We start from the raw sequence: 66,818 nt of genomic DNA on the forward strand, positions 1-66,818 counted from the left end.
ATAGTCAGTCCTACGTATGGCGGTGTCTATTTGGGGATTGAACCCATGACGGGCATGTTGTTAAGTCGTACGAGTTGACGAGTGTACTACGAGACCGGCAACCAACTGATACGTAGGGTTTTTATGATAATGAAACAGGTCTAATTTTCAAAGTTGTTTGGATATAGGCAACCGTCTATGACTCGCTTTACATTACAAAAATTCGATGTCAACACAGCTCTAAATGGTCAAAAGAAGAGGACAAGGCTTTTTTCGAAAACAAAAGGAACACCTAGATTAATTATTCACCTTTTTTTCATCAGAACCTGGCTCACATGAAACATGAAAGTGATTTGCCTAGCTTGAAAAGAAAATCTCGTCTAGATATCTTTTCTGTTGTAAGTTCTTTGCACAAACCCCAATCATTGATTCCCACCAAATCCAGAAAATTAAAAAAAAAAAATGAATAAACAGGCCATCTTCTACTAGCACTTTTTATGGAGTACTGTCTACGCATACTTTCTACCCAGTGCTGCCAAACTTGCAGAAGCACATCCGTCACTCGTTGACAGCAGATATACCAGCCACTACTACGTATTTTGCCTATGGGACAAAAATGTCCCATATGGCGGTTCTAGGACAAAAATGATTTTTTTAAAGAACCATATGGGATACAATTATTTTTATGAGCACATTCGAAAGATCGTTCAAAATAAATAAAAGTCAGAAAACTTCAATGGTTTGTCACGGCGGCAAGCGGAATAACACACCTTTTTCGAGTGCGATGGGACAAAAAAGTCCCATCGGCGGTTCTAGTGTTAAAACAGTAGAGGTCTCTTCAGAGAATAATCGATCAGTTTTAGTCCTTTGGGGTACAGCTACTACCACTTTATCTCCTACGTTTATACTGCTTTTCTTCGCGCCTCGTCTATCGTCAGCATATTTTTTGCTAATTAATTTAGCATGTGCATCGTCTTCTCTTATGTCCATTCTATCTACACCGGTTTTTCTCTCCCACAAACCAGGAAACGTCCCTCTATAACGCCATCCGACAAGAAGCTCAAATGGAGTCGCGTTTAACCTAGAGTGATGTTTACGCGTGTTATGTACCTGTACCTATTCCTGAAGCGCTTCATTCCAATTCTTTTTTTCTACTTTCGCCGCTGAAACTGCCTTTATTATTCCCTGGTTCTGACGTTCGACGGCTCCGTTAGATTGTGCACTTAACGGAATCGACTTATGTGTTTTAACTCCTTTTTGTTCCCAAAACTCTATGAATTCTTTGCTTTTGAATGGTGGCCTATTATCGCTTTGAATCACACTAGGTAATCCCCATTGCTTAAATATATTACAAAGCGCTTTATTAGTTGACTTGGCATCAGTGGATTTCAAATGTACGACATGTAAGAATCTAGAGTAGGTATCTACACAGACCAAGAAATGTTCCGAACCACATCCTTGTAAAGATAAAAAATCGATTTGTAATTTCTCCCATGGCCCTTCTGGAAGCTCTCGACTGGATAAAGGAACAGGAGGATTTCTTCTGGAAATTGCTAGACAAGTAGCACAATTACTGACGAATTCTTGGGCCTCTTTAGACATATTGGGCCACCAGAAATTTTCGCGTAAAATTCTTTTAGTAGCTCCACATCCAACATGTCCTTCGTGAGATGTTTCGATTGCCCTTTTCCGGAGATATTTAGGTAATACAATCAAGTTGTTTTTGAAAACTAGAGCATCAAGACTTCTCAATTGTTTTTCAAGACATTCGTACCTTCTTAGATGACGAGGCCAATGACCTGTTTGAATTGCCAAACGCACTTCAGCTAACTCCTTGTCTTCTTCTGAAGCCAGTTGGATTTCTGACCATGTCATACTCATGTTAAATGCATCAACCGTGTATAATATGTGCTTATCATCGTTTTCATCGAAGGGTTCATCTGCTTGACAATTGCTAATCAATCGTGAAACAATGTCTGCAATATTCTGATCACCAGGAACACATCGGGTTTCAAAGTTAAATGGTTGTAACCGCAGAGCCCACGACTCGGCACGAGTAATAGATCTTTTTCCGGATCGATATTGTCCGCCGAAGATAAACATATTCGCAACCGAGTCGGTCCAAACGGTAAAGTTAATGCTCGTTAAGTAGTATTTGAAACGTTCAACTGACCATACTATGGCTAACGCCTCTTTTTGGGTATGAGGGTATCGTTTTTCTGTTACCGTCAATGATTTGGAAATACATGCTATTACACGAGGTACACCTGCAGAATTGAATTGGGCAAGAACTGCTCCGAGACCGAATGGTGACACATCCACGAATAATTCTGTTCTGTCCTTGTGATCAAAATAACCCAATTTGTCGATTGAATTTATAGCTGCGTTCTTTATATCAATGAACTCAAATTCTTCTAATTCAGTCCAATAAAATGATGATGAATTTGCAAGAGCTCTTAAATGTTTAGTTCTCTCTGCTCTATGAAGAGTGAATCTTTCGAGGAAATTAATGAGGCCTAAGAAGCTCTTTACTTCTGATAATGTTTCTGGCCGTCGAAACCCATCAATGGCTTTTCTCTTGTCTTCGTCGACTCGCCACCCATCGTGAGAAAGTAAGAAACCTAAGAATTTAACCGTTTGTTTACCGAAAACGCATTTACTGGAGTTTAATAACACATTGTGTTTCTGTAGACGTGAAAGTGTATAGCGAAGATTATCGTCGTGTTCTTCCTTCGTATTGCCGAATACAAGGATATCATCAAGATAGTTTACCGTTCCGGGGCAATCTGCAAGTACAACTGTCTGAAGTATTTCTTGAAAGATATCAGGAGCATTGCATAATCCAAAGGGTAATCGAATGAAGCGGTAAGTATTGTTACCTGAGAAAAAATTGGTTAAATGTCTGCATGATTCACCTAGCACAATATGGTAGAATGCATTAGTCAGATCTATAGTAGAGAACCAACTAGCTCCATTAAGTTTTGATAGAATTTCTTCCAACGTAGGCATTCTAAATGGGGTCCTCATAATACATTTGTTCGGGCCCCGTAAATCGACTACCAAACGAATGTCTTGTTTACCTTTCGGAACAACTAACAGCGATGAGCAAAAAGTTTTATCCATGCCGCTAGTCACCTTTTCAATTATATTAGATGATAGAAGGTTTTCAAGTCGATTTTCAACTTCGGTTTTGAATGCGGGGGGAATATTTGTATATACCTTTCTAGATGGTGGCAAGCTTTTATCATAAAAAAGCATAACTGGAGGTACATTGAATTTTGAAAAACGTTTCAACACACCTACAGCATTTACATCTCCCGACTCTATTTTGTGTCCTGTCCTATGAGAGCCTACAATGGGAACGCTTAAGCCAAACTGTAACACACTATATCTTGTCGCAGTCGAACGCCCTAAAAGTGGTTTTGCTCCTGGTATGACATAAAATTTTTTCGATTGCGGAAGGCCGATCAGGGGAAATAAACAGTTCAGCGAGGAATGTAGCGATAACTGAAATAGGTTTACTTGTAGCATATGCCCTCAACGGTTTATCCGTACCGTTTTTCAATTCATAAATTGGATGAGAAATGGTATCTCTCATTATTTGATCAAAAATATTATCACCGACAGTATTCACTTCGGCCCCAGAATCTATCAAAAACTTAACCTCAACACCCGCTACTGTACATGTAATTGATCCTGCGCTTTCTATTCCCTTGAAATCCAAGGAACACATCACGTACGAATCCAACCCGCACATTGATACCTTTGTTGGGCTGACGAAAATATTTGGCTCCGATAGCTTACTTGAGCTAGTTGGTATTGAATAATTGCTCGTACGCATGTTGATATTATAAACTGCTGGAATTAGTTGAAGAGTTGTCTAAAATGATACAAAATGCCGATTAATGTCTAATTCAAGTCCATCAAGTGAAAAGTTTATTAATTTCTTCTGTGCACAACTACTATGTCATTAATTCATTTCTTTGATCAAAACTTACAGCTTCCTCTTCTTGGTCGTTGGACGCAACATCTGCGATTTTCCTAATTTTAGAAGCGGGCGAACCATCTCGATCTCTACCGGTTTCACGTTTAACACGAGATGACGTACATGCTCTTTGAATATGCCCTTGAGCTCGGCACAAATGGCAAAACTTCGCAATGGCAAAACAGTGATCCGGTTGATGACCTGTGCTCGTACAACGCCAGCACGGTTTAGATGAAGACGAAACGGGTCCACTCATGCGTGAATATCCTCCGCGGCTACGCGGAAAATATCCTCTGCCTCTGTAGCCGAATGTTGATGTTCGAATCTCTCCTCGGTTCGAACCCGGAACACCATACGACACCGCCAATACATTTGAAGCTTCTTCCGTAGGATACTTCTTGCTAAAATTTTCCTCTGCTTGTTGTTCAATCTCGACCGTACGCACACAGTCCAATAACTCTTGTAAAGAGTTCCCTTTACGGGCAGCTTTTCGGGCTACTTCGCGGACTTTACGGTTTCTGGCATGGTTCTGTAAAACATCTGCTACAGTCTCGACAAGTTGGTCATGAACATAACCGCAAGGTTTGGCAATAGTTGACACACGACGCACATATTTTAGGTCAGATTCGTCCTTATTCTGCGGCAACGATCGAAGTTTCTGCCGCTGGAATAGCAAATAATCCCTTGAACCAAAATACTCCTCAAGGCGATAAATTGCACTGGAATATGGCTGGGTAAGTGCATCAGGCCCGCCTTTATTAGATGTGTTGTCCAAGATGTCAAGCAATTTTGAGCCCGCTTTCATTTTAAAAATGTTTGCCTTCGTCGACTCTTCCTTTATTCCTGCTAATGCCATACCCGATTCGAGGATCTCACGCCATCTATTGAAGGAAATTTTGTCAATTTCCTCCTCTCCGTCTAAGGCTTTGCATTCCCCAACTTGTAGCGAAGAAAATGAAAGCGAGGGAAATGCTGAAGCTTCCTCTATTCCTGGTTTGAACGAACACACACTATGCTCGTCGTCATCCTCCACCATCCACCCGGAATCCCGCAAGTTTGTTGGCATGATTGTAACTTTATAAATTTTATCTCCGTAGTTTAATTGACAAGCCGTAATTAAATAATATGCAAGTAGATTAACAATGCGACTTTTGTGTAATCAGGAACCTTTGTTCAGTTAACACGTTGATTCACGTTTCTGCCATTTCATCGCGTCGCTTGACATTACTCACACCAACAAGTGTGATCTCCCTTCAGAAACGGTGGAAACTGCTGAACCGGTTCGCTGATGATAAACTTGACCCTTACCACCGTGTGTGACATGAACGTGGGTTAACCCTACACATTGTAACGATCATCATTATTTGATTATTTATTATTAAAATTACTTATATTACTATATTAATTACTAGTATTACTTATATATATATATATATCTATATATATATATATATATATATATATTTTATTTTTTTATATATATATTTTTTTTTTTGTAATTAATTCCTATTTCATGTGTCTTAATATTTACGATTACATCAATCCTATTGAAGGATATGCTTTAACACTTATAACATCGATTATGGTGCATCGATTTTCGTTGAAATGTGCATTAATGTGGTCTATTGCATCGATCCTCACGAAGGATTGCTTCGATACGTATACTTCCACACTTTTTTTTTTGAATTTGCATCGATTCTTGTTGGAATGTGTTTTAATGTGGTCTATTGCATCGATCCTCGTGGAGGATGTGCCTTAACATTTAATTTCATTTTTTTTTCTGTAACATCAATTCCTGGTGGAATGTGCTTTAATGTGGTCTATTGCATCGGTCCTCTTGAAGGATGTGCCTGAACTCTTCATCTTCGTTTATTAATATTATTATTATTATTATTATAATTTTTTTTTTGTTACATCGATTCCTGGTGGAATGTGCTTTAATATGGTCTATTGCATCGGTCCTCTTGAAGGACGTGCCTCAACACTTCATTTTCATTTTTTTGTTACATCGATTCCTGGTGGAATGTGCTTTAATGTGGTCTATTGCATCAATTCATACAAGTATGACCGTTTTATAAGTAAGATTTTGCGTCAGCACTATAAAGCACTGAGTAGGAAAATTATTATGTAAATGCCTTTATTAATTTAATTGTTAAATTATGCACGTTATTATTATTAATAATAAGTTAACTTATTGATTGATTTATTTATTTATAAATTTATTAATTAACTCATTTTATTATATTTTGTTTTATTTTACATATCGTTTTATTTATTTTATTTCTTATAAACATTTTAAGAAATAATTTATTATTTTATTTATGAAGTGTTATTTATTATTTTGTGTTTTATTTTGTTCATTGTTCCTAATTAATGTCTTGTTTTACTATGATAGTAAATACTACTTGTATTTAATGCTCATTAATCACTTACAACGTGTTCCTCAAGTAACTTTTTTTTATTTTTTTTGTAACAGACCCCTTCAGGAACGTCTAAATCGTTTATATTGTTCAAAACTTGCTAGTGTGCGTATCTTCTTCATTGATATAAACCAGGGGTCTCCAAACTACGGCCCGCGGGCCGCATGCAGCCCTCAATAGCCTTTAATGCGGCCCGCGATGACTGTGTGAAGGTTAAATTAAATAGCTTTCTTTTCTGACAAACCAATCAAAATTTATTTTTTTAATTCTGGGAGACGAAAATCAAGATTCAATAAAAGAAAGCTCCAGAAATTTTATGTAAATTGCTAGTATTTTCTTATTAAAACAAGATTTGAACTTCCACCCATTCTAAAGGTAGCGTCAAAATGGTCCTCAACATAGTTGATTGAGAAGCAATGCGGCCCGCGAACTGAAAAGTTTGGAGACCCCTGATATAAACTATGTCACTGACACATACGCACCACGTTCATCCATATTCTCACTTGTTTTGGAAAATACGCAATACCCACAATAACCAACCAAATCCTTATATTTACCATGCGTAGATTCGTCCAACTGCGCCATTGTCGTGATCTGGCCAAGCCACCATCCTTTAAAGTAACCTTTCGGATTCAAGAAATTAAGGAACACACGGTGTCATGTTCTTCTGTTGATTAATCTAACACGACTGACGTTTATTCGCATTTCTTGTCATCTCGAATGATCTTTCACGCTCGTCCTATCTCTCTCTATCTATCACTTCCTTGTCGATCCTAATCCCTACAAGTTTATATAGTGTCAATTTTACTTACCGTCAATTTGGATCCGTCGACCTAGCAAGTGAGCTAAATGATAAGGATAAGTTTAGTTATTTTAAGTTAGGTTTTATGATATTAGGGTCAAGTGATCAAGACACATAGAACAAAAATGTGTGGAAATATTTCCTGTGTAGTTGGTTATAAATTTTGCATTATATGATGAATGATTCATTTAATTTAAGCATATTGATCAAAAACCTCGCTGCTGGACGTGTTTTGCGATGGATGAAACAAAAGACATAAATTCTTCAAAGAATTCTACTATGGTATCCAATATTACAAGGGAAAACGAACAGAAGACAAGTAAGTATTATGTAAGGTGTGTGTGTGTGTGTGTGTGTGTGTGTGTGTGTGTGTGTGTGTGTGTGTGTGTGTGTGTGTGTGTGTGTGTGCGCGTGTGTGTGCGCGTGTGTGTGTGTGTGTGTGTGTGTGTGTGTGTGTGTGTGTGTGTGTGTGTGTGTGTGTGTGTGTGTGTGTGTGTGTGTGTGTGTGTGTGTGTGTGTGTGTGTGTGTGTGTGTGTGTGTGTGTGTGTGTGTGTGTGTGTGTGTGTGTGTGTGTGTGTGTGTGTGTGTGTGTGTGTGTGTGTGTGTGTGTGTGTGTGTGTGTGTGTGTGTGTGTGTGTGTGTGTGTGTGTGTGTGTGTGTATGTGTGTTTTAATGCAAATAACAAACTATTGTCCTCATATACTCTTTACTTACAATTTACTTTCAGCCAAATATCCCAGCTTTGTCGATCTTGTTGTTGTATCGCATCCTTGCTCCACTCGGACAAGTTCTACGGCAATCTTTTATTACGATGGTTCGTTAAAGCTACTATGCCAATGAAGTTTGTACATCAATAACAATATTGGTTCTTTCACAGGTGCACGTATTTCCTCGGAGCACAATCACGTAGACAACGCACGGTTCATAGAATTACCAAATAATGAGTATTGTTTATTTTTTCTAAGTGTTATTTGATTTAAAACAAAATGTTTGATCACAGAAAACGATAGTTCGACTTTGCCTGCTCCCTACAATCCGTTTGTCGGTCCAAAAACATCTAAAGGTATGTAAAAATACAATGAAATCTTTCCATGTACATCAATAAGAATTGGTATGTTTTTTTTTTCAGAACTCAATATTAATTCGACGTTTTTAACAAACGACACAAGTTTAGAAGCAGGTATATCGCAAGTTACATGAAAACAAATTCTTATCATTGTACTTATGACTTTAACATTTACTTTTTTACAGCTACCAATAATAATACCTCAAAATATGAACACCAGATAGTCGTCAATAATCCTACTGGCAAGTATTAACAAGTGTCGCTCAAATACGTTTTATTTATTTTTGTTTCTATTTTCAGCACACAAAAAAAGACAAATTTCTACTCCTCTTGCGTACAAGGAACTTGAGGACTTACACGTAATGTTTGACGAGTTTTGTGTCTCATTAACTGCTCAGATTAATGAAAAAAAAAACGATGAAATCAAAGAAAATTTCAAGGTGATCAATAACCGCCTGGACCAAATTGACACCAAAATGGATATCGTTTTAAAGAATACAACACGTTCTAGATTCATATCTGTCGCTGACGACAATTTAGGCTTAAAAAACAAAGCGTTGCTAGGTCAATAAATGCTGACTAGCTATGTTATGCAACGAGCCAGCGATGCGCGCTGGTTTAACGATTAAATGGAAAAATAGGCTAAGAAGAATAGATTAAGAAGAATATGCTGATCGACGACGGTCAGCATTTTTAGAGTATAAAATCAATTGAATAAATTAATGAAGCCATTACTTGCCAAGAACCAGTTGGTGCGTTCATTATTGTGCTTAAGTCGGCGTGTACTGTGCCTGTCTTAAGCTGCTGCTCCGAAAGACACTTTAGTGTGCGCGACAATATCAGAAGAACTGATTACGATGACTCGTCCTCGCGAAGGTTTACTTCGCAGGACGGAATTTGAAGTGAATCAGATTAATTCTGAAGAAGAATTGAAAACCTTCGATGTTAAACTAAATAATGATTCAGATTTCAAGCGAAAGGTAGTTAGATGGATGCAACTGCAAATCACACGCAATGATGTGGATAATCGTTTACACGATGCGATAGATTTATTATTTACCAAAACATTCTTTGCGCAAATGAATTGGTCCGGTATATGCAAAACATGTAATGTAACTAAAACAGGTTTACGTAATTATAAGAATATTTTACAATTATTTGTAGAAATAGGGAGCACAAATTCATTAACACCGGCTATTAATTATGTTGCTTTATATTTACAAAAAAAATTAAGACATGCTGCTGAACGTATACATTAGTGATATGCTGTATGGAGCGCAACCACGGCTCCGATCCGACTCCGACTATTGTTAGTTCGATTCCGACTCTGGCAAAATGGAACCACTAGATCCGCCCGGAGTCGGAGTCGTTCGGAGTCGTCCGGAGTCGAGCGGAGTTGTCCGGAGTCGACGACTCCGAACGACTCCGAACGACTCCGGACGACTCCGGACGACTCCGAACGACTCCGAACGACTCCGGACGACTCCGACTCCGGGCGACTCCGGACAACTCCGAACGACTCCGACGACTCCGAACGACTCCGGACGACTCCGACTCCGGGCGACTCCGGACGACTCCGACGACTCCGAACGACTCCGGACAACTCCGACTCCGGGCGACTCCGGACGGCTCCGAACGACTCCGACGACTCCGAACGACTCCGAACGACTCCGAACGACTCCGAACGACTCCGGACGACTCCGACTCCGGGCGACTCCGGACGACTCCGGATATTGCAGCGCGGACCTACCTTCCGGAGTCGATTCCGAATTTATCGGAGTCGGATCGGAGTCGACTCCGGATTTTTGCCAACTTAACCCATCACTAGTATACATATTGACAAAACGAAGCGAACGTCAAGCCATACCGCAAAACGTAATAGTAATAATCATGGATGATTTTATTTTTACGTTATAAATTAGTATTTTAAATTACGTTGTATGTCATCCAAAATGACTAAAAATGTTTGGTTATAATTATTAAAAAATCATAGTGAATTTATAACTATATAAGAACTGCGGATAAAACGAAAACTTACCTTTATTTTCATACGTAATACGTTATATCAGGTATGTCAAACTGGTGGCCCGGGGGCCGCATGCGGCCCGCGTCGATTCTAAATGCGGCTCGCGAGAATATTTTGAGAATTGCTAAAAGCACTGCAAACCATAAATCTGTTAATACTATTTGTCAAAGTGTATTAAATTTTCCAGAGAAGAACAATCCATTTGTTGGTATATTTTTCGAAACTAACATGAATGTACCCATAACATCTCATAAACTTATTCTACACAAACGTACATATCAATCGAGACCCTTAAGAATCATTGAATCGAATGCAAGCTCAGTCGTATTATGTTTCGATTAAATTCTGAATATTAGCATAATTTTGTGCACACTCGATTGCACATTCTGTATGGAAAAATAGATTTACGTCAACTGACTACAAACGAAAAAGAAATGAACATAATTTGATACATACACTAGGAAATTTTTCAACAACTAGTGATTGATTGTCGGAATCGCATCCACGGCTCAAAACCATTTCCGATCATAGCTATTCCGACTTCGAATCCGGCCAAACCAAACCAACAGTTCCGTTCGGTGCCGTCCGAAGCCTATAGAGCCGTTTAGAGCCATTCGGAACCGTTGGAGTCATCGGTTGTCCCACCGAATTTGACAATCTCCATGCCCCGACTGCCGAGTAAAGGATTCATTCGGCTCCGATTTTTTTCCGACCTTAGAATGTTACATCATTGATGTTCGATTGGAGCCACTTCTGTTTTTTGTCATAATCATGTCACCATAAATGTTAATAAAAGTGATTGTAGCCAAGTTGGAATTATTTGTACCCAACATTCTGCAAGACGAATTAATGTAATTTCCAACCTCCCCAAAAATCAAAATCAAAATGATATGATTACGCTTAAGCCTAAAGGATTTAGATTAAGGATAAAAATAATCGAAATGCCGAAGCCTTGCAATACAAAGCTTATTAATAGATTAGCTCACACAGTCCTCAATTCCTCAATTCGCGAATCATCTCCCTTTAAGTGTCAAAAATAGAATTGCCGATCTGTATGGGATCACACACCACGACTCTTCGTGAGATAAAATTATCGTAATTTTAAATAAAGTTATTCGTAAAATACAGGTTCTTGTTATAAGATGTGTCAAAAAATTGCAAGAAAATATTTTTGTTATTCATCCAGTGATGGATAGTTCGGATTGCTTGAAAAAGATTCACTACAGGCTGCTAGACTTCTCCTACTTCAGTGAAAAAGTGTGTTTGACAGATATTTTCTAGCAGAACTGCCGTAAGAGAACGCGAGTAATGAAAAATGTCCTATTTTAATAATGACATTGAAAGTACATTAAATTATTTTTTCTCATATAAAAACGAGCACATATAAAAATAACATCGCGAATTTGTACATTACAAAAGATTCCAGATAAGAAGCGAGGAGTGCAAAAAGTCAATTTGTTTAACAATAAAAATGTAAAAAAGTATTTTACATAAATATTGGGGTTATATTTTCCATTCTCAACTTTGCGGCCCGCGAATCACTGAAAATTTGTACTTACGGCCCTCTGATGAAATGAGTTTGACACAGCTGCATTATATAATAATTTAAGACGTGAATTAAAATTAAAAAAAGAGAGGTTTCACTTTATTTGTTATGTTTTTATTTTATTTAACAAGCGTATGTATTACAGGAACAAAAAATAATTCCTCTTATCGCGATGTGGGCAATGCTACAAATTTGCATTTTATATCATTTAACCCGAAGTCTTCACATGTTTCAGATAACGAATTAATGCATCCTTTGAAAACTAAAATTTCGCTTGACTCAAATGGCTCGTTGAAAACTAAGCCTTTCACATTTATCTTTTTACCAGTAATACGAATACTCTCGCTACCATTCAAATATTCTTTTGTGGCACTTTGGAACTTCACTATGTGATCGTTCTCTGTCGAGAACCAGCCATTTCGGGTGTTATTCTGTAGTAGAAAATTAGAATTAATGTTAAGTGTTGAAACATTACCGCGCTGCTTTACAGTTGGATAATTGCTATTGGATTGAGTTGATGCATGCTGCATGTTCATTTCATCCATTTCGTACAGTCGATTTATGGCCTGTTCTAAATTTTTCCACCCGCTTCGCAGCAAGCGCTTCAAAAACTGTAAATAATTTTCGAAAACATACGTGGAAATAGACCAAAACGATTCAAAATGCTCTACTTCTTCAAGAACATGACGTAGGTTGTGAACATTGCTGCTAATATAACGTTCACCATACAAAGTTTCAAAATCTTTCACAAATTTGTCTAGCAGTTGCCCAGCCACCTTCCACTTCGTCTTGTAAACATTTGACGAAAGCAATGTTACAGCACAAAATAGCAACATAAAATGGTTATACAACTCATTAGGCAAATGTGGCTTCAATGCAACAAGACCCGCGTAGTTAAAAAAATATCCAAACTCTACTCCTTTCCAAAAATTCGCATATTTTATGGAACGTAATTTGCGATGCATTTCCGAAGGAAGATTAATCTTTCATAAAGCAGCGGATATCTTTTGGCATTGCTCTTGGGACCATGCTCTCTTGCCTAGCTTTCCATCACGCCATCCTATAATTAATCGCTTCATTATCCCTAGATGAAACAAGTGCAACAGATCTGAAATGGTTACATGCTGCACTATGTCAAAGTTATTCAATTGACATAGGGGTGTTGTTGTTATTTGATGTCCTGGATATTCATATTTACGGAATTTTTCATTTGTTCGTTTTCTTGCATTTGAATCATTTGCATAAACGATGGTGTGTCCAGCCTCGCTATGATTCCCTTCAACGGTGCATTTTAAACAGGCGTTATAGCCGGTATGCCCTTTTACACCTGCAAAAATATAGAATGTTGTTCATTATCAGTTGTGTCTGTTTATAAAACTCTATTCACACTAAATAATTTTTAACATGGTTTCAATACCTTTAATAAAAGCTCTGGCAGGAATATCTGCAACAATAGCACGCATTTTCACAACAACTTTCTTTCCGTCAATGATGATACCATTCGCCATTAGGAGGTTTAGCTCATCGACGGCTGGCCGAAGAAACTCTTCTATATTGTTTGGTTTCTGAAATCGACAAAAAATTGCGGCTGCCATAACTGGAGCTTGTGGGAGTTCTTCGATTTTGAACAATATCGGCCAAAATTGCATATTACTGCTATTATGTAGAGGCAATCCATCAATCGACAATGTTAAAGTAATACAATTAGGAGGTACCTTTACTGATCTGCAAATAAAAGGAGATAATGATGAGCTGTAATTCGATCAAGTAAAAAAAATGGTGTGTATCTACTTAAAATGGATTTCGTTTAGTTTTAAGCAGCGTTTTGGCAGATGCCGGTACTTTCACCCCTGTTTTTTTGAACAGACGCAGCACCATATTTATCGACTGATGGGTTTGATTATTCGATAGTGCCCAATATCGTATCCCATCCTCTATACACATATTATCAATATTTAACGCACTACCAGCTTCGACATCGCTACCATCTGTGAAGTTTGCATCGCCATCCTGCACAGAATCCCCTTCATCGTGCTGCACGGTATCCTGATGGCCATCCTCCATTGCATCATCATATTCATTTTGCCATTCATATGCGGCACTAAATTCCTCTACGTCTGCAAGTTTCAATAAACATTATCACTTAGGAATTGCTGGTAATTTATTAAACTTTTTTTATAGGCATACACCACTTACTGTGTCGACTTGAGCTTGCCTCCTGCTGGTCTTGGCGTGATGGACTCAATATCGAATATTTATTCGCCCGATGATACATATTTCCTGTCTTCCTAGCACGTTTCATATTCGACATTTTGAAAATAATTTGGTTTTAGCTTTTGGTGTTAATACAAGCAAACACAACTGATCAAACGCAACCCACAAATGTAATGACAGCCGAAATGGTTCAACGCTTCCTTGGTGTCAAGAGTGAAAAGGCGCGAAAGAAACACACATACATCTATATACCGCTTGTCAAACTGTGAGAGGGTGTGGGTTATCGTCCGAAAATTTCCGCTTGGGCATATTCTAAAACAAGATCTTTCACGTTTGCCATGGGCCGAACCCGACTCACACATACTCTCGTATTCACGCATACTCAACCAGTACTTCATTGTATTGGTCATGGGCTGAACCCGACTCACACGTAATTTCAATAAAATACGAGCTTCTGAGCTGGCCATGGGCCGAACCCGGCACAGACTTTTTACCGTAGTTCTCGCGCAGGTCATGAGCTAAACTCGACTCAGCCGACAAATTTGATAACGTATTGCAATGTGGCCATAGGCTAAACCCGACTCACAAACAAACAAAAAATGAACCGAAAAATTGCACCATCACACCACTCTCAATACTCTTCTGCTTATAACATGCAGGATCGCCAATGTGATATCTTCCAATCCAACAGAAAGCTTTCTCCTCCTGTACATGGACGCACATCCAGCTTTATTCGTTGTCCAACACTGACAGACTCCCTCACGCTCATTCGTCACTCACACTCTCTTAGCTGTACGCTACCACAATAATTAAAGTGATTTTAACACCAATCTTAGGAAAGTAAGAGTCTTAAATTGCTTGCAACATTTTTTTGTACATATTAACATTGATAAAAACATTTTCTGACCCGTATTCGCGCTGCCGAAAATAGGAACACAGCCTGCCGAAAATAGGAACAAACTGCCGAAAATAGGAGCAAAATCAATGTTTGCATTTTCACGAATATTTATGAAAAAGGGCTTTGAACCGGCAAATAAAAAATAGTGTTAAATACGATGATAGTTTATCAACCAGAATAACATCACTTTCATGAAAAATCATCACACTCAGCACGATCGTAAGGACGATCGTGCTCTCTTGGAATAAGGCGGCCGAGCGGGACGGTAACGCAAAAAGGGCACTTTAATAAATTACAGGGTTAATAAATTATATTATTGTATTGTTTACATAAGTACAACATCGTTTTAGCCAAGCCCCCGCAATATCATTCCTTCGCTTACACTCACACTGATAGCACGTACTTCATTTCGCTCCGCGTTATTTGCGTTTTGTGCACTTATTTTCGCAAATCCCGATCTGGTTCTATCATTGCACTGTGTTCTGATTATCAGTTGTGCAAACCTCAATAAACTGTTCATATACTCAAGTGCTCGAAGCCTGTATAAGTTATATAAAGTGTATACTCCTTGGCGCGGTGAGGCTATTGAACCGTCATGGCTGATCACTGTTTGACCTGCGCCCGTGCTTCGTTATCCGAGGAACTTACTTACACTTGCGACGGCTTCTGCAAGCGATGGGCTCATCGTTCGTGTCTTGGTGTGAGTAGTGCCGCAGTCAAGGATCTCATCAAAGAAGATTCTCAAATTCTGTGGCTTTGCCACAATTGTTCGGAGAATCGCCGCAACGGACACTCAGTGATGATTGCTGAGCTAACGGCGGCACTCACCGATCTCAAATCTCAGCTAACAGCTGAGTTCCAAACACGTATGGATGCTGCCGCGAAATCGCTAAAACGCACGATGCTATCCTCACTCGATCAACACACAGATACCCGTCCTGCTTCACACACTTCTACATTCACCATTCAACGCAAGACATCGACATCCAAAGCACCAGTTCTTTCGTCAACACCAGCCACCGAACTTAGCAACCCGGCAAAACGTCGTTTAATGGACCGTTCTCCGCCGTCCGTTGTCGCCACCTCCCCGCTTCTAAATGGCACCGCACCCATCGCCACTTCAGCTCATGCCACATTGCTCCTACCACCAGAAACGCCTAAATTCTGGTTGTACCTGTCGCGCTGCCGCCCGACAGCCACAATCTTAGAAGTGGAGACTTTCGTCAAGGAGCAAATCGGCATCGAGGATGTCACCGTTTTTAAGCTGGTGCCACTTAACCGCGATGTCCGCACTCTGACTTTCTCTTCGTTTAAAGTCGGTTTGTCGCCGGATTATAAGGAGAAAGCATTATTATGCTCATCGTGGCCGATCGGAACTGTCTTCAAAGAGTTCACGGATCGTAGGAATGCTCCTATTTCTACATTGTCGGCAAATCTCCTGACCACTACCACTACAGCACCAACAAATACACACGTACCTGTCACCACAAACACTGATGTATCTATTTATATGGAAACAAACAACAACATTACTGCCTCCACCAACAACACTGCAGTCTCGACGTCACCTCCTCGATCATCACAGCAGCAATAGCAACACTACTTACACACTCGCACTCTAAATCTCCGTTAAAATTTTACTATCAAAACACTCGCGGTCTCAAAACCAAACTTTCGGATCTTCGCATCTCTCTCGAAGTTGCGAGCTATGATGTCATAATATTAACTGAGACATGGCTGGACGATTCGATTCCTTCATCCCTCTTCTGTGACCGAAAGTATACCGTCTATCGTTGTGATCGTTCAAGCGCTAACAGTACCTGCTCTCGCGGCGGTGGTGTACTCATTGCCTGTTCCGCTAAGCTCTTGTCGCTGCACATTGAAGTATCCCAATGCTCGTTAGAACTTTTATGGATTCAAATTAAACTGAACGGTCATTCACTCTTTGTTGGTGGTGTGTATTTACCTCCAAACCTCAGCTCGAATACTGACACGTTAGACTCATTCTTCAATACAATTACATTAATACAATCTCGCATGAAAGATAGGGATTTGTTTGTCTTATGCGGTGATTTCAATCAACCTGGACTATCGTGGTCTCAAAATGAGGATTATTTCGCACCGCTTGCCGTTAACCCTGCCTCATCCTACTTTATAGACGGATTAGCTGAATTCAATCTGCGTCAACTTTCAGGGGTCGTAAATATTTTTCGGAGGCAACTAGATTTAGTTTTTGTTAATGAGTTAGTGACATATTCATGTTCATCAGTTTCTTGTAGTATTGACCCTATTGTTAAATTAGATCATTATCACCCACCTCTGGAATTCGTAGTAAATGTTCCTTTACCGCATAATGGTAATAATGTTAGAGATAACAAATCTGAGTTGAATTTTCGGAAAATGAACTTAGAAAAATTTAGGGAAATCATAACCAACTCTGATTGGAATTTTTTAGAAATTAGAACCGATTCTCCCTCTACTGTGGACGTAGCGGTGGAGCAATTTAGTAATATTGTTAAGGCAGCTCTCCCTTTATGTTGTCCTCGTTCTAAACCCTCCTCTCGCCTTCCTTGGTATGATGCTACATTGCGGTCATTAAAGGCGGATAGAACACGCGCCCTCAAAAAACTCGGCTCAACTCCTTCTGAGTATAATCGTAGAGTTTTCAAATATGCCGCTTCTGCTTTTCGTATTTATAATCGGGCCAGTTATAGGTTGTATCTTGGAAGGCTTCAATGCATGTTATACCGTAATCCTAAACTTTTTTGGTCTTATGCCAAGAAGCGTCGTAATCCCTCTTCCCTTCCTACTTCCATGTCGCTCGGTTCGGTCACTACGGACAATGCTGCTGACACCTGTTCCCTATTCGCTGAGCATTTCGCCAATGGTCTGTCTAGACCGGAGAGTCAACCTTTGACGGAGTCTGAGGGCATATTGCCTGGTTTAAACTCCGTCGCATGGGCTGAGGGTATTGTCAATGTTAATACAGTCTCTGAAGCTCTTAAAAAACTTAAGCCATCCTTCTCCCCTGGACCGGATGGAATACCAGCCTCGGTTTTAAAAAAGTCACCTTTTCTATTCGTCCCTCTATTGGTAAAATTGTTTAACTTATCTTTGTCCTCGTCTTCATTCCCTTTATTGTGGAAGCGGGCATGGCTAGTTCCCATTCACAAAAAAGGTAACCCGTCTGTCATTTCCAATTACCGTGGCATCTCAATACAATGCGCAATAACCAAGGTATTTGAGCATATTATCCATACCTATGTGTTTAAACTCAACTCTTCTACTATTATCCCTCAGCAACATGGCTTTTTTCCTAACCGTTCTACAACAACTAACCTTATGTCCTTCACCTCTTTCGTATCATCCCAGTTAGAGTCAGTTAAACAAGTTGATACTATTTATACTGACTTCAAATCTGCATTTGATCGTATTCCTCATTCCTTACTTCTAAATAAAATTTCACAACTTGACGTCAATAATCTTTTTGTATCTTGGTTACGTTCTTTTCTATGTGATCGTTCCTATAGTGTTAAATTTAATGATATGTTTTCGACTCCCTTTTCATGTAGTGCAGGCGTACCGCAAGGTAGTGTTCTAAGTCCTTTGCTGTTCATAAATTTTATTAATGATGTCCGTACCACCCTCCCTCCTGAGTGTTTCCTCTGCTACGCAGACGACCTCAAAATCTTTCTCCCAGTTTCGTCTCCTAGAGATTGCATTTCCCTACAAAATATTCTTGATCGTTTTTCGTCTTGGTGTTCTACCATACCTCCTTACGAGGACAGGTGTCGGCAGCTTGGCCTGGAACTATTGGAAAACCGCCGTTCCCATGCCCAGTCCACCTTTATTGCCGCATTACTCCTTGGTAATATTGATTCTCCTTCCCTTCTTTCTTCTATCCCTTTCTACGCCCCTAACCGTGTTCTTCGAAACCGCCCTCCCCTAGTGATCCCTTCCCGCCGAACTGCAGTGGGCCGTAATGACCCCCTTCTTCGTGCAATTCGTCGATTTAACTGTGTATTCTCTATGATTGATTTCAACCTTCCCATATCCTCTTTCCGATCCCGCATCAGAACCCTCCATAATCCCGTGCTGCCTTAATTTTTAATTTTTAAATTTTAGATTCTAATTTTCTAAAAAAAAAATTATCTCAAATTTTTGATAATTTGTGTTAATTTTTGTTAGGTTAGGAACATAGGTAATAAGTATTATTTAAGCATTTGTGTAACCAAAAGGTAGACAAATAAAATTGAATATGAATATGAATATGAATATGAAATATCATAAAAGTGGCGACGAGAAAGTTAATGTGATCGTTTCGTGTTGTGAAGTGCTGACCCAATTTTAATCCGTTTTCTGTTCGTTTTCTTCCGTGTCCCGCTCACACACATACAACCCACACAATTGCGTCACCACGTCCCAAGAAGCGCAAGATGAACCCCGCTGATGCAACGATGGATTTACCGACGGAGGAGGAGCAGCGACGTGCATCCTCAGGCCGACCTGGATTTTTCAACCCGGCGGTGATGCAGCAACCCGGAATATCGCGGCCGCACGTTCCCTCCGTGCACGAAGTAGCGTCCCATCATTAGGTGTCGCCAAACGGGCTCCTCTATCCGCCATCGCAATTGGAACCCGCATCAGCGCAGCCGGTATCAGCGCCATCGCAATTTGTGCAACCGCCATCACAAACGGGCTCAGCTGTAGTGGATAACGCCGTACTCCTGCAAACGCTGAACATGATGCAGCAGCAAATGGCCCAGCAACAGCAGCTGATAAGTAAAATAATGGCCCAGCAAATAAGCCTAAATTTCAATCCAGAGCAAGCAACGGAAGCATTAGCCAATACTATTATAGAATTTCGATTCGATCCTGAAGCTGACATCACCTTCAGAACATGATTTTCCAGGTACGAGGAGGTGTTCAACGAGGATGCTTGTCGGCTGAGTGATGAGTGTAGCAAAAGTGCGACTTCTTTTAAGGAAGCTAGGTGCAGCCGAGCATGATCGATATTTGTCGTTTATCCTGCCCCGACGTGCAAGTGAATTTTCATTCAAGGAGACGATCGCAAAGCTCGCTGTGCTGTTCGACGTGCAGGAATCCTTGATAAGCAAAATGTACAAGTGTTTGCAGCTTACGAGGAAACCTGAAGAGGATCTGCATACCTACGCATGTCGTGTAAATAAATCATGCGTAGAGTTCGAGCTCAGCAAGCTCGACGAGGAGCAGCTAAAGTGCCTCTTATTCGTTTGTGGATTAAGAGAAGAACGAGACGTCGAAGTGCGAACCAGATTGTTGGCGAAAATCGAGGATCGAGAGCAGATTACGTTGCAGCAACTGTCAGAGGAATGTAGTCGCATTGCCGTGCTAAAAAGAGACAGCGCAATGATTCAAAAAAAATGAACGGCAAGTACTCGGATTGCATAACAATAACAATAAAAAAATATTTAACAACCATACTAAAGCTAAAAATTCGAGTTTTCAGCATCGGCAATTCCCCAGAAGAAATAATGTCCAAAGAAATGATAAGCAGCGTCCTCCCGCACGGAACACCCATCCCAGTCGACCAAGCTGGCTTTGTGGCGACAGACATTGGGTGCAATATTGTGGCTATAAATCGCACAAGTGCCAAGATTGCGGACGAATGGGACATCGGGAAGGCCACTGCAATACCGCGAACCAAAAAGGAAAATTTCGTCACAGCCCATCGGTGGAAACACGTATCGTCACGGTGAATGCATGTGCCGTCGCGGTAAACCGTAAGTACGTTAACGTACTAATAAATGGGAATTACGTACTAATAAATGGGAATTACGATCATAAATAGATCTCTGTGGCAAAGCTTAGGCGAACCTCCTCTAAATGCATGCGAGATACGAGCAAAAACAGTTTCAGGGGCTAGCCTTCACTTAGACGGGGAATTCGAAGGAATTGTTACGGTTGGAGAGCAAACAAAAGCAGCTACCATCCGCGTAGCTTGCGTAAATCTCTTATTATTGGGTGCATATATCATCGACGCATTTGATCTCGGATCGTTACCGATGAATGCATATTGCTGTTTCGACAGCGACACCAATTGCAAAACAATTAGAAACCAAGTTTCCCAGTGTTTTTAGGGGATCAGGTTTATGCACCAAGGCACGTATAAAACTGCAAGTAAAAGAGAACACCCAACCAACCTTTTGTCCAAAGCGCCCAGTCGCTTATGCTATGCAAGAAGCTGTGAATAAGGAACTCGACAGATTAGATCAACTTGGTGTTATTACACCGGTAGACTATTCGGAATGGGCGGCTCCAATAGTGGTTGTTAGAAAGGCAAATGGAACTATAAAAATATGTGGAGACTACTCCACCGGCCTAAGTTCAGCATTACGCGCGCATGAATACCCTTTACCATTACCCGAAGACATTTTTGCCAAACTTGCCGGTTGCAAATATTTTAGCACAATCGATCTATCGGATGCATTTCTTCAGGTGGAAGTAGAAGAAAAATACAGTTCGATTTTTCTAATAAATACACACCGTGGTTTGTACACATACAACCGATTACCACCAGGTATAAAGATCGCACCAGCCGCATTCCAGCAAATTATTGATACCATGCTAGCTGGATTTAATGGAGTGTGTGGTTATATGGATGATGTGATAGTAGGGGGTAAAACTGAGGTTAAACATGATGCTAATCTATACAAACTATTGCAACGGATCGAAAGCTACGGGTTTACAATACGCGCCGAGAAATGTTCTTTTAAAATGTACCAAATTCCATACCTAGGCCACATAATTGATCATCAAGGAATTAAACCAAATCCAGAAAAGATAGCGGCAATTCTCAACTTACCAGCACCAACCGATTTAAGTGGCGTAGGATCATTCTTAGGTGCCATTAATTACTATGGCAAGTTTGTGCTCAACATGCGCGAGTTAAGGTATCTGTCGTAACCGTTGTAGGGTTCCGCCGAACTGTCAGCCAAGCGCATCGCGGATAGGACAAAAAATTGTTTAAATAGGGAACGAACGGCAGTTTCTGCCCTTTCAGTAAAACGAATTCACCGAGAGAACAAGCTACAAAACGCCTAAAATAAAAACTAATTTTTTGGCACCCCGCCTAAGCCTAAAAAAATCGGTTCCTTTGTTAGTTTCTACCAGTATCCTTTAGACATACTCTTAAAAAAGGACGGAAGATTCGAGTGGACCCTTGAGTGTGAAAAAGCTTTTAAAAAGTTTAAAGAAATTTTATCATCAAATTTGCTTTTCACGCATTACGATCCCCGAGCCAAAATTGTTGTTTCTGCAGAAGGCTCTTCTATAGGGGTCGGAGCAACCATTAGCCATGTTTTCTCTGATGGATCCGTTAAAGTAATACAGCACGCATCTAGAGTGCTAACCAAAGCAGAAACAGGTTACAGCCAAATCGATAGAGAGGGATTGGCCATAGTATCGCAAGTAGCACAATCTTGTTAAGAAACCATTAAAAGTATGCCTAAAAGTAGTACTTTTAGCTTTCCATACAGCAGTAATTTGAGGGCTTAAAACACTGCGTAACGCTTTCCTGGCTTCGTCAATGTTTCGTTAAATTTTAAAATTTAACCGGTATTTTTAACGAAAGGATCAAAATTTACGAAAAAATCGACAAGGATGGCATTATGTTTCTTTCCGTTTTAGTCATCATGTTTCTATTTCTTCGTTAAGCTACCTTTTTCATTTTTTCATGAAATAAATTAATGAAATTTGTACTTGTTATAATAAATATCCACCATATTGGGTGGATCCTACGGCGGGACATTAGTCGCTGTCGTCCCGCAAATGATCCCGGCGCGGTGAAGACATCCCGATGGCACTGCTTAACTTCGGTGCGTAAAAGAGCGCTACAGCGCGGGGCGCCACGGTGCGGCCTCATTGTACGCGGCATTCCCATGCCATCTGCCGATAAGGCCTGTGTCGTCCTGGACGGTCCGTGTTTCACGATCTGGTACACCTTGATGCTGTTTTTATACAACCGACTGAGATCCGCCTCCTGCTCGGATGGTTGTTGTTGTTACTGTCTCCGTAGGCGTCGTTCGATTTCAGCGCCCAAACGGATGCCTTTTGCGGTAAGTATTCTTCTCGTGCACCATCATTTCCACAGCCGCCGCACCAAACGCTTGCGTGCTCTTGCGTCGCAGGTTCATCAGTATCGCACTAGAGAGCGAGGTTATCCCGGTGCCTGTAGGCGGCCGGCGTACAGCTGTTGACCACCGTCGAGATGATGGAAATGTGGGACGAGGGGCGCATGTTTTGTTGCGACTAGTGGAGTGCCGACAGTAATGCACGACCGCGAGGCAGGGACAATATTACACGGCGCCATTCTCTGTATTTGATGGAGCGGGCGGAACTCTACCATCGAGTTTAAATGCTGCGAGTAAGTTCGGGAAATTGCGACGAAATATTAAAAATATAGTCAATGCGATGAGAATGGTGATAATTATACACTAACCTGTTGGATAAGCTTGATAATATACAAACTACAAGCTGTAAAATTCGCGGCTGCTTGCTTTTCTTGTCGCCTTTCACCACACAGGATGCATGACGAATTTTTTGACATTCTGAATGGCGGCGCAGCACGTACAGTAACGCAAGCAAATGTCATATTCCCTTAAGAAACTCTATTTGATTTTTAACGGCTTTAAAAAACTGTTAATAATCAAATAGAGTTTCTTAAGGCTACTTGGGATACTTATGCATAATGTCATTAAAGATAACTCAGCAGGTCCCACCTCAAAAACGAAAGACAAATCTGCTGTGGACATATTTAAATTATTCTTTTCAACTCCAATTTGTGAAATTGTAATCAGGGAGACAAATCGAAAAGCGGATCAATTTTGCGCCAATTACAATGCCTCGCATCCTGATTCAAACATCCAATGGCAACCTTTAACACCTTCAGAATTAGATGCATACATTGGAATACTAATAGAAACTGGTGTCACGCACAGTAACGATTTAGCTCTGGAAGAATTGTGGAAAACCAATTCCCATCCATTATTTCGAGCTTCAATGGGATTAAAGAGATTTATTTCCATAACTCGATTTATTCGGTTCGATAATGGATCCAATCGTGAGCAACGCAAAAAGACTGATAAAACTGTTGCAATTTCACAAATTTTTGGTATACTGAATACGAACTTAAATTCTTGTTATAAACCAAGAAATAATTTAACAATAGATGAACAATTATTCCCTTATAGAGGAGGAACTGGTTTTACTCAGTACATACCTTCCAAGCCAGCAAAATATGGCATTAAAATTTGGTGGATCTGCGATTCTGAATCTTCCTACCCTCTAAAAGGCCAAATTTATACAGGCTTATCGCCTTCTGGAGAAAGAGAAAAGAACCAAGGAGAGCGAGTGGTGAAGGATTTGTGTCATCAATTTAGAAGAAGTGGAAGAAATATTACTTGTGATAATTTCTTCACGACATTTAATTTGGCCAACAAACGTTGATGCAGGATTATAAATTATCCATACTTGGAACAGTGAATAAGAGACGAACCTTTGTTCCATTTGAATTAATGGTTACAAAAGGAAGAGAAACGGAATCGACGAAATTTGTATTCCAAAACAATGTCACCATGTGTTCCTACATTCCAAAAAAAAAATAGGTCGGTATTATTGATATCAACGTCCCACTATGACACTAAAACGCATGGACCAAAAAAAACCAACTATGATGTTGGATTACAACAAGTACAAAGGGGGAGTTGACACAATGGATCAATGCTTAGCACATTTTACTACTAAAAGGAAAACCAGACGATGGCCCTTGGCCTTTTTCTACAATATTTTGGATATAGCTGCATACGCTGCCTATATTACTTACATGGAAAATAATCCTCATTTCAATAGCACGAATTATACCAGAAGGTTATATTTACAACAAGTAGCCGAGCAACTGGGAATGGACGAGATCGTTAGTCGATCTCAAAATGCTCAAATAATGCGACATTTTGGACCCCGTAGCGGCATAGAGAGCATGCTTGGAAAACCAATAAATCCAGTAGTTGTAAATGTTCCTCATGTTTCGGAGGAACGAGATGTAACTGGCAGAATACAACAAAAAGGCAAATGTCACCTTTGTGTAAAACGGCGGGCGACAAGAAAAGAATGCTCATTATGTTGTAAACCAGTATGTGTAGAGCATTCCTCAAACAAAGTAGTTTGTAAAAATGTGTGTCGACTACAAATACTTAAGTTGATTATTCAGAATTTTCAAACATATGAATATATATATATATATATATATATATATATATATATATATATATATATATATATATATATATATATATATATATATATATATATATCAAAAACACATTTAAATAAAAATACATGAATATTGCCACTGGATGTTAATTCATGATGTTGTGTTTCTATCATGGCGGGTATAATGTAACGGTTTTTATTCAAATTAAAACTTGTATAACTTTTTATATACCAACAGAAAAATTCTGAAAAATTTATGCAAGGCGTGTCATACATAGATCTAATAGCACTAAGAGTGAATTTGTCGAGAAAAATTTGTAAAGTAGTCAAAAACAATATTTTGACGTTTTGTCATTTTTTTGAAAACAAACCTCTCAATTTAAAAAAATTGTTACATTAAAACGATAACGAGTTCAGACGATATCTGCACAGATATAGAAACTAGATAAGTTGCTTTATTTTTTATCTGAATTTTGCATCGTCATTGGATAACGCGTTTAGAAGTTATAAGCCTCCAAAGTCGCTGGCTACCCGGGTAGCCCGGTTGCCTGGAATAGGGGTATAGAAAAATTTAATTCTAAAAATCAGGTTAATTATTCTCAAAAAATTCTACGAAAAATTTCATTAAAAGATGGCTGTGGATTACACACATATTCCAAATTTCAAGTCAATCGGAATCCTAGAATCAGAGAAATGAGGAATCAAAATCGATTTGGCTACCCGGGTAGCCGGTTGCCTGGAATAGGGTTAAACATTAATTTAAACATTAATTAAATTATTAATGATTTTAAACATAAAATATTTTTAAGTTTGGAAAATGGTATGCGATGTTAAGTTTTGTCATACGTCAAAAATCTTCATTAAAATAAAACAAAATATTATTTTATTTTCTTTTAAATTATCCTATCAAATGAAGAAAAACTGAAATCAAATATTAAAAATGTAATTAAAGTAATGAAATGTTTTGCAATTAAAATCAGGGCACTTTATGAAAAAAAAATGTTAATAAAAATAAATAATATTTAAATACTGCTTAAACTACATGAAAACTACATAGTGTTGATAAAATTTGAATAACACTGTCAGTTATATTGACCTGAGTAAAAAAACAAGGTAACGTAACATGTCGTTATGCTGTAACGCAAGCACATGTCATATTCCCTTAAGAAACTCGATTTGATTTTTAACGGCTTTAAAAAACTGTTAATAATCAAATAGAGTTTCTTAAGGCTACTTGGGATACGCTGTAACCGAATTTCATAAAATGCTGTTTGGGATAAAATGCATTCCTGTAACCAAATTTCATAAATGCATTCCCCCTCACGTTCAGAGACGTTGAGATAAAAACCCAGAGCGATCCCGCACTAAGACAGGTCTACACAAATATAAAAAAGGGCTGGCCAACAAACGTATCGTATGGATCAGAGCTTGCACGTTACCATGATAACAGGTTGGCTGATAAGTCCCCGGTCTAACAAAGAAAAATACTTTTTTTTGTCAAAATTCATTTTTATTATTCAACATATTTCCCTTCAAGAGCGATACAACGATTATAACGACCGTCCAATTTTTTGATACCATTTTGGTAGTACTCCTTCGGTTTTGCCTCAAAATAGGCCTCAGTTTCGGCGACCACCTCTTCATTGCAGCCAAATTTTTTCCCTGCGAGCATCCTTTTGAGGTCCGAGAACAAGAAAAAGTCGCTGGGGGCCAGATCTGGAGAATACGGTGGGTGGGGAAGCAATTCGAAGCCCAATTCATGAATTTTTGCCATCGTTCTCAATGACTTGTGGCACGGTGCTTTGTTTTGGTGGAACAACAAAATAACAAAAGTTGCTTGACAAAAGACGCTCTGTCTCACAAACTAATTGACATACAGACGTCAAATTTTGACACGAATCATTTGAAGTCACTATATACTATACTATACTATACTATATACTGGTACTATATACAGTGGAGTGCCGTTTATCCGGGCTTCTCGGGACTTGACCTCGCCCGGATAAGCGAATAACACGGATAATGAGTAAAATGATATATTTTATCACCAATTCCTGGTTATGTTTTGGCATTTTTCTTATTTTTTGATAAAAATAACCCAGTTTTTACTAACTTCATGTTTTTCCAAAAAGAATATTTAAAATTTGCCATGCATTATAGTGTTTTTGTAGTGACAATGTGCTCTTATAACCGCTTTTTCAAATATCCTCCTCATAACGCAATGTCACTTTTGTATTGAACTCAAGGATAATGTATTTAGAAGGTTGATTTTTATCGCTTTTGCTGGGCGACATTGTGGGGGACATCTGTCACTCTCTGCATACAAATTTCCTTATCCCGCACCAGCCCTCCACGATTTTTATACCGGAGCCCCCGGAAGAGATATGTCAAGTCGAGAAATGTCATTTTGCTCTGAACAACTTCACCTTGTCATTTATAACACCTTGATTGAACTGTCATTTCTCAACAGCACGGATAAACGGGAAGCCGGATAAAAGGTATCCGGATAAACGGCGCTCCACTGTAAAAATAATATGCATTTAATACTAGCGGCGCCATATATGAGTCAGACCGGGTACTTATCAGCCAACCTGTTACCGTAGCAATTAGTGATGCGCGTTGCGTTCCGAACCTGCCAGGTGCGATCCGTTCCAGCATGCAAGTGTTGTGGACAGAACCAGCATCGCGCGACATTGTCACTCTGGGTTGTTCGCTATAAGCGACAACCGTTGACGTTGGTAGCCATCAGCGATACAGGCGCGGCCATCGCGATCGTGTCGCAGGACACGAAGCCGGGACGACGACCCGAGAAAACGAGAGTGGCACTTCAAGTCGGATGATCAAGCGGTTAGGTGCATGCGTGCGGTTGGGGAGGTGTTTTATATATGAACCAAGAGTTACATGTAAATCGTATGAATATTGTAATTGTATGAATATAGTGTTAAACTAAAGTGCACGGCGTAACCCGTTTATTTATTTCCCGTGCTTTATACGGAAAGAACATAAAAGTGGCGACGAGATTTACCTTATCATTGAGTCGAGCCCGCGATATATATTGAAGAAAAAAAAAACGCCATCGTGTTTTTCCCCATGCTAACCGTATTAAAAACAGAAAAACTCATCGTTGAGCCTTAAGTGTTACAAGTGCAAAGAAAATAACGTTTTAAACGCTTCATCAGTGAGAGCAGGAACATTTTCGTGTACGAAGCAGTAAAAAAAAAAGAGTAATAAACGACAACAACGTTAAGCTCCTCATCATTGGGTTGAGCAAAAAGTTCGTGTACAGTGCGTTTTATTTATTTTGTTTTTGTTGAGGATTATTGCTATTTTAATAAGTGTTTAAAAAAAATGAACATCAGTGGTGATGAAGAACGACGTTCTAGTGGAGTTTTTAATGTTCAGCCATCGATCGCACCACACCCGTCACAAAATGGTTCCGGAGAACCGCCATTGCAACAACCTCCATTGCAACCCCGGTACCAAAATCCATGCGACTTTTCGCTAACGGATTGATTAAATGGCGCCCGATTAGACGATCCGATAGAAGCACTTTTCAGGCTTAACGGATTGAGCGAGATACACCGTCGCGGCGACACGATACATGTTGCATACATGTGTACTACATTTTAAGAGCCCCCCTCGCTTTCTTTCGGATTGCAATGAGTTCAGACACACTTAAAACTTCGTTTAACATATTTCATATTCGTTTTTTATTTTTCACTTTCTTGTCTGAAGTAAATTCTTTCATACACACATCCTCCCCCAGGTATTTTTCGAAGAAACTAAAAAAAAAACTAACGCACACAACTAGATCCGCGAGAGAGTGCGAATCGGCAAAGAAAAAAATACATACACACACACACACACACACACCTCCTCCTCCCCTTGGTGTTTTTCGCAAAGTGATCCCGTAGAACGTGAACGCAAAAACACACACACAAAGCACGCAGGCAAGCACACACACACCTCACTCCTCCTCCCCCCCCCACGTGTTTTCGCAAGGTGATTCCGTAGGAGATCGCCAAACAGCAAAAGCACACATACACACACATACACAGCCACGCACGCATGTAAGCACACATACACACACACATACACACATACCTACCCCTCCCCCTCTCTTGGTGTTTTTCGCAAGGTGATCCCGTAGGATCTCGTTATGCGAAGCGGCAAAAACACACACAGCCACGCACGCAGGCATGCACACACATACACACACATAGACGCGCGCGCGCACGCACGCACGAACGCACGAGGGAGCGTAAAGGTTCTATACGTTGCCGGTCTCCCCCTCCCGTGTTCTCGTTCTCCGAGAAGGCTGATGTGTGCACGTTTGTGCGTGTACCTTTGCCGTCCCTCCTCTCCTTCCTCATCCGTTGACCGTTCGTTGTAAGCTGGAGGATGAGTTCAGCGCTGTTGAAGAAATTAAAGTTAAGAATAAGATTACTCACTCTTTTTTGGTATGCTTTGTGTGTTATCATAACTTACCTTATTGCAAACAAAATACGGAATGAAGCTCCTCGTTTAGAATATTCCGCATTCGATCACATCCTCGGCGATGCTCGACGCCATCAGTGGATGAAAGCAGGAAAAGAAACAAAGAAAAGCATCAGTCACCATCAGCATCATCTTACTCTCACACTTTTACATCTGTTGATGATTCTTACCTTTTCAAATTCACCAAAACAAACAGCGATGGAACCAAATCCAGAACACCAAAATCACACACGATTTCTGGAGCAAACCGACACATCCTCCCCCTCCAATTGTTTGCCACAGACTGACGTGTGTGTGAGCAGCAATGTTCTTGAAGCGGTGAGCAACGGTAAAGCACACACAAGAAGAAGCGAGACGGCTATACGAGTAGCGAATTACGCCGCCGCACACACAGCGCGCGTCATAATTTTATGCGCGAAAATCTTGAAATTTAAGTTATTCATGACAAATTGTATCGACATTTTCATACTCTGACGAACTTTTACGAAAGATATGTAAAAACTTAATGTAGTGCAATTAAATTCAGTGCAATATCTGTTGACACGTCTGTATGTTGACATAAGAGCAATAACAAATGCGAGATAATTATAAAGGCAGGTGCGCTTATCGATTAGAACGATAAGCTGATCGACGGTGCCATAAAACACCAAACAGAGCTAGAGAGAGAGAGAGAGAGAGATAAAAGAAATGTTCGGAGCGGTCAGGGTTCGCGCGCCAGGTCAACGATCGAAGATCGGGAATCGGGACAGCGCGCGCTGATTCCTACCCAAATAAGGGCATGCAAGGAGAAGCAGAAAATCCACCAAAGGGACAAGTCGAAGATTTGTAAAAAAGTGTGAATATTTTAAATTAGTCGAAAAATATACTTTTTTAAATCCACGCTCAACAACCGACTTGGTAACGCTTCCACAATATCATTAGCAGAACATAAAATTTTGATATTTGTTTGTAAAGTCAGATCCTAGGAGCTACTACTTTTTTGAACAATAAGTGTAGAAACACAAATTTTGTCTGAGTCCAGAACAGCAACAGGGAAGATGTCGTACGCTGAGTGTGGAGATGTGTGTGTATGTGGTGAACGTTGCCGCGACAAGCGTACTGAAGGATACAACGCGTGTAGGAGGGGGTAAAATCGCTTGGCTCATTGAAAATACAGGCAAAGTTGGCGCGAAGAAAACGCAACACTGCGGATTGTATGGAAAATGTTGCGCGTTCAATCCGATTGCCATGCGATTGTCCTGGGGGAAATGCCGCCATCGCCCCTAACGGAAAATTCTTCGATGATGCAGATTCTGAAACTCATGCAGCAGCAAATGACGCAGCAGCAGAATATTTTGGCACAGCTGATGCAGCACCAAGGATCGGGTTCAGGCCAAAATTCACTCACATCGCCCGAACAAATTCTGGATTCACTATGCAGCCATTTAAAGGAGTTTAACTATGAAGCTGAAGCTGGATCGACATTCGCAGCATGGTACAGCCGATATGAGGATTTGTTCGAGAAAGATGCAGCCCGCTTGAGCGACGAAGCGAAAGTGCGCCTTCTTATGCGCAAACTGGGAACCCTCGAACACGATCGGTATGTCAATTTTATTTTACCAAAATATTCACGTGATTTTTCTTTGTCAGAAACAGTCATCAAACTCACGGACTTGTTCGGCACCAAGGAGTCCCTGTTACATAGACGCTTCAAATGTCTAAATACGTGCAAAGGGAAATCTGAGGACTATTTAGCGTATGCTTGTCGCATTAACCGAGGGGTTATTAACTTTGAGCTCGGGAAGCTTTCTGAGGAACAGCTCAAATGCCTCGTATTTGTCTGCGGATTGAAGGATGATTGCGAAGTGGAAATCAGGCAAAGATTGCTATCCCGAATTGAGGAACGTCCTGAAACTACATTAGAACAAGTTACGGCAGAATGTCAGCGCGTCATCAATCTGAGACGCGACAGCGCTATGATCGAGCGTGACACGTCAGAACAAGTATACGCAGTACAACAAAGACGGTTTCAGTACCATCGTTCCTATCCCTCTAGTAAACTGTCATCCTCAAGAGACCCCCGCCATCCGTGTTGGCTGTGCGGAGCATTACATTGGTCTCGTAACTGCACATATCGTACTTATAAATGCACTGCGTGTGGTAAAATAGGGCACAAGGAAGGGTTTTGTAACACGAAGGCCAGTTTAACACGCAACAATTTTAATAACCCTTTCGATCAACATCAAACGAGTACTAGAACTGTTACTGTCAACGTGCACAGCGTCCAGCAGAGGAGGAAATATGTGCCACTCAACATCAATGGCAAAAGTCTAAGACTACAGCTAGACACCGCTTCCGACATCACAGTCATCGGTAAAAACGTATGGAAGCACATTGGAGCACCACCACTATCACCATCATCAGTTGACGCTAAGACAGCATCAGGAGGAGAGCTACCAATAATCGGAGAGTTTAATGCAAACATCATCATCGGAGAGAAGCAGCGTCGAGAAACGATATATGTGTCTCAAGCGGATTTGAGACTACTGGGCACGGATTTAGTCGAGGCATTTTCTTTGTGGTCAGTGCCTATTGACCAGATATGCAACGTCATTCATACATCGAGTGTTAAGGATTTGGAACAACGATTTCCCCGCCTTTTTGGAGCTGGTATGGGTCTATGTACAAAAGGAAACGTTAATCTGCAACTGAAGGAGCATTGCCGTCCAGTTTTCTGCCCTAAGCGTCCAGTTGCGTACGCAATGCTCGACGCAGTTGATAAAGAGCTCGACAGGTTGCAGCAATTGGGAGTAATCACACCGGTAGACTATTCTGATTGGGCTGCGCCGATTGTTGTGGTACGGAAAGCAAACGGCCAAATAAGGATCTGTGGAGATTACTCGACCGGGCTTAATGGAGCATTGCATCCCCAGGAGTATCCGCTTCCGTTACCAGCAGATATATTCGCCAAACTAGGTAATTGTACTCATTTTACGCAAATTGATTTAACGGATGCTTTCCTTCAGGTCGAAATCGCAGAGCAGAGCCGGAGTCTCTTGACGATCAACACACACAAAGGGTTGTATTCCTACAACAGACTGCCACCGGGTATCAAGATAGCCCCCGCTGCATTCCAACAACTGATGGACAAGATGCTTGTTGGTCTACGTGGCGTCTCCAGCTATATGGACGACATCATTGTCGGAGTTAGGAATCAAGAAGAGCACGATGAAACTCTGCTTCAAACCCTAGGTCGTATTCAGGAGTACGGTTTTACAATCCGTGTCGATAAATGCTCGTTCAATAAGTCACAAATAAGATATCTAGGGCACATAATAGATAGAAACGGCATCAGTCCCGATCCATCCAAAGTAGAAGCGATCATTAATCTGCCAGCACCGTCAGACGTCAGCGAAGTACGATCATTTCTTGGGGCGCTTAATTACTATGGTCGTTTCATCCCAAATCTGCGTAATCTACGAAACCCACTAGATGCATTGTTGAAGGAAGAGAAACAATTTGATTGGTCAGCAGAGTGCCAGAAGGTCTTCGAAAAGTTCAAAACTATATTATCGTCAAACCTAGCGTTAACCCACTACGATCCACGATTCGAGATAATAGTATCAGCTGATGCGTCTTCTGTTGGTCTAGGAGCAACCTTAAGTCACAGGATGCCCGACGGTACTATGAAAGTTGTGCAACATGCATCAAGATCGCTTACAAAAGCCGAGCAAGGATATAGTCAGATCGATCGGGAAGGGTTATCAATCATTTTTGCGGTAACCAAATTCCACAAAATGATATTTGGTCGACATTTTCGCCTTCAAACAGACCACAGGCCTCTTTTGAGAATATTTGGTAACAAGAAAGGAATACCTGTTTACACTGCTAACAGATTGCAGCGTTTTACCCTAACCCTTTTAATGTACGATTTTCAAATCGAATATATTTCCACGGAAAATTTTGGCAATGCCGACATATTATCACGACTAATAAGCAAGCACAACAAGCCAGATGAAGATTATATTATAGCTAATTTGGAATTGGAGAGGGATGTAAAGTCAGTCGTCATCAGTAATATTTCATCCTTACCAATTAGCTTCATGGAGATCGCCAAACAGACACTAAAAGATCCCATTTTATGCAAAATATTTCATTTTATACAAAAGGGCTGGCCCCAAAATACTACTTATGCAGGAGAATTTTCACGATTTTATGCGAGAAGAGAAGCCCTACCAGCAGTAGAAAATTGTATTTTATTCGGAGAGAGAGTCGTAATTCCAAATATCCTGCAGCAAAGATGCCTTAGGCAATTTCACCGTGGACACCCTGGCATTCAAAGAATGAAATCGTTAGCTCGTAGCTACGTATACTGGCCTTCAATAGATAGTAATATAAGCGAATGCGTAGCTTCTTGCGAGAAATGTCAAACTGCAGCGAAAACACCAGCACATTCACCTCATGTTCCTTGGCCTAAATCGTCATCTCCATGGCAGAGAGTTCATATCGATTATGCAGGCCCAGTAGAGGGAGATTATTTCCTTATAATCGTAGATGCTTACTCCAAATGGCCAGAGGTTATTAAAACATCAAGTACTACTGCTTCAGCGACCATAGCAATTTTAAGAGGAATATTTGCACGTTTTGGCATTCCAGTTACACTGGTGAGTGATAATGGGACGCAATTTACAAGCGGAATTTTTGCAGATTTTTGCACAAGTAATGGCATACAACATTTAAGAACGGCACCTTTTCATCCTCAATCTAACGGCCAAGCTGAGAGGTTCGTAGATACGTTCAAGAGAGCAATGAAAAAGATTTGTTCAGATGATACTTCGCTTCCTGAGGCAATAGATTTATTTTTGCAAACATATCGATCCACTCCAAACCCAGCCATTGATGAAAACAAATCACCAGCCGAGGTCATGTTAGGGCGTCAAATGCGCACATGTTTTGACTTGTTGCGGCCCACTGCTATTTCCAATGAGCCTAGAGTACCGGATAATATGAGGGTTTTGCATTGTGGAGAACTGGTATACGTCAAAACGTTTTATAGAAACAATTGGAAATGGGAGCCTGCAATTGTAACAAAGAGATGCGGTAGCGTTATGTACGAGGTTAAAACTAGTTTCCAGCGTATACTTCGTAGGCATATAAACCAAATGCGCAGGCGTTCTGTAAGCTTCCATCAATCAAATCGTCCTTCACAACCCATGGCGTTGGATGTACTCTTGGGAACGTGGAATGTACAGCCAAGAACATCACCGATATCCAGCGACGTAAATCAGTGTACGCCATTGCTATCGTCTGTGTCGTCACCCAATTCTAAGCCAGCATCGTTCGCGTCTTCACCGTCATCGTCACCATCGTCTACATTATTATCTACGTCTGAGTCAGCATCGTCCACGTCCTCACCGTCATCGTCATCATCGTTGTATGATTCGTCTTCAGTGTACACATCATGTTCACCGACACCTGAAGAAGAATATCCTGTCCTGTTAGCTGATAACAGTTCTGCCGAGCAATTGGAAGATGATAATGGGGGAACGCAACTGGTACAAGCACCACGTCGATCTTCTAGAAATAAAAGACCTCCACGTTGGTTGAACCAGTACCAGCTATCTTAACAGGGGGAGATGTTGTGGACAGAACCAGCATCGCGCGACATTGCCACTCTGGGTTGTTCGCTATAAGCGACAACCGTTGACGTTGGTAGCCATCAGCGATACAGGCGCGGCCATCGAAGCCGGGACGACGACCCGAGAAAACGAGAGTGGCACTTCAAGTCGGATGATCAAGCGGTTAGGTGCATGCGTGCGGTTGGGGAGGTGTTTGGTATATGAACCAAGAGTAACATGTAAATCGTATGAATATTGTAATTGTATGAATATAGTGTTAAACTAAAGTGCACGGCGTAACCCGTTTATTTATTTCCCGTGCTTTATACGGAAAGAACATAAAAGCAAGCATCCGGACCGCGATCCTTATTTTTAACCCAAGCAGGTTCAAACTGAACCTGTTGCTCCTACCGTTCTTTGCGATCCGACCTGAACCGACTGTTATCAACGATCTTATCGACCCGATCTGAACCGGCTGCTCTCAGCGTTCTCGGCGATCTGTGCTGGGCCGGTTGCTCTCTGTGCTCTTTGCGATCCGGCCTAGAACGCACGACATTCTACTCTCTTTGTATTGATGAGCCGGTTTGCCGGTTCAATTTAAACCTGTTTCTCTCAGCGTTCTTTTCGATCCAGTCTGGAACGCACGATCATCTGCTCTCTTTCATACGATGGGCCGATTTGGTACGTACAAAGGAAGCAGGTAAAATCTGAACCTGTTTCTCTCAGCGTTCTTTTCGTTCCGGTAAAGAACGGCGTTCTCTTCTCTTTTGCTTCTTTCTAGTATGAACACACACACATTCTGTCTATGTGAGTGATAACAGCGCAAGCCATACTCTCTCAGTCAAAGAGATAACGGTACAACACCTGAGCCTGCATTGTGGTAGTCAATGAATTGCTATGTGTCTGGTGCTAAGCTGCTTCGTTGCGCATGCATCTCCAATGAACTCGTTTGAATTTTTACCTGAGATCTTCTTTGTGCAGCTCAATATTGAGAGTGCATGACACGTTTAGCCTTCCGCAATAATTTCCTTAACGCTGTTTATCGCCCCGTGAAACAGCGCTATTCTTATGGACAATTAAAGTGCACTACCGGATACTTTCATACGGGTAGTTCACCGTACAGTATAATGTCAACCCTACAGAAACAACTTAACAGTCTATTTATTTTATATAAACCAATGTTATTCGATGCTATCTGCTTCTATTAAAAAATATTAATTCAATCAGTGTAGTGTAATTTAGACCATACGAAATTTAAAAAGCCGATTAAACTTGTAAGCTTTTTGATTTTGCATCAAAATTTCATATGCGTTGCAACAAATTTCTGCTTTACTTCTTTATTTAGAAGTATAAAAAGGGAATAATGATTAATTTTAGTAAAAACAGAAACAACAAAATGCCTTAACCTTTTAATGAAAAAGGAACTGTATAGCGGGCTGCTTAAGTTAAGCGTTTATATTATAGTAGAAGAATAGTTTTACACATTCAGTAAACTATTATTTATCTTTGTTTTAATTGTAACTGTGTGATTACTGCACAAAAAATAGAATACACAATATTCAATGAATACAGTAGAGCGTCGATTATCCGGGCAGCTCGGGACCGGACGGTTGCCGGTTAATCGATTTGCACGGGTAATGATCCAAGAAATGTCAAACGCATATAAAACATATGAAATTCACTAGTTTTATTATTAATTCACCTAGAATCAATCGATTAATCGTTAGTAGAATATTATTTTAATCAATAACTGTAGGTTTAACAACTGTTCATGAACAAAAATTAATTTCAAAAACACCCCTAGACACTAGGAGACACTTCAGAGCTGCGCAAGAAACTGGTTACCCAATTGATTATCGCTGCAAACTTTCGCCTTACGTATGAACAGCTGTCAGATTTATGCGCACGGTTAAGCCACCCGCCGGTTAATCCGTCCCCGGATAATCGACGTTCTACTGTACTTTCAAGTTAACCATATATAAAGTGAGCAACTGAAAAAAGCGTAACCATGGCAGATCATCCTGCGTTCCCTTGAACCTGCGTTCCGCGTTCCGTTTTTTTTCTCCAGATTGGCAGGTTCGTCCCGTTCCTCAATTTTCGGAACTATTCTCATCACTAGTAGCAATAGACGACGCGCAATCTCACCGTAGCAATAGACGATGCGCAATCTCAGATTGCGCATATATTTATCTGTCAAAAAGATATATCGTTTCCGCGAAGCCAACCCTGAGCTATAAACATCATTTGCATGCGTTGAGTTGTTTTGTTTTGGTTTCCGCCACAATTGAGCGAGTTAATTCGTGAGCAGCTTCATTTTCCAGCTATGAGTGATGATTTATCAAACAACGATCATAATTACAACCGGCGTCTTCGGCGAAACCGTCGGTGGTGGATGCGACCAGTTTTCTTCCGCAGAAGACAGGATGGAAATCGTCTGTTGGACGACATCAAGGCCGAAATGGTAAACGATACGATAAAAAATTTTATCGTTTTTGAAACACGAAGATTTCGATCGTCTTTATGCCTTGGTCGGTCCAGAAATAAGCCGCATGGATACAAATATGCGAGAAGCGATCACGGCCCAAGAAAGGCTTTTAATAACATTGCGGTATTTGGCAACGGGGGAGACATTTGCAAGTTTGCAATACTTGTTTCGGGTAAGTATGTTTTGTTTTTTTTTCTTGTTTCGGCGGTCCGATTGGAGACGGTAGCTGCGTCGGTCTTTTCCATGGCAGCACCGTGGCAGCATCGAATCTCATTCAAACCGTCTCCTCGTACGCAGGACTGATAAAACTTTTTCGGACAAAAGCAAGTGAAGAGAAGTCAGCAATCGAAAACCATGCAATAGCCGAATGTTGAACAAATTAAAATGACATGTACGGATTATAATGAGTATTGTATAATTTTAGGTTTCTAAATCGTCGATTGCCAAAATTGTGAAGGATGTGTGTGCATGTTTAAATAAACATTTGCGGAGCTATGTAAAGGTATGGTTTTGTAAATATTTTTATTATTTTTTTATTATATTGGAGATCCCACTCCTGCATCGTCTGCCGCAAACGATTTGTGGCATCGTTCTGTTGCTCGCGTGGTAAATGGTTTAACCATGCCCCTACCCACTGGCCAAACATGGAGAAATAATTTTCCATCGCTGAGGTTGGTGCTGGGCTTGGTGCTGGGGTAGGTGCTGGGGTCGGTGCTGGGGTTTGTGCTGGGGTTGGTGCTGGAGTTGTTTGTGCCCGGATTGGTGCTGGGGTCGGTGCTGGGGTCGGTGCTGGGGTTTGTGCTGGGGTTGGTGCTGGAGTTGTTTGTGCCCGGATTGGTGCTGGGGTCGGTGCTGGGGTCGGTGCTAGGGTTTGTGCTGGGGTTGTTGCTGTGGTTGGTGCTGGAGTTGGTGCTGGAGTTGTTGGTGCTGGGATTGTTGGTTGCGGCGGAATTGAGGAATAGGAACAAGAAGAGATTAGGTGGGCTTGGGTGGAGGTGTGTTGTTCTAGGTCGTCATCGAACTGAAAAGAGAGATAAAAAATAATGAGATAGCATAATCAAAAAGTTACAAAATGAATAAGGTTGCATTGATATCCAACGACGAGCAATACATATGAGTTAAATTTATGAAATACAGTAGAACGTCGATTATCCGGGGGCGGTTTAACCGGCGGGCGGCTTAACCGTGCGCATAAATGTGACAGCTGTTCAAACTTACAGCGAACATTTGCAGCGATAGTCAAGTGGGCAACCAGTTTTACGTCTTCAGTGTACACATCATGTTCACCGACACCTGAAGAAGAATCTCCTGTCCTGTTAGCTGATAACAGTTCTGCCGCGCAATTGGAAGATGATAATGGGGGAACGCAACTGGTACAAGCACCACGTCGATCTTCTAGAAATAAAAGACCTCCACGTTGGTTGAACCAGTACCAGCTATCTTAACAGGGGGAGATGTTGTGGACAGAACCAGCATCGCGCGACATTGCCACTCTGGGTTGTTCGCTATAAGCGACAACCGTTGACGTTGGTAGCCATCAGCGATACAGGCGCGGCCATCGCGATCGTGTCGCAGGACACGAAGCCGGGACGACGACCCGAGAAAACGAGAGTGGCACTTCAAGTCGGATGATCAAGCGGTTAGGTGCATGCGTGCGGTTGGGGAGGTGTTTGGTATATGAACCAAGAGTAACATGTAAATCGTATGAATATTGTAATTGTATGAATATAGTGTTAAACTAAAGTGCACGGCGTAACCCGTTTATTTATTTCCCGTGCTTTATACGGAAAGAACATAAAAGCAAGCATCCGGACCGCGATCCTTATTTTTAACCCAAGCAGGTTCAAACTGAACCTGTTGCTCCCACCGTTCTTTGCGATCCGACCTGAACCGACTGTTATCAACGATCTTATCGACCCGATCTGAACCGGCTGCTCTCAGCGTTCTCGGCGATCTGTGCTGGGCCGGTTGCTCTCTGTGCTCTTTGCGATCCGGCCTAGAACGCACGACATTCTACTCTCTTTGTATTGATGAGCCGGTTTGCCGGTTCAATTTAAACCTGTTTCTCTCAGCGTTCTTTTCGATCCAGTCTGGAACGCACGATCATCTGCTCTCTTTCATACGATGGGCCGATTTGGTACGTACAAAGGAAGCAGGTAAAATCTGAACCTGTTTCTCTCAGCGTTCTTTTCGTTCCGGTAAAGAACGGCGTTCTCTTCTCTTTTGCTTCTTTCTAGTATGAACACACACACATTCTGTCTATGTGAGTGATAACAGCGCAAGCCATACTCTCTCAGTCAAAGAGATAACGGTACAACACCTGAGCCTGCATTGTGGTAGTCAATGAATTGCTATGTGTCTGGTGCTAAGCTGCTTCGTTGCGCATGCATCTCCAATGAACTCGTTTGAATTTTTACCTGAGATCTTCTTTGTGCAGCTCAATATTGAGAGTGCATGACACGTTTAGCCTTCCGCAATAATTTCCTTAACGCTGTTTATCGCCCCGTGAAACAGCGCTATTCTTATGGACAATTAAAGTGCACTACCGGATACTTTCATACGGGTAGTTCACCGTACAGTATAATGTCAACCCTACAGAAACAACTTAACAGTCTATTTATTTTATATAAACCAATGTTATTCGATGCTATCTGCTTCTATTAAAAAATATTAATTCAATCAGTGTAGTGTAATTTAGACCATACGAAATTTAAAAAGCCGATTAAACTTGTAAGCTTTTTGATTTTGCATCAAAATTTCATATGCGTTGCAACAAATTTCTGCTTTACTTCTTTATTTAGAAGTATAAAAAGGGAATAATGATTAATTTTAGTAAAAACAGAAACAACAAAATGCCTTAACCTTTTAATGAAAAAGGAACTGTATAGCGGGCTGCTTAAGTTAAGCGTTTATATTATAGTAGAAGAATAGTTTTACACATTCAGTAAACTATTATTTATCTTTGTTTTAATTGTAACTGTGTGATTACTGCACAAAAAATAGAATACACAATATTCAATGAATACAGTAGAGCGTCGATTATCCGGGCAGCTCGGGACCGGACGGTTGCCGGTTAATCGATTTGCACGGGTAATGATCCAAGAAATGTCAAACGCATATAAAACATATGAAATTCACTAGTTTTATTATTAATTCACCTAGAATCAATCGATTAATCGTTAGTAGAATATTATTTTAATCAATAACTGTAGGTTTAACAACTGTTCATGAACAAAAATTAATTTCAAAAACACCCCTAGACACTAGGAGACACTTCAGAGCTGCGCAAGAAACTGGTTACCCAATTGATTATCGCTGCAAACTTTCGCCTTACGTATGAACAGCTGTCAGATTTATGCGCACGGTTAAGCCACCCGCCGGTTAATCCGTCCCCGGATAATCGACGTTCTACTGTACTTTCAAGTTAACCATATATAAAGTGAGCAACTGAAAAAAGCGTAACCATGGCAGATCATCCTGCGTTCCCTTGAACCTGCGTTCCGCGTTCCGTTTTTTTTCTCCAGATTGGCAGGTTCGTTCCGTTCCTCAATTTTCGGAACTATTCTCATCACTAGTAGCAATAGACGACGCGCAATCTCACCGTAGCAATAGACGATGCGCAATCTCAGATTGCGCATATATTTATCTGTCAAAAAGATATATCGTTTCCGCGAAGCCAACCCTGAGCTATAAACATCATTTGCATGCGTTGAGTTGTTTTGTTTTGGTTTCCGCCACAATTGAGCGAGTTAATTCGTGAGCAGCTTCATTTTCCAGCTATGAGTGATGATTTATCAAACAACGATCATAATTACAACCGGCGTCTTCGGCGAAACCGTCGGTGGTGGATGCGACCAGTTTTCTTCCGCAGAAGACAGGATGGAAATCGTCTGTTGGACGACATCAAGGCCAAAATGGTAAAAGATACGATAAAAAATTTTATCGTTTTTGAAACACGAAGATTTCGATCGTCTTTATGCCTTGGTCGGTCCAGAAATAAGCCGCATGGATACAAATATGCGAGAAGCGATCACGGCCCAAGAAAGGCTTTTAATAACATTGCGGTATTTGGCAACGGGGGAGACATTTGCAAGTTTGCAATACTTGTTTCGGGTAAGTATGTTTTGTTTTTTTTTCTTGTTTCGGCGGTCCGATTGGAGACGGTAGCTGCGTCGGTCTTTTCCATGGCAGCACCGTGGCAGCATCGAATCTCATTCAAACCGTCTCCTCGTACGCAGGACTGATAAAACTTTTTCGGACAAAAGCAAGTGAAGAGAAGTCAGCAATCGAAAACCATGTGCAGCGACCTTGGTCGCTACGATTCGCGTAACGTGTAAATGCGACTCGGGTGCTGATAATGAAGTGAGAGCGATCGGCACAGATCGTTTGGAGAGAGAGATCGTGAACGGCGAAGAGAGATCGGAGAATGGAGACAGAAGCGATGGCGGAGAGAAGCGGGACTTCGGTGACGGCTTGCGTGTAGTTCGGGTGTGTTTAGAGTGGCGGTTAAATTAATGTAGCGGGAAATAAAAGTTAATAAATAAAGTTAGTTATAATCTATAAAATATTAATCTTTAGTTGTTTCATCTGGTGACAGCGGTAAAGCGCCTACTTTGTAGCGCACGTAACGTTATTTCTGGCTGGTGTTCTAAGTGATAGTGTAAAAGTAAAGGTATAAAGTATGTGGTGAAGGTAAATTGCAGCGTCATAGTGTTAAGTGCTAATTATGATCTAATTATTAAAAAAATCATTTTTCTTTCGTGTAACTAAGTTAACAACAGTTTATTTTTGTTACTATCATTACAATCATAGTCATCATAATCGGTAGGCTAATCAAATTAGTTGGTAAATTTTTGCAATCATAATCCGTCATTTTATTTTAGCCGCGTACGTAGAGAGTAATGAACCCTAAGGTGTTGGCGCTTAGAAACAGGACTGTCAAAATCAATAACGGTAACGTGGATAAAATTCATTCAACAAATCTGCAACACAATCTTAATTCAACTACAAATAGTGATCAGTGTCTACACAAAGAATATAATTATACGGAACACCTCAGAATTCTTAAGGAAGACTTTTTCAACCAGAGTATTGAAATCGAGCGTGCATTAAACACTACAATCCACAAAATGGCATATGAATTTCTACTCGAAAGGGCAATGTTATGTATTCCGGAATACAACGGAAATGCAAATGATTTAGATGGATTTCTTTATCAAGTTGAATTCTTTGCTAAACAAATACCAGCGGGTGAATCGGAGGAAGATTTAATTCGAACCGTAATGTTTAAATTAAAAGGTAGTGCAGCTGGTTTCTTTCATCGCATATTAGACGAATCGTGGGTAAAAGTAAAAACAAACCTTATTAAGCTGTTTGGAGAAAAAATGAGTTTAGAAGCCATTTTCCAACAAGTGGAAACACTACAACAAGGGGGAAATGAAGCTTTTTCCGCATTCAAAGAAAGGGTTCTTAAACTCAAAGAAAACATAATTAATGCAGATAAAAACAACACCGAGGACTCGTACGCCATACGAAACCTAAAAATACACTTTTTAGCTGGTTTGAGAAATTCGGAACTGCAAACACTGGCGAGAATGAACAAACACTTAGATTTCGATGAACTTTTAGAGTATTTGGAAGATGAAGTGGTTCAAATTGAGCACATGCGGAAAATCGAAACAAGGTTGAATCGCTCAGAAGCACATAATACTCCTCAAACCAGTTACTGTAGTGGCTCATCTGCACAAGGCGTGATTGACGAAAGAAACCTGCAGCAAGAAGAATGTAGTGCCAATAGTTTTAGACGCTGCAACAATAGCACTAATTTCACTAACCCTTCAAATTCAAACAGTTTTTGGCAATCACAACACAATAGTACGGCATATAACACAAATACTCGTAACATTAACAGTAACTTTTCTCGGCCAAGAAGATATTTTGCTCCGCATAGTAGTTCCTACCATAATAATTATACACAACTAACACCATCACACAATTCAACACAACCACAAAATTATTATACACAACATTTTTCACAACAAACACCACCACAGAATCAACATGAAACTAATAATTCACGGGGGCAAAATCAATATTACCACCAACCATTGAATTCCAACACACATACAAAAAACTAAATCAAGGAACACTATGTGATGAAACAGTAATTAATAGTGTTCCGAAAAAACAGAAAAATTTATTTTTGCTCAGTCCTAAAGAAGAATATATGGATAACATAGAAGAAGTACCAAATGTCTGTGGAAATGAATATGAATCATTGGATATAGAATTTACTAGCGATGGTAAACTAATGGTTCATATTTTATCGCAGAGCTCAAAAAAATTAATGATAAAGTATTTAATTGATTCGGGAGCTTGCTTCAATGCATTGAGTTGGGAATCGGCAAAAGAATTAGGGCCTTCATCCATAAATTACAATGACAAAATAACATTGTCAGGGTTTGATGGAACTTTGTCCGAAACCATTGGCTCAATTTATGTTAATTTAAATGTTGGAAAATCTTTATATGCTATAAAATTTTACATACTTAAAACACTCAGCGTTCCAGGAATAATCGGAGCTAGTTTTTTAAGAAAATACACGTTAGGAATAGGAAAAAAATTTGAAAACATTCATTTGCAAAAGAATATAAATGAAAATGAGAAGGAAAAAGGGAGCGAGGAAGCGAGTATGAATGAAGAAGATTGTACTTTGATAGACAATCAAGAAAAAAATGAGTTGCTCTCACATATGGAGAAACAACTCTCTGATTGTGATGTGGTCGAAACGAGCAAGGAGGAAGAGTTAGTCGGTTCAGAAAGATATAGAGAATTAGTAAAGAAAATTAATTTTACACATTTAGATAGCACAAAAACAAATATCATTCAACAAATAATTGCAAAATACACCGATATATTCCATTTGCCAGGGGACAAACTTACATTTACTAAAGCAGCAATGCACGAAATTGAAACAAATTCCAATATACCTATATATAAAAGACAGTACAGATTTCCAGCTGCTCTGAATAATATTATGGAAGAGCAAATAGAAGAAATGCTTAAACAGAAAATAATAAGGCCAAGTAAAAGTCCATGGAATGCTCCTGTCATGTGCATTCCCAAAAAATCTGAGGATGATCAAGGAGAAAAAAAATATCGGATAGTAGTCGATTTTCGTGCTCTCAATTTAATAACTAAACCTTTCGTATATCCTATTCCCAGAATAGATGACATCATGGATAATATTGGCAATAGTAAATTTTTTTCTACCATAGATTTGAAATCTGGATTTTTTCAAATACCCATCGCACTTAAAGACGCCGCAAAAACAGCTTTCTCTACAGCTAAAGGGCACTATGAATTTTTAAGAATGCCAATGGGCCTCAAAAACAGTCCTTCAACATTTCAGAAGCTGATGAACACTGTGATTTACACCATACAACCAATTAAAGCTTTCGTTTACTTAGATGATATTGTGGTGTTCGGGGATTCAATAGAAGAGCACACCAATAACCTACTAAAAGTGTTTAATGCTTTAAGAAATCACAATCTCAAAATAGAACCGTCAAAATGCAAATTACTCCACAAAGAAATAACGTATTTAGGCCACACTATCAAGGAAACAGGTATTAAACCAACACAAGCAAATGTGAAAACAATTTTAGACATGCACACACCAAAAACCCTGAAGGAAGTACGATCGTTTTTAGGAATGATAAATTTTTATGGTAAATTTATACCAAACGTTTCTGATATTAGAAAGCCTTTGCATGAGCTTTTAAAGAAAAATGCTGAATTCATTTGGGATAAAAATTGCGATGAAGCATTTAAAACGTTAAAAAACCTACTTATCTCTGAACCAATTCTAGTGCGACCAAATTTTGAAGATTGTTTTGTAATTACAACAGATGCTAGCGATTATGCTCTTGGAGCAGTATTATCGAACGAAAAAACAGTAGAATGTCCGATCGCTTATGCCAGTAGATCCTTGGTTGGAGCCGAAAAACGGTATCACCCTATTGAAAAGGAACTATTAGCTATAGTATGGGCGGTGGAACACTTTAAACATTATATATATGGAAACAAATTTATCGTATATTCCGATCATAGGCCCCTAGTCTCTATATGGCGCCTTAGAGAAAACTCGCCGATTTTATCTCGACTTAGGTTGCGCTTGCAAGGATTGGAATGTGAAATACGATATAAGAAAGGGAAAGAGAACGTGGTTGCCGATTTTTTATCTCGGCTTCCAGAGCTAAAATCGAGTGAAAATCAAAAAGAGGAAGAAAACAATACGGTAGCTGTGTTCACACGCCAACAAAAGAAACTTCTTATGAATCCTAATCAAGGTAAGAAACAAAAAGAAAAAGTGGAAGAAAATAATAACATCCCTGAACATGAAGATCACTGGCAACAATTATTAAAATTAGATGTACAAAAAGAAACAAGCACTGAAGAACTAAAGAGGACAGAAAAGTTGGAGAAAAACAAACAAACACTTAAATCAAAATTTCAAAATTATAACCCGGGGACAGAGCGAATTCAGATTGAAAAACATGAAGTAGATACAGTGCTTAAAGAATTTCATGACTCTCCGGTAGGAGGACACGTGGGTGTTAAAAGAATGAAAAAAAGGATAAAGGAGTTATTCTTCTGGGCTGGTATGGATAGGAATATTGAGGGCTACGTAAAAAGTTGCAAATCTTGTCAATTAAATAAGATTGGTAGATACAACAAAATTCCTATGCAGATTACTACTACATCAACTTTTCCTTTTGAAAAGTTGTACATGGATATTGTAGTACTACCAGAATCAGAGAGGGGGAATAAATACGGATTGGTAATACAAGATGATCTCACAAGATATTTGATAGTTACACCAATAGCAAATCAAGAAGCAACAACTGTAGCTAAAGCATTTGTGGAACATGTCATCTGCCTTGTTGGCGCTCCTGTGGAACTCGTTACTGATCAGGGAACAAACTTCATGAGTGCGGTTATGAAGGATGCTTGTAAATTATTAAAAATTAAAAAAATCAACACGTCAGCATACCATCCGCAAGGTAACATAGTCGAAAGAGCTAACAGGGAGCTTAAGATATACTTAAGACAGTTCGTCGGTAAAAACTATAAGGTGTGGGACGAAGTTTTACCATATTTTTCCCTACAATACAATACATGTATTAATTCGTCGACTGGTTATACTCCCTATGAATTAGTTTTTGGTAGGAAAGCTAGGTTACCAACTTCCATATACAAACAAATTGATAGGAAAAGGATGTACTCGGATTATTCTGAAGAGTTAATAAGAAACATTGCAGAGACACATTTCATAGCGAGAGAAAATTTGATAAAGTCAAAAGAGAAGCGTAAATTAATATACGATCAGAACGCAATAGAATGGCAACCTATGTGGGGAGAGATGGTACTCGTCAGAAATAACCAAATAGGAGTAGGGCAAAAGTTGCAAGGGCTGTGGAGAGGACCATACGAAGTGGTTGAAATACCGAGCGACCAAACATGTATAGTAAGGAATGGGAAAAAATTAGAGAAAGTACACAACAACAGATTAAAAAAATTTAATTCATAAAATGAAAATGGGAAAACAAAAAGAGTAGAAATAGGATAAGGAAGATTCTTATATTCAGATTAGGATTTAGAAACATTAGAATTAGTAGTTTAGGGATTTGAAATCAAGGAAAACATAAATTGTAGGATAGTCTTGGTAGAAAAAGCTTAGTTACCAAAAAAAAAAAAAAAAAAAAAAAAAAAAAAAAAAAAAAAAAAAAGTTGAAGTAGGATAGACAAGGGTCATAGGTTAGATTAGGATTTAGATACAGAATACGGGGTTTGAATTTTAGGAAATTATTATTTAGCTGCAGGATAGAGCCAAGATATAGTTAGTTTAGATTTCATTTATAGCTTTAAGTGATTATGTACATTTAGGAAGTAAGGATTATTAAAAAAAAAAAAAAAAAAAAAAAAAAAAAAAAAAAAAAAGATTATCCCTAACTAGTTCCCTAAGCAACAGTAGCATATAGCCACAAATATCCCCACGGCATATACACACAAGCACGTATCGATGGAAGCAGCATTAAACAGACACAGGCTCAAACGAGATATCGAGTTGAAGAAAAAAAACGTAGCACACACCACTAGCACAGGAAACAAACGCTATACGGGTTGAGCTGGTGAGGTTGAGCTAAGACGGTTGAATGATGGTTGAATGATAACTTTGCTCCCCCAGTTCCCAGTCCAAGAAGGCAGCTTATAGTCAGAATTATGCACCTAAAATATAGAAGGCCAATGAATTATTAAGTCAAGCGGACGGACTTTACACGTATGTTACGTTGTTCGCACGTGAACGCAGCAGCAAAAAGAGCGATGAAAACGACAGCCCAGCACAAGGAGCGTTCTGACGGAAGTCCCTTCTGACGGCCTAGATCTATCATAAGACACATATAGATCACGAGATAACGATAAGAAATTGCTTGCAAAACAAATCGTACTACATAGTTTTCTTGCAAAACAATTTTCGTTAAAAAAAAAAAGTAAAAGGACATGCAGCGACCTTGGTCGCTACGATTCGCGTAACGTGTAAATGCGACTCGGGTGCTGATAATGAAGTGAGAGCGATCGGCACAGATCGTTTGGAGAGAGAGATCGTGAACGGCGAAGAGAGATCGGAGAATGGAGACAGAAGCGATGGCGGAGAGAAGCGGGACTTCGGTGACGGCTTGCGTGTAGTTCGGGTGTGTTTAGAGTGGCGGTTAAATTAATGTAGCGGGAAATAAAAGTTAATAAATAAAGTTAGTTATAATCTATAAAATATTAATCTTTAGTTGTTTCACATGCAATAGCCGAATGTTGAACAAATTAAAATGACATGTTCGGATTATAATGAGTATTGTATAATTTTAGGTTTCTAAATCGTCGATTGCCAAAATTGTGAAGGATGTGTGTGCATGTTTAAATAAACATTGGCGGAGCTATGTAAAGGTATGGTTTTGTAAATATTTTTATTATTTTTTTATTATATTGGAGATCCCACTCCTGCATCGTCTGCCGCAAACGATTTGTGGCATCGTTCTGTTGCTCGCGTGGTAAATGGTTTAACCATGCCCCTACCCACTGGCCAAACATGGAGAAATAATTTTCCATCGCTGAGGTTGGTGCTGGGCTTGGTGCTGGGGTAGGTGCTGGGGTTTGTGCTGGGGTTGGTGCTGGAGTTGTTTGTGCCCGGATTGGTGCTGGGGTCGGTGCTGGGGTCGGTGCTGGGGTTTGTGCTGGGGTTGGTGCTGGAGTTGTTTGTGCCCGGATTGGTGCTGGGGTCGGTGCTGGGGTCGGTGCTAGGGTTTGTGCTGGGGTTGTTGCTGTGGTTGGTGCTGGAGTTGGTGCTGGAGTTGTTGGTGCTGGGATTGTTGGTTGCGGCGGAATTGAGGAATAGGAACAAGAAGAGATTAGGTGGGCTTGGGTGGAGGTGTGTTGTTCTAGGTCGTCATCGAACTGAAAAGAGAGATAAAAAATAATGAGATAGCATAATCAAAAAGTTACAAAATGAATAAGGTTGCATTGATATCCAACGACGAGCAATACATATGAATTAAATTTATGAAATACAGTAGAACGTCGATTATCCGGGGGCGGTTTAACCGGCGGGCGGCTTAACCGTGCGCATAAATGTGACAGCTGTTCAAACTTACAGCGAACATTTGCAGCGATAGTCAAGTGGGCAACCAGTTTGTTGTGCAGCTTTGTAGTGCCTAGTGGTATTTTAGAAATAAATTTTTGTTCATGAACGGTTGTTAAACCTATAGTTTTTGATTAAAATAATATTCTACTAACGATTAATCGATTGATTCAAGGTGAATTAATCATAAAATTAGTGGATTTTATAATTTTATATGAATTTGAAATTTCTTGGACCATTATCCGTGCAAATCGATTAACCGGCAACCGTCCGGTCCCGAGCTACCCGGATAATCGACGTTCTACTGTATATAATCAATTTATCTTTGTATGTGTTATTATCATTTCAGATGCCGTCCACAGCAGAAGAATGGAAGGAGAAATGAAAAAAGTTTGAACAAAGGTGGAATTTTCCGCATGCAATTGGGTCCATTGATGGCAAACACGTACAAGTGGAAAAGCCTAGTAATAGTGGATCAGAGTATTACAACTATCAACATTATTTCAGCATTGTATTACTTGCGGTAGTAGATGCCGATTACAACTTTTTACATGCAGATATTGGAGGAAAAGGTGGAATATCTGACGGAGGTGTGTTTAAAAACACACGCTTGTACCAGAGGCTGGAAAACAACAGTTTGAACGTTCCGGAACCTGAACCACTGCCAGTTCCATATGCAATGCGAGTACCTTACTTTCTTTTAGGCGATAAAGCGTTTGCTTTTACCAGATACTGCATTCGACCATTTGGAGGCATGCATGCGGAAGGGACAATTGAAAGAGTTTTCAACAAACGTCACTATCCTGCTCGAATGATCGTTGAAAATGTGTTCGGGATTTTAGCCAACCGTTTCTGCATTTATAAAAGCCCGATTCTGCTAGAGCCAGAAGATGCTAAAACGGTTATTATGACAACAATATATCTCCATAATTTTCTACGACAGAGTGCTTCACGCAATACATACACTCGCCCTTCATCTTTTGACAGGGTCGTCAATGGGCGTTTTGTAGAAGGCGAGAGAGCTCCAGCTACTATGAGCGAACTACAAGGTATACCCTGTCGCACGCCAAACGACTTGTTGAATATACGTTTACACATTGCACATGATCTTAAGTATAATATCCAACTTAATCATTAATGCAATACAACTCTTTGTATGTGCCATTTATTAAGCTGATTAGTAGTTATTAAATCGTAGAATGTGCGTAGATTATATGTAATTACACATTATATGAATAATATGCTAACCCACATCGTCGCCAATTCTCTTGTACCTATGCATTGTCCACCCACCATTGTTTAGATGAAAGAATGGTTCAACGTGAATCACGCTTGGCAAGTTATTCAGATTTATTTGCGATCGTTTTAGAAACACCACATCAACACATGTGTATTGTAGTTTATGAGTATGTAGTTTAGTTATTGTACGCGTATGATTCAGGCTCCTGTATTACGAATTGTTTGTTTTGAACGCTCAATCAGTGGTTCTACGCTTGTTGTTTTTTTTTTTTCAAAAATGAATTCCTTTGTGAGTATAATGAAACATGAACTAGCAACAGAAGTACTAATACAACTTTTTTGTTATACTCATTCCACAAAAGCTTCACGTGTTGAGCAAAACAAAAAACCGTATGAAATATAATTTGATAGTAACGCGCTACGGAGCTTATCAAATTTAAAAACATTGGCGTAAACGTCCTACGCGAACATGCCGACAGACTTTCAATGCTTAATTCTGTACAACGCAGCTGGGAGTCCTTGCTATTCGGGAACGGTCCATATGAGGCTTCAACCCATGACAGGCATGTTGTTGCCGTGCCACAGGACCGCCCTTAACTCGCAGTGAAATATAAAATTTACAGATAAATAAAAAAACAACTTACCGTATCGAGATGCGTGCCGTCCTTCAGGGTATCATCGAGGAACCTCATCGCGTCGAAGGCGAACCATCTTGGCTGGAAAATGTCCTCAGCCGCTACGAATGATAAAATTATGTCATTGAACACTTTCATATTATTTTAAATTTGATTAGTATCTGCTCCACTTTGCTGACTTTTAAGCAGCTTGGACTTGTAAGTCCGGTAGCTGGTCAGCAGCTTCCTCCACTGGTAGCTCGCCTCTTCGACGGTGAGGTCCAAGAGTCCACCAATCTCGGTCCACGCATCCCTTCGCCGAATACCGTTCTTGTAGAAATCCGACCGCTTTTGCCATAAAGCAGGCCGTCTCTCCACCTCGGCAATTAGCCGAAGGCTTTTCTCAACGTTCTGGAAGAAAATCAATGATAAAAAACGATTAATCTCGACTCTATTATTTATCTTTCACCATCCCCATGACCCCGTTGTTATTTTGATGGCTCAAGTGCCTGCAGCAGTTTTCTTCCATTATTGGTCCTCTAACTCGAAAGAGCTGTAATATTAAATATTTAAATATACATAAACGCTCCTGTAAAAATAAGAAACATTTTTTTAATCGCAGCGGCAATAGCAATAGCTTCCATTGTAGCAGTTGGGGTAGAGGTTGCAGCAAAAATGGTGCAGGAAAGCAGGGCCAGAAGGAATAGTTGGTGTAGGGATTAGGATAGACAAGAAAGTGATAGATAGAGAGAGAGATAGGACGAGCGTGAAAGATCATTCGAGATGACAGGAAATGCGAATAAACGTCAGTCGTGTTAGATTAATCAACAGAAGAACATGACACCGTGTGTTCCTTAATTTCTTGAATCCGAAAGGTTGCTTTAAAGGATGGTGGCTTGGCCAGATCACGACAATGGCGCAGTTGGACGAATCTACGCATGGTAAATATAAGGATTTGGTTGGTTATTGTGGGTATTGCGTATTTTCCAAAACAAGTGAGAATATGGATGAACGTGGTGCGTATGTGTCAGTGACATAGTTTATATCAATGAAGAAGATACGCACACTAGCAAGTGTTGAACAATATAAACGATTTAGACGTTCCTGAAGGGGTCTGTTACAAAAAAAAAGTTACTTGAGGAACACGTTGTAAGTGATTAATGAGCATTGTTGCGCGTTAGCACAACGCCCGGCCTGCAGATAAATAATTTACCAAAAAAACGGCTTTTTTAAGTAATTCAGGATTCTTTTATTATGCCTTTAACAGCACAAAATTTTAGTAACCGAGAGAGTGAAAAAAAAAACTAAAAATTCGTCCGCTTCCACGCAGGTCCGGGATCAAAAAGAAAGCCCTATTTCGCAGTCCATGCGGTCACCGGCTATCCGTCAAACGCTCGGTCGATCCCTTTCGTTCAGTCCGAACGTTTATCGTCCAGTCCGAGACCTCTAGCGGCCGCTAGCTAAAATACGGACGCTCCTTGTCGATCCTCGAACGATCGCGTCGTCACCATAAGTGACAGTCCACCAGGCGTTTCGACGTCGTCAAACGATAACCCTCGGCGCGACGTTCAGCGATACCAGCTTCACCACTGGCCTCTCCAGCATCGTTCCTTTCGCTGTTTTGATGACGACCCGACGAATGACTCCGTCTTTGGATGGGACTACGCGTTCCACCCTTCCTCTCGGCCAACAGTTTCGCGGGCTGTTTTCGTCCACGATTAAGACAACATCTCCGGTCTCGATAGGCTTGCACGACTCGAACCATTTCGTCCTTCTAACCAGGGTGGGGAGGTAGGTTTTGATCCACTTCTTCCAGAGCTCGTTCATTTTAGCCTGTACAGCTCTCCAGTTTTGTTTCAAGCCTGCTGGCGAATCATCAGGCTTCACCAAGGGCTTCATTCCTGCGGAAGAACCTAACAAAAAATGGTTGGGAGTTAACGGTTCCTCATCCTCACCGTCGACTGGAACGTGTGTAAGTGGCCGAGAATTGAGCATGTTCTCGACTTCGATCAATGCTGCCGACAGTACCGCTTCCGTAGGATGCCTCTCCGTGAGGGTGCGCGACAGCATTCTCTTGACCGATTGGATCATCCTTTCCCATGATCCTCCAAAGTGTGGGGCTGCGGGGGGGTTAAACTTCCACACCGGATCGGGCGATCCGAATTCATTTAAAATCGCCGAATCAACACGTTCCGCAGCTTCCTTTAATTCACGATCGGCGCCCACGAAATTCGTTCCACGATCGGAGACTATTTCGATTGGTGTTCCGCGGCGTGCCATGAAGCTCCGAACTGCCATCAAGCAGTCACTCGTAGACAGGGATTGCACAAGCTCGATGTGGACGGCTCGAACCGTCAAGCACGTGAACAAAACACCCCACCGTTTTTCCGTCTTTCGGCCGTTCACGATTACCATCGGACCGAAATAATCAATGCCCGTATATGAAAAGGGCCTGGAGAATGCAGCAAGACGAGCAGCAGGTAATTCGCACATTTCCGGGGACGCTGGCTTTGCGTACAACAATGTGCATGTTCGGCATTGCAGGCGTACGTGTCTACACACAGATCGGAGAGCCGGTATATCAAAGCGTTGTCTCACTTCGTTCACTACAGTTTCTTGGCTGCCGTGCTTATAACGACGGTGGACATCGTCAACGATTAACTCGGAAACACGATGTCGTCTCGGTAGCAGAATAGGTCGCTTCCTCCCGGGGTCGACGTAACGGCAACGATCTTTCCTTCCGCTTAATCTCAGCAAGCCGTCCTCGTCCATATAGGGGCTTCGTTTGAACAACAAACTACTTCTGGGAATCGGACTTTTCCACGACGGTGTTGTTGAGTTTTCCCTCGCCTTCCAGAGTATGGCATATTCATCGGTAAAAGCGTTCCTCTGAACGTCTCGCAGAATTACCGTTTCAGCCCGCTGGATTTCGTCGCGGTTAAGCGGACCTGTCGATGGAGATTTAGTTTTGGTAATAATGTTTACATACCGACACACGTAAGCCATCGTCCTGACCAGCCGCGTCCATCGGGAAAATCTCTCGTAGTCGATGAAAATCGGACGCGCTATGTGGATGCCGACCAGCTTCAGCCTATCCTTTTTCCGCACCTCCTCGGACGTTTCCGATGGTACTCGACGAGGTATGTTCCATTCTGCTTCGGGTAGTTGCAGGAACTCGGGCCCACTAAACCATCGTTCGGAGGCGAGATGATGCTGCAGGTTGGTCCATTTGGTCGCTTCGTCCGCCACATTAAGTTTAGTTGGAAGCCATCGCCAATCGTCGACGTTCGTCGTGTCTAGCACCTCAGCAACCCTATGTGCGACGAAAATCGAGTACTTACGGTGGTCTGCGTTTATCCAGTCTATAACATCAGTCGAGTCTGTCCAGAAGTAGCTTCCACTAATAGTTTCTCGATGAGCACTAGTTATAGACGAGGCTATTCTGCAACCCATCACAGCAGCCTGCAGCTCTAAGCGGGGCACGGAAAGATACTTTAGAGGCGCCACTCTAGCTTTGGATCCAACTAACGACACCTCGATACGTCCATGGCACTCAAAACGGAAGTACGCGACCGCTGCGTAACCATCTGCACCCGCATCAACGAACACGTGTAGCTGTAGAGATGATTCGGTGAGCGACGCCAGCTGTCGGTAGCAACGTGGTATGATGAAACTTTCCAATTCTGGCAGTCGTTCCATCCAGGCGTCCCATTTATGCTGGATCTCTTCCGGAACTTCGTCGTCCCAGCCAAGGTGTAGGCGCCAGACTTCCTGAAGAAGTACTTTCAAATAAAAAAGCACGCCTGCGATCAAACCTAACGGGTCGTAGATCGACATCAAAGTCCGCAGCATCTGCCTCTTGGACGGTGGTTTGTCCTTGCGTGCCAGCTCCAGGTGTCTTACACGGGATAGTTTAAAGCCGAAACTATCTGTTGTGGTGTCCCACCACATTCCCAGCACCTTCTCTGGCTTTAGACACGGTTCGAAATCCATTTCCTTGAGGGTTGACTCAGTGCCTTTTACCGCTGTCACGACTCTGATGCTATTTGAGAGCCAATTGTGGAGAGAAAATCCAGCATTATTGTGTATTAAGCTCACCTGATACGCCAGCTCAATCGCTTCTGGTTCCGTTTCCACACTTGTAAGCATGTCATCCACGTAATGTTCTTCATGGATACAGCGAACTGCACGCGGGTACAGGGAACGATATTTCTCTGCATTCTCGTTCTTTACGAATTGCGCCGTACTTGGAGAACATGCTGCACCGAAGGTCATCCTCAGCATGACAAACTCCTGCGGCTCTGCATTTGTGTTTCCTCATCTCCATAGGAACCGTTGACTGTGGACGTCATCATCGCAAATGCGTACCTGGTGGTACATTTCCCGGATGTCAGCTGCCACCGCGACTCGATATTCACGGAAACGGAATAGCACGGCTTGCAGCGGTGTCAACAGGTCAGGGCCAGTCAGCAGCTTCTTGTTCAGCGAAATACCTCTAACTTCAGCTGCCGCATCCCATACTAACCTAATTTTATTAGGCTTGTTAGGATTTGTCACTGGAAACACTGGAAGATACCATTTCCTAGGGTAGAAGGTTTTCAGCTCATCCTCTCTTATCGGTCTGGCATAGCCCTTTTTCAAGTAGTCCTCTAGTATCGCGTTAATTTTCTCCGCAAGGCTCGTATCTCGGCTCATCTTACGCTCCAGACACTCCATCCTAGATAGAGCCATTTGACGGTTTTCCGGCATGAAAACGTTGTCGCTCCGCCAGAGTAAGCCCGTGGTGTACCGCCCGTCGACGTGTTTTGTGTTGTTTTGCAGAATCGACATCGCACGTTGATCCTCCTTCGACAACAAAGGCTCCTTCGCAGGACCATAACCTTCCACTTCGAAGTACGCTGCCATCATACGATCTGCCCGTGAGGTCTCTCCTTGGCAATCGCATACGTGGTAGCTAGACTCCGGCTGCACAATGGATGTGTCGTTAGCGTTATCCGTGCATTTGCCAAAAATGAGCCATCCCAAACGCGTCTTCGTAGCTGTAGGTTGTCCTGGCTGTCCTTCTATAGTTTTCAAAGGTCTGGTCAATCTGTAATGGTCGATACCGATTAGTAAACGAGGAGAAACAGCCTCATACGAGGCAGCTGGAATCGCCTCCAAATGCTTATATTTCCGCTTCAACTCGTTCACATCGACCGATTGGATAGGGAGCGATAACCGGCTGACTGTACGCACGTCGGCCATCGAAAATGCGGATGCATTTTCTTCAGCACTGGAGACTTGCACCGCTACCCTTTCCGAATCACGTTCATCGCGTCGCTCTCCCGCACTGTACTGCAAACACAACGGGTCAAGAACGCCGCTAACCCCAAGTTGCCTGGTGAGCTCCTGCTCCATCAACGTCACCGTCGACCCCTCGTCTAACAGCGCATGCGTGTAAATTGGACCACTCTCACCGTGCAGCTTTACCGGCACGTAACGCAGCAATGTACCATCGGAGCGCGTTCCATGATGATTTATCTCCACGCGTTCCTCGCTGGTGACACGATGCAACTTCCGGTGATGCTTAGCGACGCATCCTTGGACACCACAGTCGTCACGCTTCGAGCACGGGCCGTAGTGCTTGCCCAAACATCGTTTGCATAACTTCAAGGTGCGCACCTTGTCCCACCTATCAGCAACGCTTAACCGGTTAAACACCCGACACTCCGCGATCGTACCGCACGTATCACTGTTACACAACGCGCACTCTCGATGCCTATTGGGCTGGGGCTGATGCGTCTCCACGTGTTGCGCATGCACTTGTCGCGTTGTCGTCTTCTTCTTCAGCTGCGGAGGAGTTACCGCCATTGCTCCATCCGTCGCCTTCTGAATCCAGGCACCGAACTCGCTCATCGTCACACTTTTTAGCTCCTGACTATGCATGCCCCAGCTCCAGCGCAGATATGCCGGCATACGGTCCACCAGCTCTTGAAGCAGCGCTGCATCGTACAATCTGTCAGAAGTTCCGCTTGCCTTTATAGTTGAACATATTTCAGCAACTAAATCGCCGTATTCGATAAAACTATCGAGCCGCTCAGACTTAATCGGCGGTGATTCGCGAATTTGTTCGAGCAACGTATTCACTAACACATCCGGTCGCCCGTATGATTTTTCAAGCGCGCTCAATATTTCCTCCAGATTGTCAGCGTGCCGGAGACGGCCTTGCACCGTTCGTAGTGCTTTTCCCCGTAACGCTCCTTGCAATCGAAGGATATTTTCGTCTTCGGTAAACCCAAACGTACGAGACGATCTTCGAAAGGTTGACAGAAATATCGGCCATTCCTCGGGATTCCCATTGAATGAAGGGAGTTCATAGCGCATTGCTTGACGGGCTGCTATTTGGCTTTGGCTCAGGTCACCTTCTTCGTTGACCGAAATCCGTTTAGCCGTTGAGCAAGGAAGCGATTCCCCGGGCGAAAACGAGGTTCGCTCGCTGCTCTTACTGAGCCGAGCTACTTCCGCATCCTTCTCCCGTATCAAAGCTAACGCTTTCTCCGTCGTGGCTTTAAGAGCCTCCATCTCTCTCTTCAAGCGCGCTATCTCGTCGTCTTTCTTGCCGCTCGCTAGTTTGGTCTTCACTTCGCACTCCGCACACCACCATGCCCTCGTCTCTATCGTTTTATCCACATGCGCACACTCGTAATGGTACCATTTATCGGAAAAATCGCACTGCAATAACGAATCTACCAAATCCGCCTTATCGCACACCGCACACGTAAAGTCCGCGATCACTGCACTTTCCTCTTGCATTTTTGCACTACACGATTCGGATGCGTTGGCTGTGTATTTGTATGTGCGTGTACCTTACCGAACAGTCCTTTGTTCTCAGCGCTTACCGCGTGGTATAATAGAGCAAGTAGAGAACGAGCCGAATTTGCACAGCTCGTGCGAGAGGAATTTAGAAGAATTATAAGACTGAGTTTTTAAATAGAATTTTAGCTGAATTTTTAGAATGTTGCGCGTTAGCACAACGCCCGGCCTGCAGATAAATAATTTACCAAAAAAACGGCTTTTTTAAGTAATTCAGGATTCTTTTATTATGCCTTTAACAGCACAAAATTTTAGTAACCGAGAGAGTGAAAAAAAAACTAAAAATTCGTCCGCTTCCACGCAGGTCCGGGATCAAAAAGAAAGCCCTATTTCGCAGTCCATGCGGTCACCGGCTATCCGTCAAACGCTCGGTCGATCCCTTTCGTTCAGTCCGAACGTTTATCGTCCAGTCCGAGACCTCTAGCGGCCGCTAGCTAAAATACGGACGCTCCTTGTCGATCCTCGAACGATCGCGTCGTCACCATAAGTGACAAGCATTAAATACAAGTAGTATTTACTATCATAATAAAACAAGACATAAATTAGGAACAATGAACAAAATAAAACACAAAATAATAAATAACACTTCATAAATAAAATAATAAATTATTTCTTAAAATGTTTATAAGAAATAAAATAAATAAAACGATATGTAAAATAAAACAAAATATAATAAAATGAGTTAATTAATAAATTTATAAATAAATAAATCAATCAATAAGTTAACTTATTATTAATAATAATAACGTGCATAATTTAACAATTAAATTAAAAATGGCATTTACATAATAATTTTCCTACTCAGTGCCTTATAGTGCTGACGCAAAATCTTACTTATAAAACGGTCATACTTGTATGAATTGATGCAATAGACCACATTAAAGCACATTCCACCAGGAATCGATGTAACAAAAAAAAATGGAAATGAAGTGTTGAGGCACGTCCTTCAAGAGGACCGATGCAATAGACCATATTAAAGCACATTCCACCAGGAATCGATGTAACAAAAAATAATAGTAATAATAATAATAATTATAATATTAATAAACGGAGATGAAGAGTTAAGGCACATCCTTCAAGAGGACCGATGCAATAGACCACATTAAAGCACATTCCACCAGGAATTGATGTTACACAAAAAAAATGAAATTTAATGTTAATTTACATCCTCCAAGAGGATTGATGCAATAGACCACATTAAAGCACATTCCACCAGGAATCGATGTAACAAAATAATAATAATAATGATAATAATAATATTAATAATCGGAGATGAAGAGTTCAGGCACATCCTTCAAGAGGACCGATGCAATAGACCACATTAAAGCACATTCCACCAGGAATTGATGTTACACAAAAAAATGAAATTAAATGTTAAGGCACATCCTTGTTAGGAATTAATAAGAAAAAAAAAATATATATATACAAAAATAAGTTATACTTCAGTTTATAATTATAATAATAAATAATCAAAAAATGATGATCGTTACAATGTGTAGGGTTAGCCCACGTTCATGTCACACACGGTGGTAAGGGTCAAGTTTATCATCAGCGAACCGGTTCAGCAGTTTCCACCGTTTCTGAAGGGAGATCACACTTGTTGGTGTGAGTAATGTCAAGCGACGCGATGAAATGGCAGAAACGTGAATCAACGTGTTAACTGAACAAAGGTTCCTGATTACACAAAAGTCGCATTGTTAATCTACTTGCATATTATTTAATTACGGCTTGTCAATTAAACTACGGAGATAAAATTTATAAAGTTACAATCATGCCAACAAACTTGCGGGATTCCGGGTGGATGGTGGAGGATGACGACGAGCATAGTGTGTGTTCGTTCAAACCAGGAATAGAGGAAGCTTCAGCATTTCCCTCGCTTTCATTTTCTTCGCTACAAGTTGGGGAATGCAAAGCCTTAGACGGAGAGGAGGAAATTGACAAAATTTCCTTCAATAGATGGCGTGAGATCCTCGAATCGGGTATGGCATTAGCAAGAATAAAGGAAGAGTCGACGAAGGCAAACATTTTTAAAATGAAAGCGGGCTCAAAATTGCTTGACATCTTGGACAACACATCTAATAAAGGCGGGCCTGATGCACTTACCCAGCCATATTCCAGTGCAATTTATCGCCTTGAGGAGTATTTTGGTTCAAGGGATTATTTGCTATTCCAGCGGCAGAAACTTCGATCGTTGCCGCAGAATAAGGACGAATCTGACCTAAAATATGTGCGTCGTGTGTCAACTATTGCCAAACCTTGCGGTTATGTTCATGACCAACTTGTCGAGACTGTAGCAGATGTTTTACAGAACCATGCCAGAAACCGTAAAGTCCGCGAAGTAGCCCGAAAAGCTGCCCGTAAAGGGAACTCTTTACAAGAGTTATTGGACTGTGTGCGTACGGTCGAGATTGAACAACAAGCAGAGGAAAATTTTAGCAAGAAGTATCCTACGGAAGAAGCTTCAAATGTATTGGCGGTGTCGTATGGTGTTCCGGGTTCGAACCGAGGAGAGATTCGAACATCAACATTCGGCTACAGAGGCAGAGGATATTTTCCGCGTAGCCGCGGAGGATATTCACGCATGAGTGGACCCGTTTCGTCTTCATCTAAACCGTGCTGGCGTTGTACGAGCACAGGTCATCAACCGGATCACTGTTTTGCCATTGCGAAGTTTTGCCATTTGTGCCGAGCTCAAGGGCATATTCAAAGAGCATGTACGTCATCTCGTGTTAAACGTGAAACCGGTAGAGATCGAGATGGTTCGCCCGCTTCTAAAATTAGGAAAATCGCAGATGTTGCGTCCAACGACCAAGAAGAGGAAGCTGTAAGTTTTGATCAAAGAAATGAATTAATGACATAGTAGTTGTGCACAGAAGAAATTAATAAACTTTTCACTTGATGGACTTGAATTAGACATTAATCGGCATTTTGTATCATTTTAGACAACTCTTCAACTAATTCCAGCAGTTTATAATATCAACATGCGTACGAGCAATTATTCAATACCAACTAGCTCAAGTAAGCTATCGGAGCCAAATATTTTCGTCAGCCCAACAAAGGTATCAATGTGCGGGTTGGATTCGTACGTGATGTGTTCCTTGGATTTCAAGGGAATAGAAAGCGCAGGATCAATTACATGTACAGTAGCGGGTGTTGAGGTTAAGTTTTTGATAGATTCTGGGGCCGAAGTGAATACTGTCGGTGATAATATTTTTGATCAAATAATGAGAGATACCATTTCTCATCCAATTTATGAATTGAAAAACGGTACGGATAAACCGTTGAGGGCATATGCTACAAGTAAACCTATTTCAGTTATCGCTACATTCCTCGCTGAACTGTTTATTTCCCCTGATCGGCCTTCCGCAATCGAAAAAATTTTATGTCATACCAGGAGCAAAACCACTTTTAGGGCGTTCGACTGCGACAAGATATAGTGTGTTACAGTTTGGCTTAAGCGTTCCCATTGTAGGCTCTCATAGGACAGGACACAAAATAGAGTCGGGAGATGTAAATGCTGTAGGTGTGTTGAAACGTTTTTCAAAATTCAATGTACCTCCAGTTATGCTTTTTTATGATAAAAGCTTGCCACCATCTAGAAAGGTATATACAAATATTCCCCCCGCATTCAAAACCGAAGTTGAAAATCGACTTGAAAACCTTCTATCATCTAATATAATTGAAAAGGTGACTAGCGGCATGGATAAAACTTTTTGCTCATCGCTGTTAGTTGTTCCGAAAGGTAAACAAGACATTCGTTTGGTAGTCGATTTACGGGGCCCGAACAAATGTATTATGAGGACCCCATTTAGAATGCCTACGTTGGAAGAAATTCTATCAAAACTTAATGGAGCTAGTTGGTTCTCTACTATAGATCTGACTAATGCATTCTACCATATTGTGCTAGGTGAATCATGCAGACATTTAACCAATTTTTTCTCAGGTAACAATACTTACCGCTTCATTCGATTACCCTTTGGATTATGCAATGCTCCTGATATCTTTCAAGAAATACTTCAGACAGTTGTACTTGCAGATTGCCCCGGAACGGTAAACTATCTTGATGATATCCTTGTATTCGGCAATACGAAGGAAGAACACGACGATAATCTTCGCTATACACTTTCACGTCTACAGAAACACAATGTGTTATTAAACTCCAGTAAATGCGTTTTCGGTAAACAAACGGTTAAATTCTTAGGTTTCTTACTTTCTCACGATGGGTGGCGAGTCGACGAAGACAAGAGAAAAGCCATTGATGGGTTTCGACGGCCAGAAACATTATCAGAAGTAAAGAGCTTCTTAGGCCTCATTAATTTCCTCGAAAGATTCACTCTTCATAGAGCAGAGAGAACTAAACATTTAAGAGCTCTTGCAAATTCATCATCATTTTATTGGACTGAATTAGAAGAATTTGAGTTCATTGATATAAAGAACGCAGCTATAAATTCAATCGACAAATTGGGTTATTTTGATCACAAGGACAGAACAGAATTATTCGTGGATGTGTCACCATTCGGTCTCGGAGCAGTTCTTGCCCAATTCAATTCTGCAGGTGTACCTCGTGTAATAGCATGTATTTCCAAATCATTGACGGTAACAGAAAAACGATACCCTCATACCCAAAAAGAGGCGTTAGCCATAGTATGGTCAGTTGAACGTTTCAAATACTACTTAACGAGCATTAACTTTACCGTTTGGACCGACTCGGTTGCGAATATGTTTATCTTCGGCGGACAATATCGATCCGGAAAAAGATCTATTACTCGTGCCGAGTCGTGGGCTCTGCGGTTACAACCATTTAACTTTGAAACCCGATGTGTTCCTGGTGATCAGAATATTGCAGACATTGTTTCACGATTGATTAGCAATTGTCAAGCAGATGAACCCTTCGATGAAAACGATGATAAGCACATATTATACACGGTTGATGCATTTAACATGAGTATGACATGGTCAGAAATCCAACTGGCTTCAGAAGAAGACAAGGAGTTAGCTGAAGTGCGTTTGGCAATTCAAACAGGTCATTGGCCTCGTCATCTAAGAAGGTACGAATGTCTTGAAAAACAATTGAGAAGTCTTGATGCTCTAGTTTTCAAAAACAACTTGATTGTATTACCTAAATATCTCCGGAAAAGGGCAATCGAAACATCTCACGAAGGACATGTTGGATGTGGAGCTACTAAAAGAATTTTACGCGAAAATTTCTGGTGGCCCAATATGTCTAAAGAGGCCCAAGAATTCGTCAGTAATTGTGCTACTTGTCTAGCAATTTCCAGAAGAAATCCTCCTGTTCCTTTATCCAGTCGAGAGCTTCCAGAAGGGCCATGGGAGAAATTACAAATCGATTTTTTATCTTTACAAGGATGTGGTTCGGAACATTTCTTGGTCTGTGTAGATACCTACTCTAGATTCTTACATGTCGTACATTTGAAATCCACTGATGCCAAGTCAACTAATAAAGCGCTTTGTAATATATTTAAGCAATGGGGATTACCTAGTGTGATTCAAAGCGATAATAGGCCACCATTCAAAAGCAAAGAATTCATAGAGTTTTGGGAACAAAAAGGAGTTAAAATACATAAGTCGATTCCGTTAAGTGCACAATCTAACGGGGCCGTCGAACGTCAGAACCAGGGAATAATAAAGGCAGTTTCAGCGGCGAAAGTAGAAAAAAAGAATTGGAATGAAGCGCTTCAGGAATACGTACAGATACATAACACGCGTAAACATCACTCTAGGTTAAACGCGACTCCATTTGAGCTTCTTGTCGGATGGCGTTATAGAGGGACGTTTCCTGGTTTGTGGGAGAGAAAAACCGGTGTAGATAGAATGGACATAAGAGAAGACGATGCACATGCTAAATTAATTAGCAAAAAATATGCTGACGATAGACGAGGAGCGAAGGAAAGCAGTATAAACGTAGGAGATAAAGTGGTAGTAGCTGTACCCCAAAGGACTAAAACTGATCGATTATTCTCTGAAGAGACCTTTACTGTTTTAACAAGAGAAGGAGCAAAGATTGTTGTTCGTGGTGAAAACGGGAATCAATTTGCCAGGAATATACAATATTTCAAGTTATACCCCAGTAATGTAAACAATCACAATGGAGCGACAGATAATGATACTCAGGCCCCTAACGCAACAAGTACATCTGCTGCCTCATCAAGACCACAGAGAAATCGTTGTAAACCTGCTTGGTGGGACGACATGGAGATGTATTAGGTGCCACAATTTCTTTCCTAATACATATTAATTTTTTTTTCAAACTCAATTAAATATAAGCAGTGATAGTTATTAGTAAAATTGTTTTATTACTTAAGATACATTTTTGAATTTATTGCACTGTTGAGAGTACGGAAGAAATAGATTGTAGGGATTAGGATCGACAAGGAAGTGATAGATAGAGAGAGAGAGAAAGGACGAGCGTGAAAGATCATTAGAGATGACAGGAAATGCGAATAAACGTCAGTCGTGTTAGATTAATCAACAGAAGAACATGACACCGTGTGTTCCTTAATTTCTTGAATCCGAAAGGTTGCTTTAAAGGATGGTGGCTTGGCCAGATCACGACAGTTGGTATTCCGAATTAGAAGAAAGATTTCCTGTTGGAAGAAGACCAAAACCGCATAACCTACATTCCATGATTCCAAACCATTATTAGTGTATGCGGACTAATAAGAAACATAACATCCCGTGGTACAGCCAGGTCAGTTCTCATAGAGCTGCAATGTACAAATAAAACATTTCAGTTCAATGGTTTATTCCAGTAAAAATAAAGACGAGCTAGGTTCATTAAATTAGTACAATTTTTACAATTTACTATTTTTACTGTTTAAATTTTTTACAATTTTTGCAATCTACAATTTTTATAATCTGACTTTTTTACAATCTACAATTTTTACAAATTTTTTGAACAAACTGCAAAGCAGCTGTCGTTTAAAAAAATCGCCGGTAGCTGGAGAAGCAGCAGAGGTGATGGTTTTTTTCCAACCCTCTTGGCAGAAATCGCCTGTACACCCTGTCTCTCGCTACCCCCGTTCTACACGTGCGAGCAATCATGCGACACACTCGCACACTTCCATACGTCTCTACCCCTGAGCGCTCCCATCTTTGAGGTGTTAAGCAAAAATCGGCTCTGAGCTTGAGAGACACACTTGCACTCCACACACCCCCCATGACCGATTGCTCCCGTCATTGCAATGATGGGTTATTGTTACATCTGTGTGTGAGATCCTCGCTCTCACTCCGCCATGCCTTACTAACCTACTTCATGCCGCAATGCTTCCACATTTGCGGTGTTGGTAAAATTTTCAATTTGATGAGAGAGCGAAAGAAACAATGGGCGAATCATAGTTCTATTTGGCAAAACAGAAATAAAACAGATAAGCATAATTTAATGATATTTAATACAACACACAATAATTTACAATTAGTTTAAGAGTAATAATTATTCAATAAATGTGTGTTGTATTTTAAATCTTTTTTTCCTGGCAAATAAAAGTTGTACACAAAACTATTCTAAAAATTTGGACAAGTATTGAAGCTGTTCCATAGTGATAAAAGTTGTTTTCTTCATCTGTGGTTCGCCTCCCTTGTTTGACAGATATCAGTGTTGACAAAAATTGGCTTGGTTTGGTTCGGTGAAATTCTGGAGTGATTTATGCTGTTTAACTAATGTTATTTCAATAAATTACAGTTTAATTTGCTTGTGCTTACCGAGCATATAAGTGCAGTTAACCAATATTTATTTAATTGACTGAGATTGATTGAGTGTCAGTGTGCGCAAGCGTAAAGGCGTTAAATTGGTTTAAATTAGCAGGTAAGTTGTGTAAAGTGTGATGATAGCTGGTGTTTTTTTTCTTTTTGAGTTTATAAACTGTATATTGTTATAGGATCCAGATATCCAGTTCGTAACGGCTCGAAGCAACGGGCAATTGTGGATCAGAAAGGAGGAAAGAAAGGGTGAGGGGGGAGAATAGTGAGCGAAAGCACTCACAGCCGGTGAGTGCGTAGCTTAAATGGATAACGGTAGCTTAAACGATCAAGCCTCTCGTGAGCGGGCACTCAGCGTGGCTTAAACTTTTGAATGCCAATAAGCTTTGTTTAAGCTACGAGTTTAAGCCTACATGTCGCGCGATTTCTGTCAGAAGGGAAGCCGAAAAATAATCGTAATTGAATAATAATTCAATCGTTGCCTATATTTCTACATTTCCTGAGTAAAACCGCATACACAAATCACAAAAACTGAACATATATCATTTAAGGAAAAATAAAGCTACAAAAAAATACCCAAGCATTGCTTCCACTACAAAAACACCGGTATAAAACACAGAATGATTATATATTTACCAATTTTACATAGTTCCGGCGATTCGGCACGTTCGGCGATTCGTTCTCCATGGCTGAAATCAAAATGTAATTAGAATTTTGGCTCAAAAATCAACGCTCATCTCATATTTTTTCGTTTCAATACCTACCGCTATATGTAAACAAACGTATTTCTAAGATTGCGCTAAGATTGCGCATAAATTTTCTAGATTTATATGTCCGAGATATATAAATATTTTTTGACAGATAAATATATCAAATCGGGCCGTTTGACAGATAAATATATGCGCAATCTGAGATTGCGCATCGTCTATTGCTAAGGTTAG

At 40.8% G+C, this 66,818-nt stretch overlaps 5 protein-coding genes across 5 annotated transcripts; 2 read left to right on the plus strand and 3 right to left on the minus strand.

The window, feature by feature from the left end:
• Positions 1-30,884: 30,884 nt before the first annotated feature.
• On the plus strand, positions 30,885-33,165 carry LOC125908331 (uncharacterized protein K02A2.6-like). The gene is made up of 2 exons (XM_049611034.1): positions 30,885-33,077; positions 33,154-33,165. Exons 1-2 carry the CDS (start codon positions 30,885-30,887, stop codon positions 33,163-33,165), a joined length of 2,205 nt encoding a protein of 734 aa, XP_049466991.1.
• Positions 33,166-33,764: 599 nt separating this feature from the next.
• Positions 33,765-35,393, plus strand: LOC125908332 (uncharacterized protein K02A2.6-like). Its single transcript, XM_049611035.1, has one exon. The coding sequence runs from the start codon at positions 33,765-33,767 to the stop codon at positions 35,286-35,288; it is 1,524 nt and encodes a 507-aa protein (XP_049466992.1). The 3' UTR covers positions 35,289-35,393.
• Positions 35,394-48,735: 13,342 nt separating this feature from the next.
• Positions 48,736-51,736, minus strand: LOC120961188 (endoglucanase A-like). The gene is made up of 2 exons (XM_049606540.1): positions 51,340-51,736; positions 48,736-49,272 (listed from the first exon to the last, which is right to left on the minus strand). The coding sequence occupies exons 1-2, from the start codon at positions 51,466-51,468 to the stop codon at positions 48,736-48,738; spliced, it is 666 nt and encodes a 221-aa protein (XP_049462497.1). The 5' UTR covers positions 51,469-51,736.
• LOC125908333 (uncharacterized) lies at positions 51,475-55,481 on the minus strand. Its single transcript, XM_049611036.1, has 3 exons — positions 55,408-55,481; positions 54,220-55,351; positions 51,475-51,720 (listed from the first exon to the last, which is right to left on the minus strand). Exons 1-3 carry the CDS (start codon positions 55,479-55,481, stop codon positions 51,475-51,477), a joined length of 1,452 nt encoding a protein of 483 aa, XP_049466993.1.
• Positions 55,482-55,626: 145 nt separating this feature from the next.
• Positions 55,627-58,101, minus strand: LOC125908334 (uncharacterized). The gene has a single exon (XM_049611037.1). The coding sequence runs from the start codon at positions 58,099-58,101 to the stop codon at positions 55,627-55,629; it is 2,475 nt and encodes an 824-aa protein (XP_049466994.1).
• Positions 58,102-66,818: the final 8,717 nt, after the last annotated feature.

This window comes from Anopheles coluzzii, chromosome 2 (genome assembly GCF_943734685.1).
Source record: "Anopheles coluzzii chromosome 2, AcolN3, whole genome shotgun sequence".
NCBI lineage: Eukaryota > Metazoa > Arthropoda > Insecta > Diptera > Culicidae > Anopheles > Anopheles coluzzii.

What these genes read in the sequence shown, in the direction of transcription:
- LOC125908331 (XM_049611034.1), top strand. Translation starts at nt 30,885, where the DNA reads ATGTTGCGCGTTCAATCCGATTGCCATGCGATTGTCCTGGGGGAAATG.
- LOC125908332 (XM_049611035.1), top strand. Translation starts at nt 33,765, where the DNA reads ATGGAGATCGCCAAACAGACACTAAAAGATCCCATTTTATGCAAAATA.
- LOC120961188 (XM_049606540.1), bottom strand. Translation starts at nt 51,468, where the DNA reads ATGAAAGTGTTCAATGACATAATTTTATCATTCGTAGCGGCTGAGGAC. An exon ending in ACGGCACGCATCTCGATACG is followed by an intron (nt 49,273 to 51,339) that starts GTAAGTTGTTTT and finishes CTCTCTTTTCAG; the next exon opens with TTCGATGACGACCTAGAACA.
- LOC125908333 (XM_049611036.1), bottom strand. Translation starts at nt 55,481, where the DNA reads ATGAAGAACATTACGTGGATGACATGCTTACAAGTGTGGAAACGGAAC. An exon ending in CGATTGAGCTGGCGTATCAG is followed by an intron (nt 55,352 to 55,407) that starts GTGAGCTTAATA and finishes GCTCTCAAATAG; the next exon opens with CATCAGAGTCGTGACAGCGG. An exon ending in AAATCCAGCGGGCTGAAACG is followed by an intron (nt 51,721 to 54,219) that starts GTAATTCTGCGA and finishes ATTTTCTTCCAG; the next exon opens with AACGTTGAGAAAAGCCTTCG.
- LOC125908334 (XM_049611037.1), bottom strand. Translation starts at nt 58,101, where the DNA reads ATGCAAGAGGAAAGTGCAGTGATCGCGGACTTTACGTGTGCGGTGTGC.